We start from the raw sequence: 72089 nt of genomic DNA, 5'->3' as shown, positions 1-72089 counted from the left end.
ATACCGCTTATTTTACATAAAGCATGAAATATAGCACACAATAACTTTGATACAAGATAGTTGTGAAGACAATTCTAGCTAGTACACAAGTCGTTCGGCAAAGGCAATAAAGACACGTAATTCATACGTCCAGAAACAAGTCATGCATTCTGGTTTTACTAGGACTACTTCCCATCCTTGGTCTTGTGCAACATAACCGTTATGGCCGTTGATAAGACAGCGTGTTGTAACGTCATCAAAGGGACGAGGGTTACGTAATGTCCAACAGTCCCGTAATAATCTAAAAACCTCATTTCTTACCCCAATTACCGACTCCGTCACTTGTGGAAACGTTTTGTTTAATAGTTGTAGCCCGATGTTCTTGTTCTCACTTTGGTGAGAAGCGAACATTACTAATCCGTAAGCATAACATGCTTCTTTATGTTGCATGTTAGCCGCTTTTTCTAAATCACGAAGTCCAATATTCGGATATATTGAGTCAAAATAATTTCTTAACCCGTTGCGTAAAATAGCATTTGGGTTCCCCGCAATATATGCGTCAAAGTAAACACATCGTAACTTATGGGTTTCCCAATGTGATATCCCCCATCTTTCAAACGAAAGTCTCTTATAAACCAAGACATTCTTGGAATGTTCTTCGAATGTCTTACAAACTGATCTCGCCTTAAATAGTTGTGCCGAAGAATTCTGGCCGACTCTAGACAAGATTTCATCAATCATGTCTCCGGGTAGGTCTCTTAAAATATTGGGTTGTCTATCCATTTTGTGTTTTTAAACTGTAAAATAGACAAGAGTTAGATTCATAAAAAAAAAAATACTTATTAATACAAGCAATTTTTACATATATCATAAAGCATAAGAACACTATATTCCATATATTACACCACACGAATACAACTATCTTATTCCGACTCGCTCGTTTCTTCTTCTTCGGTTTTGGTTCGTTTTGCCAAGTTTCTAGGGATATATGATGTTCCCCTAATACGAGCCGTCGTTGTCCACATTGGTTTAGAAAAACCTGGTGGTTTAGAAGTTCCCGGGTCATTGTTACAACTTAAGGACTTCGGGGGTTGACGATACATATAAAGTTCATCGGGGTTGGAATTAGATTTCTCTATTTTTATGCCCTTTCCCTTATTATTTTCTTTTGCCTTTTTAAATTCAGTTGGGGTAATTTCTATAACATCATCGGAATTCTCGTCGAAATCCGATTCATCGGAGAATTGGTAATCCTCCCAATATTTTGCTTCCTTGGCGGAAACACCATTGACCATAATTAACTTTGGTCGGTTGGTTGAGGATTTTCTTTTACTTAACCGTTTTATTATTTCCCCCACCGGTTCTATTTCTTCATCCGGTTCCGATTCTTCTTCCGGTTCCGATTCTTCTTCCGGTTCCGACTCTTCTTCCGGTTCCTCTTCGGGAACTTGTGAATCAGTCCACAAATCATTCCAATTTACATTTGACTCTTCATTATTATTAGGTGAGTCAATGGGACTTGTTCTAGAGGTAGACATCTATAACATAATATCAAACACGTTAAGAGATTAATATATCACATAATATTCATATGTTAAAAATATATAGTTTCCAACAAAAATGTTAAGCAATCATTTTTAAAGAAAACACGGTCGAAGTCCAGACTCACTAATGCATCCTAACAAACTCGATAAGACACACTAATGCAAATTTTCTGGTTCTCTAAGACCAACGCTCGGATACCAACTGAAATGTCCCGTTCTTATTGATTAAAAACGTTCCATATTAATTGATTTCGTTGCGAGGTTTTGACCTCTATATGAGACGTTTTTCAAAGACTGCATTCATTTTAAAACAAACCATAACCTTTATTTCATCAATAAAGGTTTAAAAAGCTTTACGTAGATTATCAAATAATGATAATCTAAAATATCCTGTTTACACACGACCATTACATAATGGTTTACAATACAAATATGTTACAACAAAATAAGTTTCTTGAATGCAGTTTTTACATAATATCATACAAGCATGGACTCCAATTCTCGTCCTTATTTAAGTATGCGACAGCGGAAGCTCTTAATAATCACCTGAGAATAAACATGCTTAAAACGTCAACAAAAATGTTGGTGAGTTATAGGTTTAACCTATATATATCAAATCATAATAATAGACCACAAGATTTCATATTTCAATACACATCCCATACATAGAGATAAAAATCATTCATATAGTGAACACCTGGTAACCGACAATAACAAGATGCATATATAAGAATATCCCCATCATTCCGGGACACCCTTCGGATATGATATAAATTTCGAAGTACTAAAGCATCCGGTACTTTGGATGGGGTTTGTTAGGCCCAATAGATCTATGTTTAGGATTCGCGTCAATTAGGGTGTCTGTTCCCTAATTCTTAGATTACCAGACTTAATAAAAAGGGGCATATTCGATTTCGATAATTCAACCATAGAATGTAGTTTCACGTACTTGTGTCTATTTTGTAAATCATTTATAAAACCTGCATGTATTCTCATCCCAAAAATATTAGATTTTAAAAGTGGGACTATAACTCACTTTCACAGATTTTTACTTCGTCGGGAAGTAAGACTTGGCCACTGGTTGATTCACGAACCTATAACAATATATACATATATATTAAAGTATGTTCAAAATATATTTACAACACTTTTAATATATTTTGATGTTTTAAGTTTATTAAGTCAGCTGTCCTCGTTAGTAACCTACAACTAGTTGTCCACAGTTAGATGTACAGAAATAAATCGATAAATATTATCTTGAATCAATCCACGACCCAGTGTATACGTATCTCAGTATTGATCACAACTCAAACTATATATATTTTGGAATCAACCTCAACCCTGTATAGCTAACTCCAACATTCACATATAGAGTGTCTATGGTTGTTCCGAAATATATATAGATGTGTCGACATGATAGGTCGAAACATTGTATACGTGTCTATGGTATCTCAAGATTACATAATATATAATACAAGTTGATTAAGTTATGGTTGGAATAGATTTGTTACCAATTTTCACGTAGCTAAAATGAGAAAAATTATCCAATCTTGTTTTACCCATAACTTCTTCATTTTAAATCCGTTTTGAGTGAATCAAATTGCTATGGTTTCATATTGAACTCTATTTTATGAATCTAAACAAAAAAAGTATAGGTTTCTAGTCGGAAAAATAAGTTACAAGTCGTTTTTGTAAAGGTAGTCATTTCAGTCGAAAGAACGACGTCTAGATGACCATTTTAGAAAACATACTTCCACTTTGAGTTTAACCATAATTTTTGGATATAGTTTCATGTTCATAATAAAAATCATTTTCTCAGAATAACAACTTTTAAATCAAAGTTTATCATAGTTTTTAATTAACTAACCCAAAACAGCCCGCGGTGTTACTACGACGGCGTAAATCCGGTTTTACGGTGTTTTTCGTGTTTTCAGGTTTTAAATCATTAAGTTAGCATATCATATAGATATAGAACATGTGTTTAGTTGATTTTAAAAGTCAAGTTAGAAGGATTAACTTTTGTTTGCGAACAAGTTTAGAATTAACTAAACTATGTTCTAGTGATTACAAGTTTAAACCTTCGAATAAGATAGCTTTATATGTATGAATCGAATGATGTTATGAACATCATTACTACCTTAAGTTCCTTGGATAAACCTACTGGAAAAGAGAAAAATGGATCTAGCTTCAATGGATCCTTGGATGGCTCGAAGTTCTTGAAGCAGAATCATGACACGAAAACAAGTTCAAGTAAGATCATCACTTGAAATAAGATTGTTATAGTTATAGAAATTGAACCAAAGTTTGAATATGATTATTACCTTGTATTAGAATGATAACCTACTGTAAGAAACAAAGATTTCTTGAGGTTGGATGATCACCTTACAAGATTGGAAGTGAGCTAGCAAACTTGAAAGTATTCTTGATTTTATGAAACTAGAACTTTTGGAATTTATGAAGAACACTTAGAACTTGAAGATAGAACTTGAGAGAGATCAATTAGATGAAGAAAATTGAAGAATGAAAGTGTTTGTAGGTGTTTTTGGTCGTTGGTGTATGGATTAGATATAAAGGATATGTTATTTTGTTTTCATGTAAATAAGTCATGAATGATTACTCATATTTTTGTAATTTTATGAGATATTTCATGCTAGTTGCCAAATGATGGTTCCCACATGTGTTAGGTGACTCACATGGGCTGCTAAGAGCTGATCATTGGAGTGTATATACCAATAGTACATACATCTAAAAGCTGTGTATTGTACGAGTACGAATACGGGTGCATACGAGTAGAATTGTTGATGAAACTGAACGAGGATGTAATTGTAAGCATTTTTGTTAAGTAGAAGTATTTTGATAAGTGTCTTGAAGTCTTTCAAAAGTGTATGAATACATATTAAAACACTACATGTATATACATTTTAACTGAGTCGTTAAGTCATCGTTAGTCGTTACATGTAAATGTTGTTTTGAAACCTTTAGGTTAACGATCTTGTTAAATGTTGTTAACCCAATGTTTATAATATCAAAAGAGATTTTAAATTATTATATTATCATGATATTATGATGTACGAATATCTCTTAATATGATATATATACATGAAATTTCGTTACAACGATAAACGTTACATATATGTCTCGTTTCAAAATCATTAAGTTAGTAGTCTTGTTTTTACATATGTAGTTCATTGTTAATATAATTAATGATATGTTTACTTATCATAATATCATGTTAACTATATATATAACCATATATATGTCATCATATAGTTTTTTACAAGTTTTAACGTTCGTGAATCACCGGTCAACTTGGGTGGTCAATTGTCTATATGAAACCTATTTCAATTAATCAAGTCTTAACAAGTTTGATTGCTTAACATGTTGGAAACATTTAATCATGTAAATATCAATCTCAATTAATATATATAAACATGGAAAAGTTCGGGTCACTACATAAGACTTGGCCACTGGTCGATTCAGGAACCTATAACAAATATGTACATATATATCAAAGTATGTTCAAAATATATTTATAACATTTTTAATACGTTTTACTGTTTTAAGTTTATTAAGTCAGCTGTCCTTGTTAGTAACCTACAACTAGTTGTCTATAATTAGATGTACAGAAATAAATCGATATATATTATCTTGAATCAATCCACGACCCAGTGTATACACGTCTCATGCTAGATCACAACTCAAAGTATATATATTTTTGGAATCAACCTCAACCCTGTATAGCTAACTACAACATTACTGCATATAGAGTGTCTATGGTTGTTCCAAATAATATATATACATGGGTCGATATGATATGTCAAAACATTTGAATACGTGTCTATGGTATCCCAAGATTACATAATATATTAGAATACATGTATAATACAATATAAGTTAGCTAGGATATGATTTGTATAGATTTGTTAAACATTTCCCGTAGCTAAAAAGATCAAAAAAATCCAATCTTGTTTTACCCATAACTTCTTCGTTTTAAATCCGTTTTGAGTGAATCCAATTGCTATGGTTTCATATTGAACTTAAGTTTATGAATATATACAGAAAAAGTATGAGTTTATAGTCGGAATTACAGGTTACAAGTTGTTTTTGTAAAGGTAGTCATTTCAGTCGAAAGAACGACGTCTAGATGACCATTTTGGAAAACATACTTCCACTTTGAGTTTAACCATGATTTTTGGATATAGTTTCATGTTCATAACAAAAATAATTTTCCCAGAAGAACAACTTTTAAATCAAAATTTATCATAGTTTTTAATTAACTAACCCAAAACAGCCCGCGGTGTTACTACAACGGCGTATATCCAGTTTTACGGTCTTTTTCGTGTTTTTCGATTTTAAATCATTAAGTTAGCATATCATATAGATATAGAACATGTGTTTAGTTGATTTTAAAAGTCAAGTTAGAAGGATTAACTTTTGTTTGCGAACAAGTTTAGAATTAACTAAACTATGTTCTAGTGATTTCAAGTTTAAACCATCGAATAAGATAGCTTTATATGTATGAATCGAATGATGTTATGAACATTATTGCTACCTCAGGTTTTCTGGATAAAACTATTGGAAATGAGAAAAATGAATCTAGCTTCAAAGGATCCTTGGATGGCTTGAAAGTTCTTGAAGCAGAATCATGACACGAAAACAAGTTCAAGTAAGATTTCCACTCGAAATAAGATTGTTATAGTTATAGAAATTGAATCAAAGTTTGAATATGAGTATTACCTTGTATTAGAAAGATATATTACTATAAATAAGAAAGATTTCTTGAAGTTGGATGATCACTTTACAAGATTGGAAGTAAGCTAGCAAACTTGGAAGTATTCTTGATTTTATGAAACTAGAACTTATAGAATTTATGAAGAACAGTTAGAACTTGAAGATAGAACTTGAGAGAGATCACTTAGATGAAGAAAATTGAAGAATGAAAGTGTTTGTAGGTGTTTTTGGTCATTGGTATATGGATTAGATATAAAGGATGTGTAATTTTGTTTTCATGTAAATAAGTCATGAATGATTACTCATATTTTTGTAATTTTATGAGATATTTCATGCTAGTTGCCAAATGATGGTTCCCACATGTGTTAGGTGACTCACATAGGCTGCTAATATCTGATTATTGGAGTGTATATACAAATAGTACATACATCTAAAAGCTGTGTATTGTACGAGTACGAATACAGGGCATACGAGTAGAATTGTTGATGAAACTGAACGAGGATGTAATTGTAAGCATTTTTGTTAATTAGAAGTATTTTGATAAGTGTCTTGAAGTCTTTAAAAAGTGTATGAATACATATTAAAACACTACATGTATATACATTTTAACTGAGTCGTTAAGTCATCGTTAGTCGTTACATGTAAATGTTGATTTGAAACCTTTAAGTTAACGATCTTGTTAAATGTTGTTAACCCAATGTTTATTATATCTAATGAGATGTTAAATTATTATATTATCATGATATTATGATATATTAATATATCTTAATATGATATATATACATTTAAATGTCGTTACAACGATAATCGTTACATATATGTCTCGTTTCGAAATCATTAAGTTAGTAGTCTTGTTTTTACATACGTAGTTCATTGTTAACACACTTAATGATATATTTAAATATAATTTTATCATGTTAAATAAAGTGTATCAATATCTTAATATGATACATATGTATTTAGTAGACGTTATCATAACGATAATCGTTATATATATCATTTCGAGTTTCTTAACTTAGTAATCTCATTTCTTATGTATATCACACATTGTTAATATACTTAGTGAGATAATTACTCATCATAATCTCATGTCAACCATATACATATATATATGTCTATATATACCACAACATGTAGTTTTTACAAATTTGTAACGTTCGTGAATCGCTGGTCAACTTGGGTGATCAATTGTCTATATGAAACTTATTTCATTTAATCAAGTCTTAACAAGTTTGATTGCTTAACACGTTGGAAACATTTAGTCATGTAAATATCAATCTCAATTAATATATATAAACATGGAAAAGTTTGGGTCACTACAGTACCTACCCGTTAAATAAATTTCGTCCCGAAATTTTAAGCTGTTGAAGGTGTTGACGAATCTTCTGGAAATAGATTCGGGTATTTCTTTTTCATCTGATATTTATGCTCCCAGGTGAACTCGGGTCCTCTACGAGCATTCCATCAAACCTTAACAATCGGTATCTTGTTTTGCTTAAGTCTTTTAACCTCACGATCCATTATTTCGACTGGTTCTTCAATGAATTGAAGTTTTTCATTGATTTAGATTTCGTCCAACGGAATAGTGAGATCTTCTTTAGCAAAACATTTCTTCAAATTCGAGACGTGGAAAGTGTTATGTACTGCCGCGAGTTGTTGAGGTAGCTCCAGTTGGTAAGCTACTGGTCCGACACGATCTATAATCTTGAATGGTCCAATGTACCTTGGATTTAGTTTCCCCCGTTTACCAAATCGAATAACGCCTTTCCAAGGTGAAACCTTAAGCATGACCATTTCTCCAAATTTCAAACTCTATATATTTTATTTTACTGTCCGTGTAGCTCTTTTGTCGACTCTGGGTGGTTTTCAATCGTTGTTGAATTTGGATGATTTTCTCGGTAGTTTCTTGTATTATCTCCGGACCCGTAATCTGTCTATCCCCCACTTCATTCCAACAAATTGGAGACCTGCACTTTCTACCATAAAGTGCCTCAAACGGCGCCATCTCAATACTAGAATGATAACTGTTGTTGTAGGAAAATTCTGCTAACGGTAGGTGTCGATCCCAACTGTTTCCTAAATCAATAACACATGCTCGTAGCATGTCTTCAAGCGTTTGTATCATCCTTTCTCTCTGCCCATCAGTTTGTGGATGATAGGCAGTACTCATGTCTAGACGAGTCCCCAATACTTGTTGCAACGTCTGCCAGAACCTTAAAACAAATCTACCATCCCTATCAGAGATAATAGAGACGGGTATTCCATGTCTGGAGACAACCTCCTTCAAATACAATCGCGCCAACTTCTCCATTTTGTCATCTTCTCTCAATAGCAGGAAGTGTGCTGACTTGGTGAGACGATCAATTATTACCTAAATAGTATCATAACTACTTACAGTCCTTGGCAATTTAGTAATGAAATCCATGGTAATGTTTTCCCATTTCCATTCCGGGATTTCAGGTTGTTGTAGTAGAACTGATGGTTTCTGATGTTCAGCTTTGACCTTAGAACACGTCAAACATTCTCCTACATATTTAGCAATATCGGCTTTCATACCAGAAATGTCCCGTTCTTATTGATTAAAAACGTTCCATATTAATTGATTTCGTTGCGAGGTTTTGACCTCTATATGAGACGTTTTTCAAAGACTGCATTCATTTTTAAAACAAACCATAACCTTTATTTCATAAATAAAGGTTTAAAAAGCTTTACGTAGATTATCAAATAATGATAATCTAAAATATCCTGTTTACACACGACCATTACATAATGGTTTACAATACAAATATGTTACATCGAAATCAGTTTCTTGAATGCAGTTTTTACACAATATCATACAAACATGGACTCCAAATCTTGTCCTTATTTTAGTATGCAACAGCGAAAGCTCTTAGTATTCACCTGAGAATAAACATGCTTTAAACGTCAACAAAAATGTTGGTGAGTTATAGGTTTAACCTATATATATCAAATCGTAACAATAGACCACAAGATTTCATATTTCAATACACATCCCATACATAGAGATAAAAATCATTCATATGGTGAACACCTGGTAACCGACATTAACAAGATGCATATATAAGAATATCCCCATCATTCCGGGACACCCTTCGGATATGATATAAATTTCGAAGTACTAAAGCATCCGGTACTTTGGATGGGGTTTGTTAGGCCCAATAGATCTATCTTTAGGATTTGCGTCAATTATGGTGTCTGTTCCCTAATTCTTAGATTACCAGACTTAATAAAAAGGGGCATATTCGATTTCGATAATTCAACCATAGAATGTAGTTTCACGTACTTGTGTCTATTTTGTAAATCATTTATAAAACCTGCATGTATTCTCATCCCAAAAATATTAGATTTTAAAAGTGGGACTATAACTCACTTTCACAGATTTTTTTTTACTTCGTCAGGAAGTAAGACTTGGCCACTGGTTGATTCACGAACCTATAACAATATATACATATATATCAAAGTATGTTCAAAATATATTTACAACACTTTTAATATATTTTGATGTTTTAAGTTTATTAAGTCAGCTGTCCTCGTTAGTAACCTACAACTAGTTGTCCACAGTTAGATGTACAGAAATAAATCGATAAATATTATCTTGAATCAATCCACGACCCAGTGTATACGTATCTCAGTATTGATCACAACTCAAACTATATATATTTTGGAATCAACCTCAACCCTGTATAGCTAACTCCAACATTCACATATAGAGTATCTATGGTTGTTCCGAAATATATATAGATGTGTCGACATGATAGGTCAAAACATTGTATACGTGTCTATGGTATCTCAAGATTACATAATATACAATACAAGTTGATTAAGTTATGGTTGGAATAGATTTGTTACCAATTTTCACGTAGCTAAAATGAGAAAAATTATCCAATCTTGTTTTACCCATAACTTCTTCATTTTAAATCCGTTTTGAGTGAATCAAATTGCTATGGTTTCATATTGAACTCTATTTTATGAATATAAATAGAAAAAGTATAGGTTTATAGTCGGAAAAATAAGTTACAAGTCGTTTTTGTAAAGGTAGTCATTTCAGTCGAAAGAACGACGTCTAGATGACCATTTTAGAAAACATACTTCCACTTTGAGTTTAACCATAATTTTTGGATATAGTTTCATGTTCATAATAAAAGATTATTTTCTCAGAATAACAGCTTTTAAATCAAAGTTTATCATAGTTTTTAATTAACTAACCCAAAACAGCCCGCGGTGTTGCTACGACGGCGTAAATCCGGTTTTACGGTGTTTTTTCGTGTTTCCAGGTTTTAAATCATTAAGTTAGCATATCATATAGATATAGAACATGTGTTTAGTTGATTTTAAAAGTTAAGTTAGAAGGATTAACTTTTGTTTGCGAACAAGTTTAGAATTAACTAAACTATGTTCTAGTGATTACAAGTTTAAAACTTCGAATACGATAGCTTTATATGTATGAATCGAATGATGTTATGAACATCATTACTACCTTAAGTTCCTTGGATAAACCTACTGGAAAAGAGAAAAATGGATCTAGCTTCAACGGATCCTTGGATGGCTCGAAGTTCTTGAAGCAGAATCATGACACGAAAACAAGTTCAAGTAAGATCATCACTTGAAATAAGATTGTTATAGTTATAGAAATTGAACCAAATTTTGAATATGATTATTACCTTGTATTAGAATGATAACCTACTGTAAGAAACAAAGATTTCTTGAGGTTGGATGATCACCTTACAAAATTTGAAGTGAGCTAGCAAACTTGAAAGTATTCTTGATTTTATGTAACTAGAACTTGTAGAATATATGAAGAACACTTAGAAATTGAAGATAGAACTTGAGAGAGATCAATTAGATGAAGAAATTGAAGAATGAAAGTGTTTGTAGGTGTTTTTGGTCGTTGGTGTATGGATTAGATATAAAGGATATGTAATTTTGTTTTCATGTAAATAAGTCATGAATGATTACTCATATTTTTGTAATTTTATGAGATATTTCATGCTAGTTGCCAAATGATGGTTCCCACATGTGTTAGGTGACTCAAATGGGCTACTAAGAGCTGATAATTGGAGTGTATATACCAATAGTACATACATCTAAAAGCTGTGTATTGTACGAGTACGAATACGGGTGCATACGAGTAGAATTGTTGATGAAACTGAATGAGGATGTAATTGTAAGCATTTTTGTTAAGTATAAGTATTTTGATAAGTGTATTGAAGTCTTTCAAAAGTGTATAAATACATATTAAAACACTACATGTATATACATTTTAACTGAGTCGTTAAGTCATCGTTAGTCGTTACATGTAAGTGTTGTTTTGAAACCTTTAGATTAACGATCTTGTTAAATGTTGTTAACCCAATGTTTATAATATCAAATGAGATTTTAAATTATTATATTATCATGATATTATCATGTATGAATATCTCTTAATATGATATATATACATTAAATGTCTTTACAACGATAATCGTTACATATATGTCTCGTTTAAAAATCATTAAGTTAGTAGTCTTATTTTTACATATATAGTTCATTGTTAATATACTTAATAATATGTTTACTTATCATAGTATCATGTTAACTATATATATATCCATATATATGTCATCATATAGTTTTTACAAGTTTTAACGTTCGTGAATCACCGGTCAACTTGGGTGGTCAATTGTCTATATGAAACATATTTCAATTAATCAAGTATTAACAAGTTTGATTGCTTAACATGTTGGAAACATTTAATCATGTAAATATCAATCTCAATTAATATATATAAACATGGAAAAGTTCGGGTCACTACAGTACCTACCCGTTAAATAAATTTCGTCCCGAAATTTTAAGCTGTTGAAGGTGTTGACGAATCTTCTGGAAATAGATGCGGGTATTTCTTCTTCATCTGATCTTCACACTCCCAGGTGAACTCGAGTCCTCTACGAGCATTCCATCGAACGTTAACAATTGGTATCTTGTTTTGCTTAAGTCTTTTAACCTCACGATCCATTATTTCGACGGGTTCTTCGATGAATTGAAGTTTTTCGTTGATTTGGATTTCATCTAACGGAATAGTGAGATCTTCTTTAGCAAAACATTTCTTCAAATTCAAGACGTGGAAAGTGTTATGTACAGCCGCGAGTTGTTGAGGTAACTCAAGTCGGTAAGCTACTGGTCCGACACGATCAATAATCTTGAATGGTCCAATATACCTTGGATTTAATTTAACTCGTTTACCAAATCGAACAACGCCTTTCCAAGGTGCAACTTTAAGCATGACCATCTCTCCAATTTCAAATTCTATATCTTTTCTTTTAAAGTCAGCGTAGCTCTTTTGTCAACTTTGGGCGGTTTTCAACCGTTGTTGAATTTGGATGATCTTCTCGGTAGTTTCTTGTATAATCTCCGGACCCGTAATCTGTCTATCCCCCACTTCACTCCAACAAATCGGAGACCTGCACTTTCTACCATAAAGTGCTTCAAACGGCACCATCTCAATGCTTGAATGGTAGCTGTTGTTGTAGGAAAATTCTGCTAACGGTAGATGTCGATCCCAACTGTTTCCTAAATCAATAACACATGCTCGTAGCATGTCTTCAAGCGTTTGTATCATCCTTTCACTCTGCCCATCAGTTTGTGGATGATAGACAGTACTCATGTCTAGACGAGTTCCTAATGCTTGCTGTAATGTCTGCCAGAATCTTGAAATAAATCTGCCATCCCTATCAGAGATAATAGAGATTGGTATTCCATGTCTGGAGACGACTTCCTTCAAATACAGTCGTGCTAACTTCTCCATCTTGTCATCTTCTCTTATTGGCAGGAAGTGTGCTGATTTGGTGAGACGATCAACTATTACCCAAATAGTATCAAAACCACTTGCAGTCCTTGGCAATTTAGTGATGAAATCCATGGTAATGTTTTCCCATTTCCATTCCGGGATTTCGGGTTGTTGAAGTAGACCTGATGGTTTGTGATGCTCAGCTTTGACCTTAGAACATGTCAAACATTCTCCTACGTATTTAGCAACATCGGCTTTCATACCCGGCCAACAAAAATGTTTCTTGAGATCCTTGTACATCTTCCCCGTTCCAGGATGTATTGAGTATCTGGTTTTATGAGCTTCTCTAAGTATAATTTCTCTCATATCTCCAAATTTTGATACCCAAATCCTTTCAGCCCTATATCGGGTTCCGTCTTCCCGAATATTAAGATGCTTCTCCGATTCTTTGGGTATTTCATCCTTTAAATTTCCCTCTTTTAAAACTCCTTGTTGCGCCTCCTTTATTTGAGTAGTAAGGTTATTATGAATCATTATATTCATAGATTTTACTCGAATGGGTTCTCTGTCCTTCCTGCTCAAGGCATCGGCTACCACATTTGCCTTCCCCGGGTGGTAACGAATCTCAAAGTCGTAATCATTCAATAATTCAATCCACCTACGCTGCCTCATATTCAGTTGTTTCTGATTAAATATGTGTTGAATACTTTTGTGGTCGGTATATATAATACTTTTAACCCCATATAAGTAGTGCCTCCAAGTCTTTAATGCAAAAACAACCGCGCCTAATTCCAAATCATGCGTCGTATAATTTTGTTCTTGAATCTTCAATTGTCTAGACGCATAAGCAATCACCTTCGTTCGTTGAATTAATACACAACCGAGACCTTGCTTTGATGCGTCACAATAAATCACAAAATCATCATTCCCTTCAGGCAATGACAATATAGGTGCCGTAGTTAGCTTTTTCTTCAATAACTGAAACGCTTTCTCTTGTTCATTATTCCATTCAAATTTCTTCCCTTTATGCGTTAATGTAGTCAAGGGTTTTGCTATTCTGGAAAAGTCTTGGATGAACCTTCTGTAGTAACCAGCTAGTCCTAAAAATTGGCGTATGTGTTTCGGAGTTTTCGGGGTTTCCCACTTTTCAACAGTTTCTATCTTTGCCGGATCCACCTTAATACCTTCTTTGTTCACTATGTGACCGAGGAATTGAACTTCTTCCAACCAAAATGCACACTTTGAAAACTTAGCATACAATTCTTCCTTCCTCAATACTTCTAACACCTTTCTCAAATGTTCACCGTGTTCTTGGTCATTCTTTGAGTAAATAAGTATGTCATCATTGAAAACAATGACAAACTTGTCAAGGTATGGTCCACACACTCGGTTCATAAGGTCCATGAACACAGCTGGTGCATTAGTTAAACCAAACGGAATGACCATAAACTCTTAATGACCGTAACGTGTTCTGAAAGCAGTCTTTGGAATATCATCTTCTTTCACCCGCATTTGATGATACCCGGAACGTAAGTCAATCTTTGAATAAACAGACGAGCCTTGTAGTTGATCAAATAAGTCGTCGATTCTCGGTAGTGGGTAGCGGTTCTTGATGGTAAGTTTGTTCAACTCTCGGTAGTCGATACACAACCTGAATGTACCATCTTTCTTCTTGACAAACAAAACAGGAGCTCCCCACGGTGATATGCTTGGTCGAATGAAACCACGCTCTAAAAGTTCTTGTAATTGGCTTTGCAGTTCTTTCATCTCGCTGGGTGTGAGTCTGTAAGGAGCACGAGCTATTGGTTCAGCTCCTGGTACAAGATCTATTTGAAATTCAACGGATCGATGTGGGGGTAATCTCGGTAATTCTTTCGGAAATACATCGGGAAATTCTTTTGCAATGGGAACATCATTGATGCTCTTTTCTTCAGTTTGTACTTTCTCGACGTGTGCTAGAACAGCATAGCAACCTTTTCTTATTAGTTTTTGTGCCTTCAAATTACTAATAAGATGTAGCTTCATGTTGCCCTTTTCTCCGTACACCATTAAGGGTTTTCCTTTTTCTCGTATAATGCAAATTGCATTTTTGTAACAAACGATCTCTGCTTTCACTTCTTTCAACCAGTCCATACCGATTATCACATCAAAACTCCCTAACTCTACTGGTATCAAATCAATCTTAAATGTTTCGCTAACCAGTTTAATTTCTCGATTCCGACATATATTATCTGCTGAAATTAATTTACCATTTGCTAATTCGAGTAAAAATTTACTATCCAAAGGCGTCAATGGACAACTTAATTTAGCACAAAAATCTCTACTCATATAGCTTCTATCCGCACCCGAATCAAATAAAACGTAAGCAGATTTATTGTCAATAAGAAACGTACCCGTAACAAGCTCCTGGTCTTCCTGTGCCTCTGCCGCATTAATATTGAAAACTCTTCCGCGGCCTTGTCCATTCGTGTTCTCCTGGCTCGGGCAATTTCTAATAATGTGGCCCGGTTTTCCACATTTATAACAAACTACATTGGCATAACTTGCTCCGACACTACTTGCTCCGCCATTACTCGTTCCGATACCATTTGTTCCTTTCGTTCTATTAACCCCTGGTCAGTAGACCTCACACTTCGCCGCGCTATGACCATTTCTTTTACACTTGTTGCAAAATTTGGTGCAGAACCCCGAGTGATACTTTTCACACCTTTGGCATAGCTGCTTCTGATTGTTGTTGTTGTTGCGGTTATTATTGTTGTTGGGATGATTGTTGTAGTTGCTGTTGTTGTTGTTGTTGTTGTTGTTGTTGTTGGGCCGTTTGTTGTAGTTGCGATTGATGTTGCGATTGTTGGGATAATTGTTGCGATTATTGTTGTAATTGCTGTTGTTGTTGTATTGGTGATTCTTATCACCGTTTTCCTCCCACTTTCTTTTGACTTGCTTCACATTGGCCTCTTCAGCAGTCTGTTCTTTAATTATTTCTTCAATCTGGTTCACTAGTTTGTGAGCCATTCTACATGCCTGTTGTATGGAGGCGGGCTCGTGTGAACTTATATCTTCTTGGATTCTTTCCAGTAATCCTTTCACAAACGCGTCGATCTTCTCTTCCTCATCTTCAAATGCTCCCGGACACAATAGGCACAATTCTGTGAATCATCTTTCGTATGTGGTAATATCAAATCCTTGGGTTCGTAACCCTCTAAGTTCTGCCTTGAGCTTATTGACCACGGTTCTGGGACGGTACTTCTCGTTCATCAAGTGCTTGAATGCTGACCACGGTAGTGCGTACGCATCGTCTTGTCCCACTTGCTCTAGATAGGTATTCCACCATGTTAACGCAGAACCTGTGAAGGTATGCATAGCGTACTTCACTTTGTCCTCTTCAGTACACTTACTTATGGCAAACACTGATTCGACCTTCTCGGTCCACCGTTTCAATCCGATCGGTCCTTCGGTTCCATCAAATTCCAAAGGTTTGCAGGCAGTGAATTCTTTGTAGGTGCATCCTACACGATTTCCTATACTGCTAGATCCAAGGTTATTGTTGGTATGTAGCGCAGCCTGTACTGCGGCTATGTTTGAAGCTAGAAAAGTATGGAATTCCTCTTCATTCATATTCACGGTGTGTCGAGTAGTCGGTGCCATTTCCTTCAAAATAGTCAAATGGAACAAGTTAATCATACAGAATATTAAGAGTAGTTAATAGTATTTCGTAGCATAATATGAACTCATTTATAAAAGTTTTTTCTTCATATTAGCGTTTTATAAGTTTAAATTCGGGTAGTACCTACCCGTTAAGTTCATACTTAGTAGCTAATATACAATTCAACTACTACAATTCTATATGAAAAACTGATTATAATAATATTTCGCGTTCAAACTTTTACACAATATTTTACAAACTTACAACACCGCTTATTTTACATATAGCATGAAATATAGCACACAATAAATTTGATACAAGATGGTTGTGAAGATAATTCTAGCTAGTACACAAGTCGTTCAGCAAAGGCAATAAAGACACATAATTCATATGTCCAGAAACAAGTCATGCATTCTGGTTTTTCTAGAATTACTTCCCATCCTTGGTCTTGTGGAACATAACCATTATGGCCGTTGATAAGACAGCGTGTTGTAACGTCGACAAAGGGACGAGGGTTACGTAACGTCCAACAGTCCCGTAACAATCTAAAAACCTCATTTCTTACCCCAATTACCGACTCCGTCACTTGTGGGAATGTTTTGTTTAATAGTTGTAGCCCGATGTTCTTGTTCTCACTTTGGTGAGAAGCGAACATTACTAATCCGTAAGCATAACATGCTTCTTTATGTTGAATGTTAGCCGCTTTTTCTAAATCACGAAGTCCAATATTCAGATATATTGAGTCAAAATAATTTCTTAACCCATTGCGTAAAATAGCATTTGGGTTCCCCGCATTATATGCGTCAAAGTAAACACATCGTAACTTATGGATTTCCCAATGTGATATCCCCCATCTTTCAAACGAAAGCCTTTTATAAACCAAGGCATTCTTGGAACGTTCTTCGAATGTCTTACAAACTGATCTCGCCTTAAATAGTTGTGCCGAAGAATTCTGACTGACTCTAGACAAGATTTCATCAATCATGTGTCCGGGTAGGTCTCTTAAAATATTGGGATGTCTATCCATTTTGTGTTTTTATACTGTAAAATAGACAAGAGTTAGATTCATAAAAAAAAATACTTATTAATACAAGCAATTTTTACATATATCATAAAGCATAAGCACACTATATTACATATATTACACCACACGAATACAACTATCTTATTCCGACTCGCTTGTTTCTTCTTCTTCGGTTTTGGTTCGTTTTGCTAAGTTTCTAGGGATATATGATGTTCCCCTAATACGAGCCGTCATTTTCCACATCGGTTTAGAAAAACCTAGTGGTTTAGAGGTTCCCGGGTCATTGTTACAACTTAAGGACTTCGGGGGTTGACGATACATATATAGTTCATCGGGGTTGGAATTAGATTTCTCTATTTTTATGCCCTTTCCCTTATTATTTTATTTTTCCTTTTTAAATTCAGTTGGGGTAATTTCTATAACATCATCGGAATTCTCGTCGGAATCCGATTCATCGGAGAATTGGTAATCCTCCCAATATTATGCTTCCTTGGTGGAAACACCATTGACCATAATTAACCTTGGTCGGTTGGTTGAGGATTTTCTTTTACTTAACCGTTTTATTATTTCCCCCACCGGTTCTATTTCTTCATCCGGTTCCGATTCTTCTTCTGGTTCCGATTCTTCTTCCGGTTCCGACTCTTCTTCCGGTTCCTCTTCGGGAACTTGTGAATCAGTCCATGAATCATTCCAATTTACATTTGACTCTTCATTATTATTAGGTGAATTAATGGGACTTGTTCTAGAGGTAGACATCTATCACATAATATCAAACGCGTTGAGAGATTAATATATCACATAATATTCACATGTTAAAAATATATAGTTTCCAACAAAATTTGTTAAGCAATCATTTTTCAAGTAAACACGGTCGAAGTCCAGACTCACTAATGCATCATAACAAACTCGATAAGATACACTAATGTAAAATTCTGGTTCTCTAAGACCAACGTTCGGATACCAACTGAAATGTCCCGTTCTTATTGATTAAAAACGTTCCATATTAATTGATTTCGTTGCGAGGTTTTGACCTCTATATGAGACGTTTTTTTTCAAAAACTGCATTCATTTTAAAACAAACCATAACCTTTATTTCATCAATAAAGGTTTAAAAAGCTTTACGTAGATTATCAAATAATGATAATCTAAAATATCCTGTTTACACACGACCATTACATAATGGTTTACAATACAAATATGTTACAACAAAATAAGTTTCTTGAATGCAGTTTTTACACAATATCATACAAGCATGGACTCCAAATCTCGTCCTTATTTAAGTATGCGACAGCGGAAGCTCTTAATAATCACCTGAGAATAAACATGCTTAAAACGTCAACAAAAATGTTGGTGAGTTATAGGTTTAACCTATATATATCAAATCATAATAATAGACCACAAGATTTCATATTTCAATACACATCCCATACATAGAGATAAAAATCATTCATATGGTGAACACCTGCTAACCGACATTAACAAGATGCATATATAAGAATATCCCCATCATTCCGGGACACCCTTCGGATATGATATAAATTTCGAAGTACTAAAGCATCCGGTACTTTGGATGGGGTTTTTTAGGCCCAATAGATCTATCTTTAGGATTCGCATCAATTAGGGTGTCTGTTCCCTAATTCTTAGATTACCAGACTTAATAAAAAGGGGCATATTTGATTTCGATAATTCAACCATAGAATGTAGTTTCACGTACTTGTGTCTATTTTGTAAATCATTTATAAAACCTGCATGTATTCTCATCCCAAAAATATTAGATTTTAAAAGTGGGACTATAACTCACTTTCACAGATTTTTTTTACTTCGTCAGGAAGTAAGACTTGGCCACTGGTTGATTCACGAACCTATAACAATATATACATATATATCAAAGTATGTTCAAAATATATTTACAACACTTTTAATATATTTTGATATTTTAAGTTTATTAAGTCAGCTGTCCTCGTTAGTAACCTACAACTAGTTGTCCACAGTTAGATGTACAAAAATAAATCGATAAATATTATCTTGAATCAATCCACGACCCAGTGTATACGTATCTCAGTATTGATCACAACTCAAACTATATATATTTTGGAATCAACCTCAACCCTGTATAGCTAACTCCAACATTCACATATAGAGTGTCTATGGTTGTTCCGAAATATATATAGATGTGTCGACATGATAGGTCGAAACATTGTATACATGTCTATGGTATCTCAAGATTACATAATATACAATACAAGTTGATTAAGTTATGGTTGGAATAGATTTGTTACCAATTTTCACGTAGCTAAAATGAGAAAAATTATCCAATCTTGTTTTACCCATAACTTCTTCATTTTAAATCCGTTTTGAGTGAATCAAATTGCTATGGTTTCATATTGAACTCTATTTTATGAATCTAAACAGAAAAAGTATAGGTTTATTGTCGGAAAAATAAGTTACAAGTCATTTTTGTAAAGGTAGTCATTTCAGTCGAAAGAACGACGTCTAGATGACCATTTTAGAAAACATACTTCCACTTTGAGTTTAACCATAATTTTTGGATATAGTTTCATGTTCATAATAAAAATTATTTTCTCAGAATAACAACTTTTAAATCAAAGTTTATCATAGTTTTTAATTAACTAACCCAAAACAGCCCGCGGTGTTACTACGACGGCGTAAATCCGGTTTTACGGTGTTTTTTCGTGTTTCCAGGTTTTAAATCATTAAGTTAGCATATCATATAGATATAGAACATGTGTTTAGTTGATTTTAAAAGTCAAGTTAAAAGGATTAACTTTTGTTTGCGAAAAAGTTTAGAATTAACTAAACTATGTTCTAGTGATTACAAGTTTAAACCTTCGAATAAGATAGCTTTATATGTATGAATCAAATGATGTTATGAACATCATTAATACCTTAAGTTCCTTGGATAAACCTACTGGAAAAGAGAAAAATGGATCTAGCTTCAACGGATCCTTGGATGGCTCGAAGTTCTTGAAGCAGAATCATGACACGAAAACAAGTTCAAGTAAGATCATCACTTGAAATAAGATTGTTATAGTTATAGAAATTGAACCAAAGTTTGAATATGATTATTACCTTGTATTAGAATGATAACCTACTATAAGAAACAAAGATTTCTTGATCTTGGATGATCACCTTACAAAATTGGAAGTGAGCTAGCAAACTTGAAAGTATTCTTGATTTTATGTAACTAGAAATTGTAGAATATATGAAGAACACTTAGAACTTGAAGATAGAACTTGAGAGAGATCAATTAGATGAAGAAAATTGAAGAATTAAAGTGTTTGTAGGTGTTTTTGGTCGTTGGTGTATGGATTAGATATAAAGGATATGTAATTTTGTTTTCATGTAAATAAGTCATGAATGATTACTCATATTTTTGTAATTTTATGAGATATTTCATGCTAGTTGCCAAATTATGGTTCCCACGTGTGTGAAGTGACTCAAATGGGCTGCTAAGAGCTGATCATTGGAGTGTATATACCAATAGTACATACATCTAAAAGCTGTGTATTGTACGAGTACGAATACGGGTGCATACGAGTAGAATTGTTGATGAAACTGAACGAGGATGTAATTGTAAGCATTTTTATTAAGTAGAAGTATTTTGATAAGTGTATTGAAGTCTTTCAAAAGTGTATAAATACATATTAAAACACTACATGTATATACATTTTAACTGAGTCGTTAAGTCATCGTTAGTCGTTACATGTAAGTGTTGTTTTGAAACCTTTAGGTTAACGATCTTGTTAAATGTTGTTAACCCAATATTTATAATATCAAATGAGATTTTAAATTATTATATTATCATGATATTATCATGTATGAATATCTCTTAATATGATATAGATACATTAAATGTCTTTACAACGATAATCGTTACATATATGTCTCGTTTAAAAATCATTAAGTTAGTAGTCTTGTTTTTACATATGTAGTTCATTGTTAATATACTTAATGATATGTTTACTTATCATAGTATCATGTTAACTATATATATATATCCATATATATGTCATCATATAGTTTTTACAAGTTTTAACGTTCGTGAATCACCGGTCAACTTGGGTGGTCAATTGTCTATATGAAACATATTTCAATTAATCAAGTCTTAACAAGTTTGATTGCTTAACATGTTGGAAACATTTAATCATGTAAATATCAATCTCAATTAATATATATAAACATGGAAAAATTCGGGTCACTACAATATGTACCTAGTAAGACGTTGTTATAACGATAATCGTTATATATATATCGTTTTCGAGTTTCTTAAATTAATAGTCTCACTTTTATGTATATAACTCATTGTTAAAATACCTAATGAGATACATACTTATAATAAAATCATGTTAACTATATATATAACCATATATATGTCATCGTATAGTTTTTACAAGTTTTAACGTTCGTGAATCACCGGTCAACTTGGGTGGTCAATTGTCTATATGAAACCTATTTCAATTAATCAAGTCTTAACAAGTTTGATTGCTTAACATGTTGGAAACACTTACTCATGTAAATAACAATTTCGTTTAATATATATATATATATAAACATGGAAAAGTTCCGGTCACTACAGTACATACCCGTTAAATAAATTTCGTCCCGAAATTTTAAGCAGTTGGAGGTGTTGACCTATCTTCTGGAAATAAATGCGGGTATTTCTTCTTCATCTGATCTTCTCGTTCCCAGGTGAACTCGGGTCCTCTACGAGCATTCCATCGAACCTTAACAATTGGTATCTTATTTTACTTAAGTCTTTTAACCTCACGATCCATTATTTCGTCGGGTTCTTCGATAAATTGAAGTTTTTGGTTGATTTGGATTTCATCTAACGGAATAGTGAGATCTTCTTTAGCAAAACATTTCTTCAAGTTCGAGACGTGGAAAGTGTTATGTACAGCTGCGAGTTGTTGAGTTAACTCAAGTCGGTAAGCTATTGGTCCGACACAATCAATAATCTTGAATGGTCCAATATACCTTGGATTTAATTTCCCTCGTTTACCAAATCGAACAACGCCTTTCCAAGGTGCAACTTTAAGCATGACCATCTCTCCAATTTCAAATTCTATATCTTTTCTTTTAATGTCAGCGTAGCTCTTTTGTCGACTTTGGGCGGTTTTCAACCGTTGTTGAATTTGGATGATCTTCTCGGTAGTTTCTTGTATTATCTCCGGATCCGTAATCTGTCTATCCCCCACTTCACTCCAACAAATCGGAGACCTGCACTTTCTACCATAAAGTGCTTCAAACGGCGCCATCTCAATGCTTGAATGGTAGCTGTTGTTGTAGGAAAATTCTGCTAACGGTAGATGTCGATCCCAACTGTTTCCGAAATCAATAACACATGCTCGTAGCATGTCTTCAAGCGTTTGTATCGTCCTTTCGCTCTACCCATCAGTTTGTGGATGATAGGTAGTACTCATGTCTAGACAAGTTCCCAATGCTTGCTGTAATGTCTGCCAGAATCTTGAAATAAATCTGCCATCCCTATCAGAGATAATAGAGATTGGTATTCCATGTCTGGAAACGACTTCCTTCAAATACAGTCGTGCTAACTTCTCCATCTTGTCATCTTCTCTTATTGGCAGGAAGTGTGCTGACTTGGTGAGACGATCAACTATTACCCAAATAGTATCATAACCACTTGCAGTCCTTGGAAATTTAGTAATGAAATCCATGGTAATGTTTTCCCATTTCCATTCCAGGATTTCAGGTTGTTGTAGTAGACCTGATGGTTTCTGATGTTCAGCTTTGACCTTAGAACACGTCAAACATTCTCCTACATATTTAGCAATATCGGATTTCATACCTGGCCACCAAAAATGTTTCTTAAGATCCTTGTACATCTTCCCCGTTCCAGGATGTATTGAGTATCTGGTTTTATGAGCTTCTCTAAGTACCATTTCTCTCATATCTCCAAATTTTGGTACCCAAATTCTTTCAGCCCTATACCGGGTTCCGTATTCCTGAATATTAAGATGCTTCTCCGATCCTTTGGGTATTTCATCCTTTAAATTTCCCTCTTTTAAAACTCCTTGTTGCGCCTCCTTTATTTGAGTAGTAAGGTTAGTGTGAATCATTATATTCATAGATTTTACTCGAATGGGTTCTCTGTCCTTTCTGCTCAAGGCGTCGGCTACCACATTTGCCTTCCCCGGGTGGTAACGAATCTCAAAGTCGTAATCATTCAACAATTCAATCCACCTACGCTGCCTCATATTCAGTTGTTTCTGATTAAATATGTGTTGAAGACTTTTGTGGTCGGTATATATAATACTTTTGACCCCATATAAGTAGTGCCTCCAAGTCTTTAATGCAAAAACAACCGCGCCTAATTCCAAATCATGCGTCGTACAATTTTGCTCGTGAATCTTCAATTGTCTAGACGCATAAGCAATCACCTTCATCCGTTGCATTAATACACAACCGAGACCTTGCTTTGATGCGTCACAATAAATCACAAAATCATCATTCCCTTCAGGCAATGACAATATAGGTGCCGTAGTTAGCTTTTTCTTCAATAATTGAAATGCCTTCTCTTGTTCATCCTTCCATTCAAATTTCTTCCCTTTATGCGTTAATGCAGTCAAGGGTTTTGCTATTTTGGAGAAATCTTGGATGAATCTTCTGTAGCAACCAGCCAATCCTAAAAATTGACGTATATGCTTCAGAGTTTTTGGGGTTTCCCACTTTTCAACGGTTTCGATCTTTGCCGGGTCCACCTGGATACCTTCTTTATTCACTACGTGACCGAGGAATTGAACTTCTTCCAACCAAAATGCACACTTTGAAAACTTAGCGTACAGTTTTTCTTTCCTCAATACTTCTAGCACTTTTCTCAAATGTTCTTCGTGCTCTTGATCATTCTTTGAGTAAATAAGTATGTCATCGATGAAAACAATGACAAACTTGTCAAGATATGGCCCACACACTCGGTTCATAAGGTCCATGAACACAGCTGGTGCGTTAGTCAATTCAAACGGCATAACCATAAACTCGTAATGACCATAACGCGTCCTAAAAGTAGTTTTTGGAATATCATCCTCCTTTACTCGCATTTGATGATATCCAAAACGTAAATCGATCTTTGAATAAACCGACGAGCCTTGTAGTTGATCAAATAAGTCGTCAATTCTCGGTAGTGGATAACGGTTTTTGATGGTAAGTTTGTTCAACTCTCTGTAGTCAATACACAACCTAAATGTACCATCCTTCTTCTTGACAAACAAAACAGGAGCTCCCCATGGTGATGTGCTTGGTCGAATGAAACCACGTTCTAATAGTTCTTGCAGTTGGCTTTGCAGTTCTTTCATCTCGCTGGGTGCGAGTCTATAAGGAGCACGAGCTATTGGTGCAGCTCCTGGTACAAGATCTCTTTGAAATTCAACAGATCGATGTGGAGGCAGTCCCGGTAATTCTTTCGGAAATACATCGGGAAATTCTTTTGCGACGGGAACATCATTGATGCTCTTTTCTTCAGTTTATACTTTCTCGACGTGTGCTAGAACAGCATAGCAACCTTTTCTTATTAGTTTTCGTGCCTTCAAATTACTAATAAGATGTAGCTTCATGTTGCCCTTTTCTCCGTACACCATTAAGGGTTCTCCTTCTTCTCGTACAATGCGAATTGCATTTTTATAACATACGATCTCTGCTTTCACCTTCTTCAGCCAGTCCATGCCAACTATTACATCAAAACTCCCTAACTCTACTGGTATCAAATCAATCTTAAATATTTCGCTAACCAGTTTAATTTCTCGATTCCGACATATATTATCTACTGAAATTAATTTACCATTTGCTAATTCGAGTAAAAATTTACTATCCAACGGTGTTAATGGATAACTTAATTTAGCACAAAAATCTCTACTCATATAGCTTCTATCCACACCCGAATCAAATAAAACGTAAGCAGATTTATTGTCAATAAGAAACGTACCCGTAACAAGCTCAGGGTCTTCCAGTGCCTCTGCCGCATTAATATTGAAAACTCTTCCGCGGCCTTGTCCATTCGTGTTCCCCTGGTTCGGGCAATTTCTAATAATGTGGCCCGGTTTTCCACATTTATAACAAACTACATTAGCATAACTTGCTCCCACACTACTTGCACCGCCATTACTCATTCCGACACCATTTGTTCCTTTCATTCTGTTAACCCCTGGTCCGTAGACCTCACACTTCGCCGCGCTATGACCATTTCTTTTACACTTGTTGCAAATTTTGGTGCAGAACCCCGAGTGATACTTTTCACACCTTTGGCATAGCTGCTTCTGATTGTTGTTGTTGTTGCGGTTGTTATTGTTGTTGGGACGATTGTTGTAGTTACTGTTGTTGTTGTTGTTGTTTTTGTTGTTGTTGTTGTTGTTGTTGGGCCGTTTGTTGTAGTTGCGATTGATGTTGCGATTGTTGGGATAATTGTTGCGATTATTATTGTAATTGCTGTTGTTGTTGTATCGGTGATTCTTATCACCATTTCCTCCCACTTTCTTTTGACTTGCTTCACATTGGCCTCTTCAGCCGTCTGTTCTTTAATTCTTTCCTCAATCTGGTTCACTAGTTTGTGAGCCATTCTACATGCCTGTTGTATGGAGGCGGGCTCATGTGAACTTATATCTTCTTGGATTCTTTCCGGTAATCCTTTCACAAACGCGTCGATCTTCTCTTCCTCATCTTCGAATGCTCCCGGACACAATAGGCACAATTCTGTGAATCGTCTTTCGTATGTGGTAATATCAAATCCTTGGGTTCGTAACCCTCTAAGTTCTGTCTTGAGCTTATTGAGCTCGGTTCTGGGACGGTACTTCTCGTTCATCAAGTGCTTGAATGCTGACCACGGTAGTGCGTAAGCATCATCTTGTCCCACTTGCTCTAGATAGGTGTTCCACCATGTTAACGCAGAACCTGTGAAGGTATGCGTAGCGTGCTTCACTTTGTCCTCTTCAGTACACTTACTTATGTCAAATACCGATTCGACCTTCTCGGTCCACCGTTTCAATCTGATCGGTCCTTCGGTTCCATCAAATTCCAAAGGTTTGCAGGCAGTGAATTCTTTGTAGGTGCATCCTACACGATTTCCTGTACTGCTAGATCCAAGGTTATTGTTGGTATGTAGCGCGGCATGTACTGCGGCTATGTTTGAAGCTAGAAAAGTACGGAATTCCTCTTCATTCATATTCACGGTGTGTCGAGTAGTCGGTGCCATTTCCTTCAAAATAGTCAAATAGAACAAGTTAATCATACAGAATATTAAGAGTAGTTAATAGTATTTCGTAGCATAATATGAACTCATTTATAAAAGCTTTTTCTTCATATTAGCGTTTTATAAGTTTAAATTCGGGTAGTACCTACCCGTTAAGTTCATACTTAGTAGCTAATATACAATTCAACTACTACAATACTATATGAAAAACTGATTATAATAATATTTCGCGTTCAAACTTTTATACAATATTTTACAAACTTACAATACCGCTTATTTTACATAAAGCATGAAATATAGCACACAATAACTTTGATACAAGATAGTTGTGAAGATAATTCTAGCTAGTACACAAGTCGTTCAGCAAAGGCAATAAAGACACGTAATTCATACGTCCAGAAACAAGTCATGCATTCTGGTTTTACTAGGACTACTTCCCATCCTTGATCTTGTGGAACATAACCATTATGGCCGTTGATAAGACAGCATGTTGTAACGTCGTCAAAGGGACGAGGGTTACGTAATGACCAACAGTCTCGTAATAACCTAAAAACCTCATTTCTTACCCCAATTACCGACTCCGTCACTTGTGGGAACGTTTTGTTTAATAGCTGTAGCCCAATGTTCTTTTTCTCACTTTGGTGAGAAGCGAACACTACTAGCCCGTAAGCATAGCATGCTTCTTTATGTTGCATGTTAGCCGCTTTTTCTAAATCATGAAGTCCTATATTCGGATACATTGAGTCAAAATAATTTCTTAACCCGTTGCGTAAAATAGCATTTGGGTTCCCCGCAATATATGCGTCAAAGTAAATACATCGTAACTTATGGGTTTCCCAATGTGATATCCCCCATCATTCCGGGATCCTCCTCTTCCGGTTCTGATTCTTCTTCCGGTTCTGATTCTTCTTCCGGTTCCTCTTCGGGAACTTATGAATCAGTCCAATATATATTTGAATCTTCGTTATTATTGGGTGAGTCAATGGGATTTGTGCTAGAGGTAGACATCTATCACACAATATTAAACATGTTAAGAGATTAATATATCACTTAATATATACATGTTAATAATATATAGTTTCCAACAAAAATGTTAAGCAATCATTTTTAAAGAAAACACGGTCGAAGTCCAGACTCACTAATGCATCCTAACAGACTCGATAAGACACACTAATGTAAATTTTCTGGTTCTCTAAGACCAACGCTCGGATACCAACTGAAATGTCCCGTTCTTATTGATTAAAAACGTTCCATATTAATTGATTTCGTTGCGAGGTTTTGACCTCTATATGAGACGTTTTTCAAAGACTGCATTCATTTTTAAAACAAACCATAACCTTTATTTCATAAATAAAGGTTTAAAAAGCTTTATGTAGATTATCAAATAATGGTAATCTAAAATATCCTGTTTACACACGACCATTACATAATGGTTTACAATACAAATATGTTACATCGAAATTAGTTTCTTGAATGCAGTTTTTACACAATATCATACAAACATGGACTCCAAATCTTGTCCTTATTTTAGTATGCAACAGCGAAAGCTCTTAGTATTCACCAGAGAATAAACATGCTTTAAACGTCAACAAAAATGTTGGTGAGTTATAGGTTTAACCTATATATATCAAATCGTAACAATAGACCACAAGATTTCATATTTCAATACACATCCCATACATAGAGATAAAAATCATTCATATGGTGAACACCTGGTAACCGACATTAACAAGATGCATATATAAGAATATCCCCATCATTCCGGGACACCCTTCGGATATGATATAAATTTCGAAGTACTAAAGCATCCGGTACTTTGGATGGGGTTTGTTAGGCCTAATAGATCTATCTTTAGGATTCGCGTCAATTAGGGTGTCTGTTCCCTAATTCTTAGATTACCAGACTTAATAAAAAGGGGCATATTCGATTTCGATAATTCAACCATAGAATGTAGTTTCACGTACTTGTGTCTATTTTGTAAATCATTTATAAAACCTGCATGTATTCTCATCCCAAAAATATTAGATTTTAAAAGTGGGACTATAACTCACTTTCACAGATTTTTACTTCGTCGGAAAGTAAGACTTGGCCACTGGTTGATTCACGAACCTATAACAATATATACATATATATCAAAGTATGTTTAAAATGTATTTATAACACTTTTAATATATTTTGATGTTTTAAGTTTATTAAGTCAGCTGTCCTCGTTAGTAACCTACAACTAGTTGTCCACAGTTAGATGTACAGAAATAAATCGATAAATATTATCTTGAATCAATCCACGACCCAGTGTATACGTATCTCAGTATTGATCACAACTCAAACTATATATATTTTGGAATCAACCTCAACCCTGTATAGCTAACTCCAACATTCACATATAGAGTGTCTATGGTTGTTCCGAAATATATATATAGATGTGTCGACATGATAGGTTGAAACATTGTATACGTGTCTATGGTATCTCAAGATTACATAATATACAATACAAGTTGATTAAGTTATGGTTGGAATAGATTTGTTACCAATTTTCACGTAGCTAAAATGAGAAAAATTATCCAATCTTGTTTTACCCATAACTTCTTCATTTTAAATCCGTTTTGAGTGAATCAAATTGCTATGGTTTCATATTGAACTCTATTTTATGAATCGAAATAGAAAAGTATAGGTTTATAGTCGGAAAAATAAGTTACAAGTCGTTTTTGTAAAGGTAGTCATTTCAGTCGAAAGAACGACGTCTAGATGACCATTTTAGAAAACATACTTCCACTTTGAGTTTAACCATAATTTTTGGATATAGTTTCATGTTCATAATAAAAATCATTTTCTCAGAATAACAACTTTTAAATCAAAGTTTATCATATTTTTTAATTAACTAACCCAAAACAGCCCGCGGTGTTACTACGACGGCGTAAATCCGGTTTTACGGTATTTTTCGTCTTTCCAGGTTTTAAATCATTAAGTTAGCATATCATATAGATATAGAACATATGTTTAGTTGATTTTAAAAGTTAAGTTAGAAGGATTAACTTTTATTTGCGAACAAGTTTAGAATTAACTAAACTATGTTCTAGTGAATACAAGTTTAAACCTTCGAATAAGATAGCTTTATATGTATGAATCGAATGATGTTATGAACATCATTACTACCTCAAGTTCCTTGGATAAACCTACTGGAAATGAGAAAAATAGATCTAGCTTCAAAGGATCCTTGGATGGCTTGAAAGTTCTTGAAGCAGAATCATGACACGAAAACAATTTCAAGTAAGATTTCCACTCGAAATAAGATTGTTATAGTTATAGAAATTGAATTAAAGTTTGAATATGATTATTACCTTGTATTAGAAAGATAACCTACTATAAGTAACAAAGGTTTCTTGATCTTGGATGATTACTTGGAATGGATTTAGAAAACTTGGAAGTAAACTTGCAATCTTGGAAGTATTCTTGATTTTATGAAACTAGAACTTTTAGAATTTATGAAGAACACTTAGAACTTGAAGATAGAACTTGAGAGAGATCAATTAGATGAAGAAAATTGAAGAATGAAAGTGTTTGTGGGTGTTTTTGGTCGTTGGTGTATGGATTAGATATAAAGGATATGTAATTTTGTTTTCATGTAAATAAGTCATGAATGATTACTCATATTTTTGTAATTTTATGAGATATTTCATGCTAGTTGCCAAATTATGGTTCCCACATGTGTTAGGTGACTCACATGGGCTGCTAAGAGCTGATCATTGGAGTGTATATACCAATAGTACATACATCTAAAAGCTGTGTATTGTACGAGTACGAATACGGGTGCATACGAGTAGAATTGTTGATGAAACTGAACGAGGATGTAATTGTAAGTATTTTTGTTAAGTAGAAGTATTTTGATAAGTGTCTTGAAATCTTTCAAAAGTGTATGAATATGAAATTTCCCGTTCTTATTGATTAAAAACGTTCCATATTAATTGATTTCGTTGCGAGGTTTTGACCTCTATATGAGACGTTTTTCAAAGACTGCATTCATTTTTAAAACAAACCATAACCTTTATTTCATAAATAAAGGTTTAAAAAGCTTTACGTAGATTATCAAATAATGATAAACTAAAATATCCTGTTTACACACGACCATTACATAATGGTTTACAATACAAATATGTTACATCGAAATCAGTTTCTTGAATGCAGTTTTTACACAATATCATACAAACATGGACTCCAAATCTTGTCCTTATTTTAGTATGCAACAGCGGAAGCTCTTAGTATTCACCTGAGAATAAACATGCTTTAAACATCAACAAAAATGTTGGTGAGTTATAGGTTTAACCTATATATATCAAATCGTAACAATAGACCACAAGATTTCATATTTCAATACACATCCCATACATAGAGATAAAAATCATTCATATGGTGAACACCTGGTAACCGACATTAACAAGATGCATATATATAAGAATATCCCCATCATTCCGGGACACCCTTCGGATATGATATAAATTTCGAAGTACTAAAGCATCCGGTACTTTGGATGGGGTTTGTTAGGCCTAATAGATCTATCTTTAGGATTCGCGTCAATTAGGGTGTCTGTTCCCTAATTCTTAGATTACCAGACTTAATAAAAAGGGGCATATTCGATTTCGATAATTCAACCATAGAATGTAGTTTCACGTACTTGTGTCTATTTTGTAAATCATTTATAAAACCTGCATGTATTCTCATCCCAAAAAGATTAGATTTTAAAAGTGGGACTATAACTCACTTTCACAGATTTTTACTTCGTCGGAAAGTAAGACTTGGCCACTGGTTGATTCACGAACCTATAACAATATATACATATATATCAAAGTATGTTTAAAATGTATTTATAACACTTTTAATATATTTTGATGTTTTAAGTTTATTAAGTCAGCTGTCCTCGTTAGTAACCTACAACTAGTTGTCCACAGTTAGATGTACAGAAATAAATCGATAAATATTATCTTGAATCAATCCACGACCCAGTGTATACGTATCTCAGTATTGATCACAACTCAAACTATATATATTTTGGAATCAACCTCAACCCTGTATAGCTAACTCCAACATTCACATATAGAGTGTCTATGGTTGTTCCGAAATATATATATAGATGTGTCGACATGATAGGTTGAAACATTGTATACGTGTCTATGGTATCTCAAGATTACATAATATACAATACAAGTTGATTAAGTTATGGTTGGAATAGATTTGTTACCAATTTTCACGTAGCTAAAATGAGAAAAATTATCCAATCTTGTTTTACCCATAACTTCTTCATTTTAAATCCGTTTTGAGTGAATAAAATTGCTATGGTTTCATATTGAACTCTATTTTATGAATCGAAATAGAAAAGTATAGGTTTATAGTCGGAAAAATAAGTTACAAGTCGTTTTTGTAAAGGTAGTCATTTCAGTCGAAAGAACGACGTCTAGATGACCATTTTAGAAAACATACTTCCACTTTGAGTTTAACCATAATTTTTGGATATAGTTTCATGTTCATAATAAAAATCATTTTCTCAGAATAACAACTTTTAAATCAAAGTTTATCATAGTTTTTAATTAACTAACCCAAAACAGCCCGCGGTGTTACTACAACGGCGTAAATCCGGTTTTACGGTGTTTTTCGTGTTTCCAGGTTTTAAATCATTAAGTTAGCATATCATATAGATATAGAACATGTGTGTAGTTAATTTTAAAAGTCAAGTTAGAAGGATTAACTTTTGTTTGCGAACACGTTTAGAATTAACTAAACTATGTTCTAGTGATTACGAGTTTAAACCTTCGAACAAGATAGTTTTATATATATGAATCGAATGATGTTATGAACATCATTAATATCTCAAGTTTAGTAGGTAAACCTACTGGAAGTGACAAGAAATGATCTAGCTTCAAAGGATCTTGGATGGCTTGAAAGTTCTTGAAGTAGGATCATGACACAAAAACAAGTTCAAGTAAGATTTTTACTCGAATTAAGATAGTTTATAGTTATAGAAATTGAATCAAAGTTTGAATATGAATATTACCTTGAATAAGAAAGATAACCTACTGTATATAACAAAGGTTTCTTGATCTTAGATGATTACTTGGAATGGATTAGAAAGCTTGGAAGTAAATTAGTAAACTTGAAGGGATTTTTGAAGTGTTCTTGAAGTGTTCTTCCTATGATGATTATAGCTTGATTCTTGAAGTGATTTTTGATGAAGATGATAATTAACTACTAGAAAAATACGTTCATAATAGTGTGTGTGTGTTGAGAGAGAATTAGAAAGAGAATTGGAAGTGAAATGGAGTGAATGATGAGTGGTAATTGGTGAGTGGTGAGTGGGGTTAAAAGGAGTTCTAGTTAGTTTACTAGCTCATGGTAGAAGTTAAAATTGATTAGTCATACATGACATAATCAAGAGTGGAATCCCATGCTAGTTCCTATTGGTATATACTCATAGTAAGTACGTTTTGAAGCTGTGTATAATACGGGTAAGAATACGACTAGAATTCTTGATGAAAGAAAAGAATGGAAAAGTAACTGTAACCATTTTCGTTAAGTATGAGTGTTTTGATATATGTCTTGAAGTCTTCCAAAAGTATTTTAATACATCTAAATACACTACATGTATATACATTTTAACTGAGTCGTTAAGTCATCGTTAGTCGTTACATGTAAGTGTTGTTTTGAAACCTTTAAGTTAACGATCTCAATTAATGTTGTTAACCCATTGTTTATTATATCTAATGAGATGTTAAATTATTATATTATCATGATATTATGATATATTAATATATCTTAATATGATATATATACATTTAAATGTCGTTACAACGATAATCGTTACATATATGTCTCGTTTCGAAATCCTTAAGTTAGTAGTCTTGTTTATATGTATATAACTCATTGTTAATATACTTATGGAGATACTTACTTATCATAATCTCATGTTAACAATATGTATATCCATATATATATATATCGTCATGTCGTTTTTACAAGTTTTAACGTTCGTGAATCGCCGGTCAACTTGGGTGGTCAATTGTCTATATGAAACATATTTCAATTAATCAAGTCTTAACAAGTTTGATTGCTTAACATGTTGGAAACATTTAATCATGTAAATATCAATCTCAATTAATATATATAAACATGGAAAAATTTGGGTCACTACAGTACCTACCCGTTAAATAAATTTCGTCCCGAAATTTTAAGCTGTTGAAGGTGTTGACGAATCTTCTGGAAATAGATGCGGGTAATTCTTCTTCATCTGATCTTCACGCTCCCAGGTGAACTCGGGTCCTCTACGAGCATTTGATAGTGTTCCAAATGAACATATATTTAGTAGCAATATCGTTCCAATATGTAAAGTTTTTTAATGTAATTTCCTTATTTTTAGCTGTAATAGTTAAATAAATAAGTGCGAAGACGAAAGACGCAAATCGCTCGAAAATGAAGATTTAAAGACAAAAACGAAGATTTGAAAGACCAAAACGTCCAAAAAGCTCAAATGTACAAAATACAATTCAAAAGGTTCAATTTATTGATGAGAAACGTCTAAAAATGACAAGAGTACAAGTTACAAAACGCAAAGTACACGATATAAAATTGTACGAAAGGACGTTCGAAAATCCGGAACCAGGACATGAGTCAACTCTCAGCGCTCGACGCAACGGTGTAAAAATTACGAGTCAACTATGCACAAGAATAAAATATAATATTTAAATAAATCATAATAAGAATAATATTAAATAATAAAAAGTTGTTAATTGAGCATAGTTCAGGGGTCGTAAATGAAAATTCAATTTATAATTTGGCCTATAAAAGGAACGATCTATGTAACGATGAGCCGGAGGAAGAATTTTTTTCCGATCTTTTTTCTTCGATCAATTATCAATATCAATTATCAATATCTATATTCTATATCTCTATCATAATGTTAATGTAATAAGATATAACAATAATCTTAATTTTAAGTTTAAATTATGATAATAATAAGATTTATGATAGAGATCATTTGAGTGTGTAAGTCGAAATTCTGTCCGTGTAACGCTACGCTATTTTTAATCATTGTAAGTTATGTTCAACCTTTTTACATTAATGTCTCGTAGCTAAGTTATTATTATGCTTATTTGAGCCGAAGTAATCGTGATGTTGGGCTAAAATATTAAGACGGGGTTATTGAACTTTGTACCATAATTAAGGTTTGGGCAAAAGACCGACACTTGTGGAAATTGGACTATTGACTATTAATAGATGAGGGGTATTGTCTAATTGAGTGACAACTCATTGGAGTCTGTCGAACCTATCTTCAAATTAATTAACCTAATAATTAATAATGATTATGGTTGTCCTATTTAGTGACGTTCATATGGAATCTATTATAATCATTTAATTAATCAATTGGGTTGGGTAATTGATTATTCATTCTGATAAAGTGGATGAATTAATATTCATAAACTAATTAAAACAGGGGTGGATTACATACAGTGATAACTGGTGTAATTGTTGACAGAAGTGATAACTGCGTCATAGTTTAAATCCTTAATCAGTTGGAATATTTGACTTCGGGTATAAGGGTAATTTGACGAGGATACTCGCACTTTATATTTATGACCGATGGACTATTATGGACAAAAACCAGATAGACGTATCAAATAAACTAGGACAAAGGACAATTAACCCATGGTAATAAATTAAAATCAACACGTCAAACATCATGATTACGGAAGTTTAAATAAGCATAATTCTTTTATTATATTTCTCATCATATCTTTATTTACTGTCATTTTATTACTCACAATTTTATTTTCTGTCATTTTATTTATCGCAATTTATTTTACGCACTTTAATTTTTGTCATTTATTTTTACGCTTAAAATCGACAAACCGGTCATTAAACGGTAAAACCCCCATTTTATAATAATACTACTACTTATTTATATATATATTTTTACAAATAAACTTAATAATATAGCGTTAACTTCACCAGCTCCCTGTGGAACGAACCGGACTTACTAAAAACTACACTACTCTACGATTAGGTACACTGCCTATAGTGTTGTAGCAAGGTTTAGGTATATCCCATCCGTAAATTAATAAAACTTGTGTCATATTTTGTATTATTTTGTATTAAAAATAATACTATTTCGTACCCTCACGCTACATCATCAAGTTTTTGGCGCCGCTGCCGGGGAGCGCTAAAACGCTATATTTTTAATTATAATAATATTGAAATAAAATATAATAATATAATAATATTGAAATAGAATATAATAATATAATAATATTGAAATAGAATATAATAATATAATAATATTTAAGAATCAAAAATTTATACGTAAATTTTAAAAAAAAGTCGTATTTATTAAATACTTCAGGAGTATATTATGTAACTTATAATTAATAATTGCTATCATGTCGCTTTCATGTGAATAGTAAATTAATTAATTTATTTTCATTTACTATTCATGAATAGTAAATGAATTAAAAAAAAAAAAAGTTTTGAAAAAAAAATTATAATTATAAAAAAATTATTAATTTGTAAAAAAAAATCGTTTTTTTAAAAAAAAAAAATCGTTTTTTAAAAAAAAAAAAAAAAAAAAAATTTCGTTTTTAAAAAAAAAAAAAAAAAAAAATTTGTGTAAAAAAAAAAATCGTTTTTTTTTTAAAAGAAAAAAAAAATTCGTTTTAAAAAAAAAAATTTTGTAAAAAAAAAAAATCGTTTTTTTTTTAAAAATTTAAAAAAAAAAAAAAAAAAAAGGGAAAAAAAAAAAAAAAAACGTAAAAAAAAAAACAAAAACGTAAAAAAAAAAAAACAAAAACGTAAAAAAAAAAAAAAATTATTAAAAAAAAAATATATATATTTTTAAAATTTTGTCTATAAAAAAAAAATGTTTTTTTTTAGTTTTATTACCTTTAGATTTTTAGACTATAGTCGCAACTTTTAGTATTAAGTTTAGTTTTGCCATAGTTATTTTTACTTCTAGAATTTTTAGGCTTTGCCGTAAAATCCCTTAAGTGCTTATTCCTTAGACTAAGTTTTAGGTGCTTTAGAATTTTACGACGCCGTATTTCGCACTACTTTCTTATTTTTATTTTTCGACGCCTATTTTTCGACCTTTTTATTTTTCGACACTTTTCGACGCGCAATCTTTTTCTCTCTTATTTCTCGCCATTCTAGTTTTTAAGACTTAGAATTTTTTCTACTTCTTCTCTAAATTTCTTAAAATTACGAAAATTTATTTTAAGTGGTTAAATTAATAGACATCAAAATTTTCTGGTTCGTAGTAATAGTTGGATTTGTACGTGGACCGGGTTATTGGAGCCAAACAGTACTCAATTATATTGAGACCAAACGAATCCTGCCCCTCTGCTGCATCTTTTGGCTATTCGAAACGTGGGCAAAATCAGAAAAGTCTATTAATTGGATAACTTATTATAATTTTTCTTTCCTTTTTAAAAACTAATAGGATATTCAGTGAATGCACAGAGCAAGACGTTCGCCGCCGGTCATACGTTCACCACCTGTAACTCGATCAAGACATCTAGCAAATATTGTCGCCGTTGATTTTTCTTTAGAATCGTCATCTAGTCGAACAAGAACTCCAACTCAAATTTCCGATAATCCATCTTTTGAACCCGACTTCACAATTAAGAACCCGGAGCATATTCAAGGACAATTCCAAGATCTTGAACCACTAATTATTCCTCCTGAGCCACAAACCATTAAATCAGAATCCTCTAGTGATTCGTATTCAACAAATTCAATTATGGAAGTAACGGAACCTCTAAGTATGGAAGATCGAATGAGAGCCACACGCACGGGCCAAGGTCACGCCATTATTAAGCCAGAAGTTAATGCGCCAGATTATGAAATCAAAGGACAAATTCTACACATGGTAACTAACCAATGCCAATTCAGTGGTGCACCGAATGAAGATCCTAACGAACACCTTCGTACGTTTAAAAGAATTTGTACACTATTCAAAATCCGAGAAGTGGAAGATGAGCAGATCTATCTCATGTTGTTTCCTTGGACTTTAAAAGGAGAAGCCAAAGATTGGTTAGAATCGTTACCTGAAGGGGCGATTGACACATGGGATGTCTTAGTTGAAAAATTTCTTCAAAGATTCTTTCCGTCATCTAAAGCCGTGAGACTTCAAGGAGAAATTGTTACGTTCACACAAAAGCCAAATGAAACATTATATGAGGCGTGGACAAGATTCGGAAGGATGTTGAGAGGATGTCCTCAACACGGTTTAGACACTTATCAAATAGTACAAATATTCTACCAAGGTGTCAACGTTGCTACACGAAAAGACATCGACATAACAGCTGGTGGTTCCATTATGAAGAAAACCGCAACTGAAGCTTACAAAATTATTGATAACACAGCCTCCCACTCGCATGAGTGGCACCAAGAAAAAGATATCTTTCGATCATCTAAAGCGGCTAGAGCCGATTCTAGCCATGACTTTGATTCCGTTTCCGCAAAAATAGATGCGTTCGAAAGAAGAATGGAAAAGATGAATAAAGATATTCACGCAATACGAATCAGTTGTGAGCTATGCGGTGGACCACACTTATTGAAAGATTGTCACATTGAACCAACCATGGAACAACGAGAGAATGTTTTCTATATGAACCAAAGGCCGGGAAATAATTATCAAAATAATTATCAACCGCCAAAGCTAAACTTCAATCGAAATCAATACATTCTTTACAATCCAAAAGGACCCGAAAATAACTTGTACAACCAACAAGGTCCGAATAACCAACCAACTCAAAACAACACTTTCAATCAACAAAGACCTGGCTTATATAAACCACAACAACAAACCGAAGAGAAAAAGTCAAATATGGAAGACGTGGTATTCAAGCTAGTTGAATCTCAAACACAATTTATTGAAACTCAAACCCAAACGAACGAGAGGTTTGATCAGTCATTAAGAACTCAACAAGCTTCCATTTTGAATCTAGAAAAACACGTAGGTACTCTTGCTAGCATGATGAGTGAGAGGGAACAAGGAAAGCTACCGAGTAATACTGAAGTAAATCCTCGGAAAGAGAATGTTAATATGGTGTCAACAAATTCTGAAAAACCAGTTCCAGAAGATGGGAAGGTTTTAGATGTGAGTAACAATGAAGAAGTTACATCACCACCACCACCCGAGTATGTAAAGCCAGTGGTGACACCATACAAACCACCCATCCCGTTTCCAAGAAAAGGAGTTGAGTATGAGCAAGTAATAAGAAATAAAGATTGTGATACTTCTGGAAAGAAGAAGAAGAAAAAGAATAAAAAAGTGCAAGAAACAAAAGCCGTAAATATAAACCCGGTGAAGACAGTTCCACCAAAACCTCCACCTAGGGTAGGTGATCCGGGTGAATTTATTGTTCCTTGTCTACTTAGTGATTGTGTCATGTATGATGCACTAGCAGATTTAGGTGCAAGTGTAAGTGTTATGCCTCTTTCCTTATATAAGAGATTAGGTGTAGGTAAGTTAAGTCCAACGGATATGAGTGTTCGACTCTTTGATCAAACCATTAAGCACCCAGTTGGAATTGCTGACAACCTACCCGTTCAAGTAGGCAATTTAACCTTTCTAGTCGAATTTATTGTCATTGACATAGAAGAGGACCCAAACATTCCTCTAATTTTAGGTCGGCCATTCTTAGCGTCCACCAAGGCGTTATTTGATGTAGGAAATGGAAGAATGACACTTAAGAGTGGTAACAAATCTATCACCTTTATGATTCGAAAGTCTAAATCTCCACCAACCAAAACCGTTGAACCAGAAAAAACGATTGGTAAGAACCATGTGGTTTTACCAACTCCAACGGTAATACTTAGCAATAATGAAACGCCTAAGTGTAGGGAAAATGAAGTAACACCTAATGATGACATGATAACAAAGAACCCCGTTATTGATACGAAATTAAATGACCCCATTATTAACAGTTCAATGAAGAAACTTTTTAAACGGGCTATTGATGCTAGAAGTAAGGGGAACTTTAAGTTATGTAACCGGTTAGTATCCAATCTGTCGCCTAAAGAAAGGGCGAAGCTAGTTGAATTATGGGATATTACGGAAGAAGCCGGGCACTGGCTTAAAGAAAAAGTCACAGATAGGCAAGTTGATTATGGACCAAGAGAAATTGACAATGAAGTTAATCACAATTTCAACACCACAGCTACCTAAGTGTGGGGAGATTCGAATGTTCTAAAAAGATAATGCTGTCTAAAGTTATTTGTTCTGTTCTCGTGTAGTTCCGAGAATGGAATCCGATTGGTCTTTTCCGCTAGCAGACACTAAAGAACTAGTTTCCTCCCTCCATTCTGAATTTTTTTTTATTTTGTAGGTTTTATATAAAAATTAATATGCTTTTTAAAAATTTAAATTTTGTGTGATTTTAAAAACAAAATTTACTTTAATTCATTAAGTTTAAAAAATTGATTTCTAAAATTCGTCGTGAGTTGAAGACTAGGTCATTAAGCCGAAATTACTTTACCCGAGGGCGGGGCGACAAATTTTGTTATCATTATTTTTAATTTTATTAATTTAAAGTATGCCAAAAATATTATACTTTATAAATTTTTGAAAAGTGGGGTTATAAACCAAACTTCAAAAATATATATATATATATATATATATATATATATATATATATATATATATATATATATATATATATATATATATATATATATATATATATATATATATATATATATATATATATATATATATATATATATATATATATATATATGTTTGTATTTTATCTTATGTACAAAACAGGGTAAAACAACGCACTTTCAAAGACTGTCATTAAAGTTAAGCAAAAGGTACTAATTTTGACGACAAGACGCAAAACAACAAATATGATATAACAAATGAAGGAATGAACAATGAGGCGCCATCTATCATTCGACGAGCTTTGTAATTACAAACTCGGTATTTTTAATCACTTTTCTACGCTAATCACCCTCATGAATTTATAATTATAGTCTGATTTCATGCAAATGAGGGCATTGCATGATCTTAAGTGTGGGGAAGGGTTATAAATTCTCTCAGGTTTATACTTGGTTTATTTGCCAAATTTTGTGAAAATTTGAAAAATTTTCAATTAAATGAAGTCAAAATTATGTTTATACATATTTATGAACGGTGAAAACTAGGTGTTAATACCGAAATTATCGTTACCTCGGAAAGGGCATAAATTGAGAAACAACCTAAAACGCTTGAATTCATTTAAAATGAAATAAAGGAGAATAAAAAGGCAAAGAAAGAAACTAAGTGTGGGGATAATGTACCAAGTTATTCAATTAAAAACTATCTATCACATGTTTCTGTAAAGTTATTGCAGGTGTTTTTGTTTTGGACTAAATTAACTGTTTTACCCGATTTATTTAAGAAAGATGGATCTACACGATGAATCAATTCCATCATTAAAAGGAAGTAAAGTCTTCCGAAAAAGACACGCGCTTCTTGATTTAGGTCATGAAGTTGTCGTCCAGACCAGCTGTAGGTTGACGAAAAATCTAGAAAAGTCATCTCTAAAATCAGCAGGAAATCCACGGACCTCAGCATCAAACAGGGTCGCCAAGTGGTCAGATTTATCCTAACCATGAGAAGGATTTATCTCGTACAATGGGGAGGCACCGTGCAAATTAGCTTGATAAGACTAATGAATCAGATCCCCAGAAAGGATAATCTCCTTAAAGATTAAAAATCAGCTTTTAAGACTGATATTACTCAATCCTTGAGATTGACCTTAAAGATTGAGAATTCAAACTCATGGAATTCAATGATATCTAAATTCGAGCTTGAACGAGAAAATATTTTGATCAAAAATACAAACCGATTTGTTTTCTGAAAACCCATTTTCAATGCGTTCATTACCATTGAACGTAAAATCCTAGGAATTCACCTGGAATTCATTAGGTCACCTGAACCAAATCGGGTGTCAATCGTAAGAACGGTGGTTGCATAGCATGGTCGGAGACAGGACCTTGTGCCAGACCGAAAAATCATAGGATGATCTTTACTATCGCTCCTACCAAGGATAGTTCTAGCATCCGACACGTTAAAAGACCATAATCATCTGCATGTCACGGGACATTGCCTTAACAGTTTCTTGTTCATCGCTTTCCTTTACAACCGGACGGTAGTTTGCCGAAAGGTAATATACGGAACAAGTAAACTGGATGTGTGCTTTCTGATACCGGGATAGCAGTGGATTACACGAACCTAAATGTTTTTAGCCAAAATATTGATCCACAAATATATTTTGCAACACCAATGGTGGATCAAATCAGAAAACTTATCTAGGGTAAAAGCTAGATTGAATTTTCAAAAGATCAAATGTTTTCATAAAGATCCTATTTCCTAAAGGATCTAAATTTTTATAGTCATGTGGGACTGTAAACCGCCTTTCAAATGTGCACTTTGCTTTGGAAACCGAAAGTAAATCGGCTATTTGATTGTAAGTGTCGTTGACCTAAACCCAAGGCAACTGTGGATGACACACCCACCTTTAACCATCATTACTGTCATTGTTTATACCGCTATATCAAAATCACTGATGTACAAAATGTGATGAATAAAAAAAGTGATTCATGTATGTTTTTATTTCAAGTTCTGTATTGCTTGAGGACAAGCAACGCTCAAGTGTGGGGATATTTGATAGTGTTCCAAATGAACATATATTTAGTAGCAATATCGTTCCAATATGTAAAGTTTTTTAATGTAATTTCCTTATTTTTAGTTGTAATAGTTAAATAAATAAGTGCGAAGACGAAAGACGCAAATCGCTCGAAAATGAAGATTTAAAGACAAAAACGAAGATTTGAAAGACCAAAACGTCCAAAAAGCTCAAATGTACAAAATACAATTCAAAAGGTTCAATTTATTGATGAGAAACGTCTAAAAATGACAAGAGTACAAGTTACAAAACGCAAAGTACACGATATAAAATTGTACGAAAGGACGTTCGAAAATCCGGAACCAGGACATGAGTCAACTCTCAGCGCTCGACGCAACGGTGTAAAAATTACGAGTCAACTATGCACAAGAATAAAATATAATATTTAAATAAATCATAATAAGAATAATATTAAATAATAAAAAGTTGTTAATTGAGCATAGTTCAGGGGTCGTAAATGAAAATTCAATTTATAATTTGGCCTATAAAAGGAACGATCTATGTAACGATGAGCCGGAGGAAGAATTTTTTTCCGATCTTTTTTCTTCGATCAATTATCAATATCAATTATCAATATCTATATTCTATATCTCTATCATAATGTTAATGTAATAAGATATAACAATAATCTTAATTTTAAGTTTAAATTATGATAATAATAAGATTTATGATAGAGATCATTTGAGTGTGTAAGTCGAAATTCTGTCCGTGTAACGCTACGCTATTTTTAATCATTGTAAGTTATGTTCAACCTTTTTACATTAATGTCTCGTAGCTAAGTTATTATTATGCTTATTTGAGCCGAAGTAATCGTGATGTTGGGCTAAAATATTAAGACGGGGTTATTGAACTTTGTACCATAATTAAGGTTTGGGCAAAAGACCGACACTTGTGGAAATTGGACTATTGACTATTAATAGATGAGGGGTATTGTCTAATTGAGTGACAACTCATTGGAGTCTGTCGAACCTATCTTCAAATTAATTAACCTAATAATTAATAATGATTATGGTTGTCCTATTTAGTGACGTTCATATGGAATCTATTATAATCATTTAATTAATCAATTGGGTTGGGTAATTGATTATTCATTCTGATAAAGTGGATGAATTAATATTCATAAACTAATTAAAACAGGGGTGGATTACATACAGTGATAACTGGTGTAATTGTTGACAGAAGTGATAACTGCGTCATAGTTTAAATCCTTAATCAGTTGGAATATTTGACTTCGGGTATAAGGGTAATTTGACGAGGATACTCGCACTTTATATTTATGACCGATGGACTATTATGGACAAAAACCAGATAGACGTATCAAATAAACTAGGACAAAGGACAATTAACCCATGGTAATAAATTAAAATCAACACGTCAAACATCATGATTACGGAAGTTTAAATAAGCATAATTCTTTTATTATATTTCTCATCGTATCTTTATTTACTGTCATTTTATTACTCGCAATTTTATTTTCTGTCATTTTATTTATCGCAATTTATTTTACGCACTTTAATTTTTGTCATTTATTTTTACGCTTAAAATCGACAAACCGGTCATTAAACGGTAAAACCCCCATTTTATAATAATACTACTACTTATTTATATATATATTTTTACAAATAAACTTAATAATATAGCGTTAACTTCACCAGCTCCCTGTGGAACGAACCGGACTTACTAAAAACTACACTACTCTACGATTAGGTACACTGCCTATAGTGTTGTAGCAAGGTTTAGGTATATCCCATCCGTAAATTAATAAAACTTGTGTCATATTTTGTAGTATTTTGTATTAAAAATAATACTATTTCGTACCCTCACGCTACATCATCAGCATTCCATCGAACTTTAACAATTGGTATCTTGTTTTGCTTAAGTCTTTTAACCTCACGATCCATTATTTCGACGGGTTCTTCGATTAATTGGAGTTTTTCGTTGATTTGGATTTCATCTAACGGAATAATGAGATCTTCTTTAGCAAAACATTTCTTCAAATTCGAGACGTGGAAAGTGTTATGTACAGCCGCGAGTTGTTGAGGTAACTCAAGTCGGTAAGCTACTGGTCCGACACGATCAATAATCTTGAATGGTCCAATATACCTTGGATTTAATTTTCCTCGTTTACCAAATCGAACAACGCCTTTCCAAGGTGCAACTTTAAGCATGACCATCTCTCTAATTTCAAATTCTATATCTTTTCTTTTAATGTCAGCGTAGCTCTTTTGTTGACTTTGGGCGGTTTTCAACCGTTGTTGAATTTGGATGATCTTCTCTGTAGTTTCTTGTATAATCTCCGGACCCGTAATCTGTCTATCCCCCACTTCACTCCAACAAATCGGAGACCTGCACTTTCTACCATAAAGTGCTTCAAACGGCGCCATCTCAATGATTGAATGGTAGCTGTTGTTGTAGGAAAATTCTGCTAATGGTAGATGTCGATCCCAACTGTTTCCGAAATCAATAACACATGCTCGTAGCATGTCTTCAAGCATTTGTATTGTCCTTTCGCTCTGCCCATCCGTTTGTGGATGATAGGCAGTACTCATGTCTAGACGAGTTCCTAATGCTTGCTGTAATGTCTGCCAGAATCTTGAAATAAATCTGCCATCCCTATCAGAGATAATAGAGATTGGTATTCCATGTCTGGAGACGACTTCCTTTAAATACAGTCGTGCTAACTTCTCCATCTTGTCATCTTCTCATATTGGCAGGAAATGTGCTGATTTGGTGAGACGATCAACTATTACCCAAATAGTATCAAAACCACTTGCAGTCCTTGGCAATTTAGTGATGAAATCCATGGTAATGTTTTCCCATTTCCATTCTGGGATTTCGGGTTGTTGAAGTAGACCTGATGGTTTCTAATGCTCAGCTTTGACCTTAGAACACGTCAAACATTCTCCTACGTATTTAGCAACATCGGCTTTCATACCCGGCCACCAAAAATATTTCCTGAGATCCTTGTACATCTTCCCCGTTCCAGGATGTATTGAGTATCTGGTTTTATGAGCTTCTCTAAGTACCATTTCTCTCATATCTCCAAATTTTGGTACCCAAATCCTTTCAGTCCTATACCGGGTTCCGTCTTCCCGAATATTAAGATGTTTCTCCGATCCTTTGGGTATTTCATCCTTTAAATTTCCCTCTTTTAAAACTCCTTGTTGCGCCTCCTTTATTTGAGTAGTAAGGTTATTAAGAATCATTATATTCATAGATTTTACTCGAATGGGTTCTCTGTCCTTCCTGCTCAAGGCATCGGCTACCACATTTGCCTTCCCCGGGTGGTAACGAATCTCAAAGTCGTAATCATTCAATAATTCAATCCACCTACGCTGCCTCATATTCAGTTGTTTCTGATTAAATATGTGTTGGAGACTTTTGTGGTCGGTATATATAATACTTTTGACCCCATATAAGTAGTGCCTCCAAGTCTTTAATGCAAAAACAACCGCGCCTAATTCCAAATCATGCGTCGTATAATTTTGTTCGTGAATCTTCAATTGTCTAGACGCATAAGCAATCACCTTCATTCGTTGCATTAATACACAACCGAGACCTTGCTTTGATGCGTCACAATAAATCACAAAATCATCATTCCCTTCAGGCAATGACAATATAGGTGCCGTAGTTAGCTTTTTCTTCAATAACTGAAACGCTTTCTCTTGTTCATCATTCCATTCAAATTTCTTCCCTTTATGCGTTAATGCAGTCAAGGTTTTTGCTATTCTGGAAAAGTCTTGGATGAACCTTCTGTAGTAACCAGCTAGTCCTAAAAACTGGCGTATGTGTTTCGGAGTTTTCGGAGTTTCCCACTTTTCAACAGTTTCTATCTTTGCCGGATCCACCTTAATACCTTCTTTGTTCACTATGTGATCGAGGAATTGAACTTCTTCCAACCAAAATGCACACTTTGAAAACTTAGCGTACAATTCTTCCTTCCTCAATACTTCTAACACCTTTCTCAAATGTTCACCGTGTTCTTGGTCATTCTTTGAGTATATAAGTATGTCATCAATGAAAACAATGACAAACTTGTCAAGGTATGGTCCACACACTAGGTTCATAAGGTCCATGAACACAGCTGGTGCATTAGTTAAACCAAACGGCATGACCATAAACTCGTAATGACCGTAACGTGTTCTGAAAGCAGTCTTTGGAATATCATCTTCTTTCACCCGCATTTGATGATACCCGAAACGTAAGTCAATCTTTGAATAAATAGACGAGCCTTGTAGTTGATCAAATAAGTCGTCGATTCTCGGTAGTTGGTAGCGGTTCTTGATGCTAAGTTTGTTCAACTCTCGGTAGTCGATACACAACCTGAATGTACCATCTTTCTTCTTGACAAACAAAACAGGAGCTCCCCACGGTGATGTGCTTGGTCGAATGAAACCACGCTCTAAAAGTTCTTGTAATTGGCTTTGCAGTTCTTTCATCTCGCTGGGTGCGAGTCTGTAAGGAGCACGAGCTATTGGTGCAGCTCCTGGTACAAGATCTATTTGAAATTCAACGGATCGCTGTGGGGGTAATCCCGGTAATTCTTTCGGAAATACATCGGGAAATTCTTTTGCAATGGGAACATCATTGATGCTCTTTTCTTCAATTTGTACTTTCTCGACGTGTGCTAGAACAGCATAGCAACCTTTTCTTATTAGTTTTTGTGCCTTCAAATTACTAATAATATGTAGCTTCGTGTTGCCCTTTTCTCCGTATACCATTAAGGGGTTTCCTTTTTCTCGTATAATGCGAATTGCATTTTTGTAACAAACGATCTCTGCTTTCACTTCTTTCAACCAGTCCATACCGATTATCACATCAAAACTCCCTAACTCTACTGGTATCAAATCAATCTTAAATGTTTCGCTAACCAGTTTAATTTCTCGATTCCGACATATATTATCTGCTGAAATTAATTTACCATTTGCTAATTCGAGTAAAAATTTACTATCCAAAGGCGTCAATAGACAACTTAATTTAGCACAAAAATTTCTACTCATATAGCTTCTATCCGCACCCGAATCAAATAAAACGTAAGCAGATTTATTGTCAATAAGAAACGTACCCGTAACAAGCTCCGGGTCTTCCTGTACCTCGGCCGCATTAATATTGAAAACTCTTCCGCGGCCTTGTCCATTCGTGTTCTCCTGGTTCGGGCAATTTCTAATAATGTGGCCCGGTTTTCCACATTTATAACAAACTACATTGGCATAACTTGCTCCGACACTACTTTCTCCGCCATTACTCGTTCCGACACCATTTGTTCCTTTCGTTCTATTAACCCCTGGTCCGTAGACCTCACACTTCGCCGCGCTATGACCATTTCTTTTACACTTGTTGCAAAATTTGGTGCAGAACCCAGAGTGATACTTTTCACACCTTTGGCATAGCTGCTTCTGATTATTGTTGTTGTTGCGGTTATTATTGTTGTTGGGATGATTGTTGTAGTTGCTGTTATTGTTGTTGTTGTTGTTGTTGTTGTTGTTGTTGTTGGGCCGTTTGTTGTAGTTGCGATTGATGTTGCGATTGTTGGGATAATTGTTGCGATTATTGTTGCAATTGCTGTTGTTGTTGTATTGGTGATTCTTATCACCGTTTTCCTCCCACTTTCTTTTGACTTGCTTCACATTGGCCTCTTCAGCAGTCTGTTCTTTAATTCTTTCTTCAATTTGGTTCACTAGTTTGTGAGCCATTCTACATGCCTGTTGTATGGAGGCGGGCTCGTGTGAACTTATATCTTCTTGGATTCTTTCCGGTAATCCTTTCACAAACGCGTCGATCTTCTCTTCCTCATCTTCGAATGCTCCCGGACACAATAGGCACAATTCTATGAATCGTCTTTCGTACGTGGTAATATCAAATCCTTGGGTTCGTAACCCTCTAAGTTCTGTCTTGAGCTTATTGACCTCGGTTCTGGGACGGTACTTCTCGTTCATCAAGTGATTGAATGCTGACCACGGTAGTGCGTACGCATCATCTTGTCCCATTTGCTCTAGATAGGTATTCCACCATGTTAACGCAGAACCTGTGAAGGTATGCGTAGCGTACTTCACTTTGTCCTCTTCAGTACACTTACTTATGGCAAACACCGATTCGACCTTTTCGGTCCACCGTTTCAATCCGATCGGTCCTTCGGTTCCATCAAATTCCAAAGGATTGCAGGCAGTGAATTCTTTGTAGGTGCATCCTACACGATTTCCTGTACTACCAGATCCAAGGTTATTGTTGGTATGAAGCGCAGCCTGTACTGCGGCTATGTTTGAAGCTAGAAAAGTACGGAATTCCTCTTCATTCATATTCACGGTGTGTCGAGTAGTCGGTGCCATTTCCTTCAAAATAGTCAAATGGAACAAGTTAATCATACAGAATATTAAGAGTAGTTAATAGTATTTCGTAGCATAATATGAACTCATTTATAAAAGCTTTTTCTTCATATTAGCATTTTATAAGTTTAAATTCGGGTAGTACCTACCCGTTAAGTTCATACTTAGTAGCTAATATACAATTCAACTACTACAATTCTATATGAAAAACTGATTATAATAATATTTTGCGTTCAAACTTTTATACAATATTTTACAAACTTACAATACCGCTTATTTTACATAAAGCATGAAATATAGCACACAATAACTTTGATACAAGATAGTTGTGAAGATAATTCTAGCTAGTACACAAGTCGTTCAGCAAAGGCAATAAAGACACGTAATTCATACGTCCAGAAACAAGTCATGCATTCTGGTTTTACTAGGACTACTTCCCATCCTTGGTCTTGTGGAACATAACCGTTATGGCCGTTGATAAGACAGCGTGTTGTAACGTCGTCAAAGGGACGAGGGTTACGTAATGACCAACAGTCTCGTAATAACCTAAAAACCTCATTTCTTACCCCAATTACCGACTCCGTCACTTGTGGGAACGTTTTGTTTAATAGTTGTAGCCCGATGTTCTTGTTCTCACTTTGGTGAGAAGCGAACATTACTAACCCGTAAGCATAACATGCTTCTTTATGTTGCATGTGAGCCGCTTTTTCTAAATCACGAAGTCCTATATTCGGATATACTGAGTCAAAATAATTTCTTAACCCGTTACGTAAAATAGCATTTAGGTTCCCCGTAATATATGCGTCAAAGTAAACACATCGTAACTTATGGATTTCCCAATGTGATATCCCCCATCTTTCGAACGAAAGCCTTTTATAAACCAAGGCATTCTTGAAATGTTCTTCGAATGTCTTACAAACTGATCTCGCCTTAAATAGTTGTGCCGAGGAATTCTGACCGACTCTAGACAAGATTTCATCAATCATGTCTCCGGGTAGGTCTCTTAAAATATTGGGTTGTCTATCCATTTTGTGTTTTTATACTGTAAAATAGACAAGAGTTAGATTCATAAAAAAAATACTTATTAATACAAGCAATTTTTACATATATCATAAAGCATAAGCACACTATATTACATATATTACACCACACGAATACAACTATCTTATTCCGACTCGCTCGTTTCTTCTTGTTCGGTTTTGGTTCGTTTTGCCAAGTTTATAGAGATATATGATGTTCCCCTAATACGAGCCGTCGTTGTCCACATTGGTTTAGAAAAACCTGGTGGTTTAGAGGTTCCCGGGTCATTGTTACAACTTAAGGACTTCGGGGGTTGACGATACATATAAAGTTCATCGGGGTTGGAATTAGATTTCTCTATTTTTATGCCCTTTCCCTTATTATTTTCTTTTGCCTTTTTAAATTCAGTTGGGGTAATTTCTATAACATCATCGGAATTCTCGTCGGAATCCGATTCATCGGAGAATTGGTAATCCTCCCAATATTTTGCTTCCTTGGCGGAAACACCATTGACCATAATTAACCTTGGTCGGTTGGTTGAGGATTCTCTTTTACTTAACCGTTTTATTATTTCCCCCACCGGTTCTATTTCTTCTTCCGTTCCGATTCTTCTTCCGGTTCCGACTCTTCTTCCGGTTCCTCTTCGGGAACTTGTGAATCAGTCCACGAATCATTCTAATTTACATTTGACTCTTCATTATTATTAGGTGAGTCAATGGGACTTGTTCTAGAGTTAGACATCTATCACATAATATCAAACACGTTAAGCGATTAATATATCACATAATATTCATATGTTGAAAATATATAGTTTCTAACAAAAATGTTAAGCAATCATTTTTAAAGAAAACACGGTCGAAGTCCAGACTCACTAATGCATCCTAACAAACTCGATAAGACACACTAATGCAAATTTTCTGGTTCTCTAAGACCAACGCTCGGATACCAACTGAATGTCCCGTTCTTATTGATTAAAAACGTTCCATATTAATTGATTTCGTTGCGAGGTTTTGACCTCTATATGAGACGTTTTTCAAAGACTGCATTCATTTTTAAAACAAACCATAACCTTTATTTCATAAATAAAGGTTTAAAAAGCCTTACGTAGATTATCAAATAATGATAATCTAAAATATCCTGTTTACACACGACCATTACATAATGGTTTACAATACAAATATGTTACATCGAAATCAGTTTCTTGAATGCAGTTTTTACACAATATCATACAAACATGGACTCCAAATCTTGTCCTTATTTTAGTATGCAACAGCGGAAGCTCTTAGTATTCACCTGAGAATAAACATGCTTTAAACGTCAACAAAAATGTTGGTGAGTTATAGGTTTAACCTATATATATCAAATCGTAACAATAGACCACAAGATTTCATATTTCAATACACATCCCATACATAGAGATAAAAATCATTCATATGGTGAACACCTGGTAACCGTTATTAACAAGATGCATATATATAAGAATATCCTCATCATTCCGGGACACCCTTCGGATATGATATAAATTTCGAAGTACTAAAGCATCCGGTACTTTGGATGGGGTTTGTTAGGCTCAATAGATCTATCTTTAGGATTCGCGTCAATAGAATGTAGTTTCACGTACTTGTGTCTATTTTGTAAATCATTTATAAAACCTGCATGTATTCTCATCCCAAAAATATTAGATTTTAAAAGTGGGACTATAACTCACTTTCACAGATTTTTACTTCGTCGGGAAGTAAGACTTGGCCACTGGTTGATTCACGAACCTATAACAATATATACATATATATCAAAGTATGTTTAAAATATATTTATAACACTTTTAATATATTTTGATGTTTTAAGTTTATTAAGTCAGCTGTCCTCGTTAGTAACCTACAACTAGTTGTCCACAGTTAGATGTACAGAAATAAATCGATAAATATTATCTTGAATCAATCCACGACCCAGTGTAAACGTATCTCAGTATTGATGACAACTCAAACTATATATATTTTGGAATCAACCTCAACCCCGTATAGCTAACTCCAACATTCACATATAGAGTGTCTATGGTTGTTCCGAAATATATATAGATGTGTCGACATGATAGGTCGAAACATTGTATACGTGTCTATGGTATCTCAAGATTACATAATATACAATACAAGTTGATTAAGTTATGGTTGGAATAGATTTGTTACCAATTTTCACGTAGCTAAAATGAGAAAAATTATCCAATCTTGTTTTACCCATAACTTCTTCATTTTAAATCCGTTTTGAGTGAATCAAATTGCTATGGTTTCATATTGAACTCTAGTTTATGAATCTAAATAGAAAAGTATAGGTTTATAGTCAGAAAAATAAGTTACAAGTTGTTTTTGTAAAGGTAGTCATTTCAGTCGAAAGAACGACGTCTAGATGACCATTTTAGAAAACATACTTCCACTTTGAATTTAACCATAATTTTTGGATATAGTTTCATGTTCATAATAAAAATCATTTTCTCAGAATAACAACTTTTAAATCAAAGTTTATCATAGTTTTTAATTAACTAACCCAAAACAGCCCGCGGTGTTACTACGACGGCGTAAATCCGGTTTTACGGTATTTTTCGTGTTTCCAGGTTTTAAATCATTAAGTTAGCATATCATATAGATATAGAACATGTGTGTAGTTAATTTTAAAAGTCAAGTTAGAAGGATTAACTTTTGTTTGCGAACAAGTTTAGAATTAACTAAACTATGTTCTAGTGATTACGAGTTTAAACCTTCGAATAAGATAGTTTTATATATATGAATCGAATGATGTTATGAACATCATTACTACCTCAAGTTTAGTAGGTAAACCTACTGGAAGTGACAAGAAATTATCTAGCTTCAAAGGATCTTGGATTGCTTGAAAGTTCTTGAAGTAGGATCATGACACAAAAACAAGTTCAAGTAAGATTTTTACTCGAATTAAGATAGTTTATAGTTATAGAAATTGAATCAAAGTTTGAATATGAATATTACCTTGAATAAGAAAGATAACCTACTGTATATAACAAAGGTTTCTTGATCTTAGATGATTACTTGGAATGGATTAGAAAGCTTGGAAGTAAATTAGTAAACTTGAAGGGATTTTTGAAGTGTTCTTGAAGTGTTCTTCCTATGATGATTATAGCTTGATTCTTGAAGTGATTTTTGATGAAGATGATGATTAACTACTAGAAAAATACGTTCATAATAGTGCGTGTGTGTTGAGAGAGAATTAGAAAGAGAATTGGAAGTGAAATGGAGTGAATGATGAGTGGTAATTGGTGAGTGGTGAGTGGGGTTAAAAGGAGTTCTAGTTAGTTGACTAGCTCATGGTAGAAGTTAAAATTGATTAGTCATACATGACATAATCAAGAGTGGAATCCCATGCTAGTTCCTATTGGTATATACTCATAGTAAGTACGTTTTGAAGCTGTGTATAATACGGGTAAGAATACGACTAGAATTCTTGATGAAAGAAAAGAATGGAAAAGTAACTGTAACCATTTTCGTTAAGTATGAGTGTTTTGATATATGTCTTGAAGTCTTCCAAAAGTATTTTAATACATCTAAATACACTACATGTATATACATTTTAACTGAGTCGTTAAGTCATCGTTAGTCGTTACATGTAAGTGTTGTTTTGAAACCTTTAAGTTAACGATCTCAATTAATGTTGTTAACCCATTGTTTATTATATCTAATGAGATGTTAAATTATTATATTATCACGATATTATGATATATTAATATATCTTAATATGATATATATACATTTAAATGTCGTTACAACGATAATCGTTACATATATGTCTCGTTTCGAAATCCTTAAGTTAGTAGTCTTGTTTATATGTATATAACTCATTATTAATATACTTATGGAGATACTTACTTATCATAATCTCATGTTAACCATATGTATATCCATATATATATATATCGTCATGTCGTTTTTACAACTTTTAACGTTCGTGAATCGCCGGTCAACTTGGGTGGTCAATTGTCTATATGAAACATATTTCAATTAATCAAGTCTTAACAAGTTTGATTGCTTAACATGTTGGAAACATTTAATCATGTAAATATCAATTTCAATTAATATATATCAACATGGAAAAGTTTGGGTCACTACAGAATACATATTAAAACACTACATGTATATACATTTTAACTGGGTCGTTAAGTCATCGTTAGTCGTTACATGTAAATGTTGTTTTGAAACCTTTAGGTTAACGATCTTGTTGAATGTTGTTAACCCATTGTTTATTATAACAAATGAGATGTTAAGTTGTTATATTATCATAATATTATGATATATAATATATCTTAGTATGATATATATACAGTTAAATGTCGTTACAACGATAATCGTTACATATATGTCTCGTTTCGAAATCATTAAGTTAGTAGTCTTATTTTTACATATGTATTTCATTGTTAATACACATAATAATATATTTACTTATCATTTAACATAATTAACCAAGTGTATCAATATCTTAATATGATTCATATGTACCTAGTAAGACGTTGTTATAACGATAATCTTTATATATATCGTTTTCGAGTTTCTTAAATTAATAGTCTCATTTTTATGTATATAACTCATTGTTAAAATACCTAATGAGATACATACTTATAATAAAATCATGTTAACTATATATATAACCATATATATGTCATCGTATAGTTTTTACAAGTTTTAACGTTCGTGAATCACCGGTCAACTTGGGTGGTCAATTGTCTATATGAAACCTATTTCAATTAATCAAGTCTTAACAAGTTTGATTGCTTAACATGTTGGAAACACTTAATCATGTAAATAACAATTTCATTTAATATATATATAAACATGGAAAAGTTCGGGTCACTACAATACCCGGCCACCAAAAGTGTTTCTTGAGATCTTTATACATCTTCCCCGCTCTGGGATGTATTGAATATCTGGTTTTATGTACTTCTTTAAGTACCATTTCTCTCACATCTCCAAACCTTGGTACCCAAATTCTATCAGCCCTATATCGGGTTCCATCTTCCCGAATATTAGTATGTTTCTATGATCCTTTGGGTATCTCATTCTTCAACTTTCCTTCTTTTACAACCCCCTGTTGTGCCTCCTTTATTTGAGTAGTAAGGTTAGTACGAATAATTATATTCATATATTTTACCCGTATAGGTTCTCTGTCCTTTCTACTCAAAGCGTCGGCTACCACATTCGCCTTCCCCGGGTGGTATCGAATCTCAAAATCATAATCATTCAACAGTTCAATCCACCTGCGTTGTCTCATATTCAGTTGCTTCTGATTAAATATATGTTGGAGACTTTTGTGATCGGTATATATAATACTTTTGACTCCATATAAATAATGCCTCCAAGTCTTTAATGCAAAAACAACAGCACCCAATTCCAAATCGTGAGTTGTATAATTTTGCTCGTGAATCTTTAATTGTCTAGACGCATAAGCAATCACCTTCGTTCGTTGCATTAATACACAACCGAGACCTTACTTTGATGCGTCACAATAAATCACAAAATCATCATTCCCTTCAGGCAATGACAATATAGGTGCCGTAGTTAGCTTTTTCTTCAATAACTAAAACGCCTTCTCTTGTTCATCCTTCCATTCAAATTTCTCCCCTTTATGCGTTAATGCAGTCAAGGGTTTTGCTATTTTGGAGAAATCTTGGATGAATCTTCTGTAGTAACCAGCTAATCCTAAAAATTAAAGTATATGCTTCGGAGTTTTTGGGGTTTCCCACTTTTCAACGGTTTCAATCTTTGCCGGGTCCACCTGGATACCTTCTTTGTTCACTATATGACCAAGGAATTGAACTTCTTCCAACCAAAATGCACACTTTGAAAACTTAGCGTACAGTTTTTCTTTCCTCAATACTTCTAGCACTTTTCTCAAATGTTCTTCGTGCTCTTGATCATTCTTTGAGTAAATAAGTATGTCATCGATGAAAACAATGACAAACTTGTCAAGATATGGCCCACACACTCGTTTCATAAGGTCCATGAACACAGCTGGTGCGTTAGTCAATCTAAACGGCATAACCATAAACTCGTAATGACCATAACGCATCCTAAAAGCAATTTTTGGAATATCATCCTCCTTTACTCTCATTTGATGATATCCAGAATGTAAATCAATTTTTGAATAAACCGACGAGCCTTGTAGTTGATCAAATAAGTCGTCAATTCTCGGCAGTGGATAACGGTTTTTGATGGTAAGTTTATTCAACTCTCTGTAGTCAATACACAATCTTAATGTACCATCCTTCTTCTTGACAAACAAAACAGGAGCTCCCCATGGTGATGTGCTTGGTCGAATGAAAACACATTCTAATAGTTCTTGCAGTTGGCTTTGCAGTTCTTTCATCTCACTGGGTGCGAGTTTGTAAGGAGCATGAGCTATTGGTGCAGCTCCTGGAACAAGATCTATTTGAAATTCAACGGATCGATGTGGGGGTAATGCCGGTAATTCTTTCAGAAATACATCGGGAAATTCTTTTGCGACGGGAACATCATTGATGCTCTTTTCTTCAGTTTGTACTTTCTCGAGGTGTGCTAGAACAGCATAGCAACCTTTTCTTATTAGTTTTTGTGCCTTTAAATTACTAATAAGATGTAGCTTCGTGTTGCCCTTTTCTCCGTATACCATTAAGGGTTCTCCTTCTTCTCGTACAATGCGAATTGCATTTTTGTAACATACGATCTCTGCTTTCATCTCCTTCAGCCAGTCCATGCCAACTATTACATCAAAACTCCCTAACTCTACTGGTATCAAATCAATCTTAAATATTTAGCTACCCAGTTTAATTTCTCGATTCCGGCATATATAATCTGCTGAAATTAATTTACCGTTTGCTAATTTGAGTAAAAATTTACTATCCAACAGCATCAATGGACAACTTAATTTAGCACAAAAATCTCTACTCATATAGCTTCTATCCGCACCCGAATCAAATAAAACAAGCAGATTTATTTTCAATAAGAAACGTACTCGTAACAAGCTCAGGGTCTTCCTGTGCCTCTGCCGCATTAATATTGAAAACTCTTCCGCGGCCTTGTCCATTCGTGTTCTCCTGGTTCGGGAAATTTCTAATAATGTGGCCCGGTTTTCCACATTTATAAAAAACTACTCCGACACTACTTGCTCCGCCATTACTCGTTTCGACACCATTTGTTCCTTTCGTTCTGTTAACCCCTGGTCCGTAGACCTCACACTTCGCCGCGCGATGACCATTTCTTTTACACTTGTTGCAAAATTTAGTGCAGAACCCCGAGTGATACTTTTCAGACCTTTGGCATAGCTGCTTCTGATTGTTGTTGTTGTTGTTGCGGTTGTTATTGTTGTTGGGATGATTGTTGTAGTTCTTGTTTTGCCGTTTGTTGTAGTTGCGATTGATGTTGCGATTGTTGGGATAGTTGTTGTTGTTTTGGTGACTCTTATCACCGTTTTCCTCCCACTTTCTTTTGACTAGCTTCACGTTGGCCTCTTCGGCCGCCTGTTCTTTAATTCTTCCCTCAATATGGTTCACTAGTTCGTGAGCCATTCTACATGCCTTTTGTATGGAGGCAGGCTCGTGTGAACTTATATCTTCTTGGATTATCTCCGGTAACCCTTTCACAAACACGTCGATCTTCTCTTCCTCATCTCTAAAAGCTCTCAGACACAATTCTGTGAATCGTCTTTCGTACGAAGTAATATTGAATCCCTGTGTTCGTAACCCTCTAAGTTCTGACTTGAGCTTATTGACCTCGGTTCTAGGACGGTACTTCTCGTTCATCAAGTGCTTGAATGCTGACCACGGTAGCGCGTAAGCATCATCTTGTCCCACTTGCTCTAGATAGGTATTCCACCATGTTAACGCAATACCTGTGAAGGTATGCATAGCGTACTTCACTTTGTCTCCTTCAGCACACTTACTTATGGCAAAGACCGATTCAACTTTCTCGGTCCACCGTTTTAATCTGATTGGTCCTTCGGTCCCATCAAATTCTGAAGGTTTGCAGGCAGTGAATTCCTTGTAGGAGCATCTTACACGATTTCTTGCGCCGTTAGCTGTATTGCTAGATTCAGAGTTATTGTTGGTATATAGTGCGGCCTGTACTGCGGCTTTGTTTGAAGCAAGAAAGGCACGAAATTCCTCTTCGCTCATATTCAAGGTGTGTCGAGTAGTCGGTGCCATTTCCTTCAAAATAGTCAAATGAAACAAGTTAATCATACAGAATATTAAGAGTAGTCAATAGTATCTCGTAGCATAATATGAACTCATTTATAAAAGTTTTTTCTTCATATTAGCGTTTTATAAGTTTAAATTCGGGTACTACCTACCCGTTAAGTTCATACTTAGTAGCTAATATACAATTCAACTACTACAATTCCATATGAAAAACTTGATTATAATAATATATCACATACAAATATTCTTTAAACTTACAACTTCGCTATATTACATATAACATGAAATATAGTACACTATGATACAGGACAGTTTTGAAGATAAATCTAGTTAATACGCAAGTTGTTCAGCAAAGGAAATAAAGACACGTAATTCATAAGTCCAGAAACAAGTCATGCATTCTGGTTTTACTAAGATGACTTCCCATCCTTGGTCTTGTGGAAAATAACCGTTATGACCATTGGCTAGGCAGCATGTTGTAATGTCGTCAAAAGGACGAGGGTTTCGTAATGTTCAACAGCCCCAAAATAATCTAAAAACCTTGTTTCTCACCCCAACTACTGAATCCGTCACTTGTGGGAAAGTTTTATTTAAAAGCTACAATCCGTTGTTCTTTTTCTCACTTTGGTAAGAAGTGAACATCACTAACCCGTAAGCATAACATGCTTCTTTATGTTGCATGTTAGAAGCTCTTTCTAATTCACAAAATCCTATGTTGGGATATGTTGAGTCAAAATAGGTTCTTAACCCGTAGCGTAAAATTGCATTTGGGTTCCCCTCATTTAACGCTTTAAAGAAAACACGGCTTAACTTACGGTCTCCCCAATGTGATATACCCCACCTATCAAAGGAAAGCCTTTTATAAACTAAGGCATTTCTGGAAAGTCTTTCAAATGTTTGACAAGTTAATTTCGCCATAACTAAATGTGCTGATGAATTCTGACCGACTCTAGACAAGATTTCCTCAATCATATCCTCTGGTAGGTCTTCTAAAATATTCGGTTGTCTACCCTTAACGTCCATTTTGTTTTTATACTGTAAAATAGACAAGGATTAGATTTGTAAAAACAAACAATACAAGCAATTTTTACATAGAACATAAAAGTACAAGCACACTACAATACATTTATTACACAACATGCTCACACCCCTCTAATCTGAATCACTGGTTTCTTCTTCTTCGGACTTGGTTCTTTTTCCTAATCTTCTAGGGATATATGATGTTCCTCTAATACGGGTCATCGTTTTCCACATTGGTTTAGAAAAACCTGGTGGTTTAGAGGTTCCCGGGTTATTGTCACGATATTGAAAATACGAGTGTTGACGGTACATATAAAGTTCATCGGGGTCGGAATCAGATTTCTCTATTTTGATGCCTTTTCCCTTATTATTTTCTTTTGCCTGATTAAATTGGGTCGGGGTAATTTCTATAACATCATCGGAATCCTCATCAGGATCCGATTCATCGGAAAATTGGTAATTTTCCCAATATTTTGCTTCCTTAGCGGAAACACCATTGACCATTATTAACTTTGGTCCATTGGTTGAGGATTTTCTTTTATTTGACCGGTTTTCTGTGGTTCCTACTGTTCCCCCTCTGGAACCTCTTATTCTTCCGGTTCCTCTTCTTCTGGTTCCTCTTCTTCCGTTTCCTCTTCTTCCGGTTCCGTTTCCTCTTCTTCCGGTTCTTCGGGAACTTGTGAATCTTGCCAATATATATTCGACTCTTCGTTATTATTAGGTGAGTCAATGGGATTTGTGCTAAAGGTAGACATCTATCACACAATATCAAACATATTAAGAGATTAATAGATCACATAATATTTACATGTTAAAAATATATAGTTTCTAACAAAAATGTTAAGCAATCATTTTTAAAGAAAACACGGTCGAAGTCCAGACACACTAATGCATCCTAACAAACTCGATAAGACACACTAATGCAAATTTTCTGGTTCTCTAAGACCAACGCTCGGATACCAACTGAAATGTCCCGTTCAAAGATTGCATATCACATTAATTGATTTCGTTGCGAGGTTTTGACCTCTATATGAGACGTTTTTCAAAGATTGCATTCATTTTTAAAACAACCATAACCTTTATTTTATCAATAAAGGTTTCAAAAGCATTACGTAGATTATCAAATAATGATAATCTAAAATATACTGTTTAGACACGACCATTACATAATGGTTTACAATAGAAATATTTTACATCGACATATGTTTCTTGAATGCAGTTTTTATAAAATATCATACAAACATGGACTCCAAATCTTGTCCTTATTTTAGTATGCAACAGCGGAAGCTCTTAGTATTCAACTAAGAATAAACATGCTTTAAACGTCAACAAAAATGTTGGTGAGTTATAGGTTTAACCTATATATATCAAATCGTAACAATAGACCACAAGATTTCATATTTCAATATACATCCCACACATAGAGATAAAAATCATTCATATGGTGAATACCTGGTAACCGACATTAACAAGATGCATATATAAGAATATCCCCATCATTCCGGGACACCCTTCGGATATGATATAAATTTCGAAGTACTAAAGCATCCGGTACTTTGGATGGGGTTTGTTAGGCCCAATAGATCTATCTTTAGGATTCGCGTCAATTAGGGTGTATGTTCCCTAATTCTTAGATTACCAGACTTAATAAAAAGGGGCATATTCGATTTCAATAATTCAACCATAGTTTCACGTACTTGTGTCTATTTTGTAAATCATTTATAAAACCTGCATGTATTCTCATCCCAAAAATATTAGATTTTAAAAGTGGGATTATAACTCACTTTAACAGATTTTTACTTCGTCGGGAAGTAAGACTTGGCCACTATTCACGAACCTATAACAAATATGTACATATATATCAAAGTATGTTCAAAATATATTTATAACATTTTTAATACGTTTTACTGTTTTAAGTTTATTAAGTCAGCTGTCCTTGTTAGTAACCTACAACTAGTTGTCCATAATTAGATGTACAGAAATAAATCGATATATGTTATCTTGAATCAATCCACGACCCAGTGTATATACGTCTCAGGCTAGATCACAACTCAAAGTATATATATTTTTGGAATCAACCTCAACCCTGTATAGCTAACTCCAACATTACTGCATATAGAGTGTCTATGGTTGTTCCAAATAATATATATACATGGGTCGATATGATATGTCAAAACATTTGAATACGTGTCTATGGTATCCCAAGATTACATAATATATTAGAATACATGTATAATACAATATAAGTTAGCTAGGATATGATTTGTATAGATTTGTTAAACATTTCCCGTAGCTAAAAAGATCAAAAATATCCAATCTTGTTTTACCCATAACTTCTTCGTTTTAAATCCGTTTTGAGTGAATCCAATTGCTATGGTTTCATATTGAACTTAAGTTTATGAATATATACAGAAAAAGTATAATTTTATAGTCAGAATTATAGGTTACAAGTCATTTTTGTAAAGGTAGTCATTTCTGTCGAAAGAACGACGTCTAGATGAGCATTTTGGAAAACATACTTCCACTTTGAGTTTAACCATGATTTTTGGATATAGTTTCATGTTCATAAGAAAAATCATTTTCCCAGAAGAACAATTTTTAAATCAAAATTTATCATAGTTTTTAATTAACTAACCCAAAACAGCCCGCGGTGTTACTACAACGGCGTATATCCGGTTTTACGGTGTTTTTTGTGTTTTCCGATTTTAAATCATTAAGTTAGCATATCATATAGATATAGAACATGTGTTTAGTTGATTTTAAAAGTCAAGTTAGAAGGATTAACTTTTTATTTGCAAACAAGTTTAGAATTAACTAAACCATGTTCTAGTGATTTCAAGTTTAAACCTTCGAATAAGATAGCTTTATATGTATGAATCGAATGATGTTATGAACATCATTACTACCTCAAGTTTTCTGGATAAAACTATTGGAAATGAGAAAAATGAATCTAGCTTCAAAGGATCCTTTGATGGCTTGAAATTTCTTGAAGCAGAATCATGACACGAAAACAAGTTCAAGTAAGATTTCCACTCGAAATAAGATTGTTATAGTTATAGAAATTGAATCAAAGTTTGAATATGAGTATTACCTTGTATTAGAAAGATATCTTACTATAAATAAGAAAGATTTCTTGAAGTTGGATGATCACTTTACAAGATTGGAAGTAAGCTAGCAAACTTAGAAGTATTCTTGATTTTATGAAACTAGAACTTATAGAATTTATGAAGAACACTTAGAACTTGAAGATAGAACTTGAGAGAGATCACTTAGATGAAGAAAATTGAAGAATGAAAGTGTTTGTAGGTGTTTTTGGTCGTTGGTATATGGATTAGATATAAAGGATGTGTAATTTTGTTTTCAAGTAAATAAGTCATGAATGATTACTCATATTTTTGTAATTTTATGAGATATTTCATGCTAGTTTCCAAATGATGGTTCTTACATGTGTTAGGTGACTCACATGGGCTGCTAAGAGCTGATCATTGGAGTGTATATACCAATAGTACATACATCTAAAAGCTGTGTATTGTACGAGTACGAATACAGGTGCATACGAGTAGAATTGTTGATGAAACTGAACGAGGATGTAATTGTAAGAATTTTTGTTAAGTAGAAGTATTTTGATAAGTGTCTTGAAGTCTTTAAAAAGTGTATGAATACATATTAAAACACTACATGTATATACATTTTAACTGAGTCGCTAAGTCATCGTTAGTCGTTACATGTAAATGTTGATTTGAAACCTTTAAGTTAACGATCTTGTTAAATGTTGTTAACCCAATATTTATTATATCTAATGAGATGTTAAATTATTATATTATCATGATATTATGATATATTAATATATCTTAATATGATATATATACATTTAAATGTCGTTACAACGATAATCGTTACATATATGTCTCGTTTCGAAATCATTAAGTTAGTAGTCTTGTTTTTACATACGTAGTTCATTGTTAACACACTTAATGATATATTTAAATATTATTTTATCATGTTAAATTAAGTGTATCAATATCTTAATATGATACATATGTATTTAGTAGACGTTATCATAACGATAATCATTATATATATCATTTCGAGTTTCTTAAGTTAGTAATCTCATTTTTTATGTATATCACACATTGTTAATATACTTAGTGAGATACTTACTCATCATAATCTCATGTCAACCATATATATATGTCTATATATACCACAACATGTAGTTTTTACAAATTTGTAATGTTCGTGAATCGCCGGTCAACTTGGGTGATCAATTGTCCATATGAAACTTATTTCATTTAATCAAGTCTTAACAAGTTTGATTGCTTAACATGTTGGAAACATTTAGTCATGTAAATATCAATATTAATTAATATATATAAACATGGAAAAGTTCGGGTCACTACAGTGGAAAGGTATTATTCGGTTTCGAAAACGGGGAAAGTTAGCTCCTCGGTTTATTGGTCCTTTTAAAATTCTAGCTCGTGTGGGTGAAGTTGCGTATCGTTTAGAATTACCCGAAGAGCTTGCGGGGATCCATAATACATTTCATGTTTCCCATCTCCGTAAGTTTCTTGCGGATGATTCATCATGGGTGCCGTTAGACGAGATTGAGCTAAACAATAAGTTAGAATATATTGAGGAGCCGATTGCCATACTCGATGAGAAGGTCAAAAGGTTGAGAAATAAAGAAGTGAGGACTTTTAAAGTTCAATGGCGTCGTAGTAAGGGTTCCGAGTTTACTTAGGAGCCCGAAGAATTCGTGTTGGTTTATCTTCCCTCTTGTCATGCGGCTTGGATCGCGAGGACGCACTCCGATTCAAGTGGGGGAGAGTTGTAACATCCCATTTTTCTCGTACACATTTAAAGGTACAAACTTAATTTCTATTACGCTTATAACTTGCGCATTTTTATGATTAGAAGACCTAAGTGTTTGAAATTTGTATAATTATATATATATATATATATATATATATATATATATATATATATACATATATATATATATACACGAATATGTATGTATATATATATATATATATATGTTTAGAATATATGCATGTATAGTTATATGCATGAGTCTTTGTTGATGTTAAGGCTTGTGAGACTAAAGATGAGGTTTAGACGTGCATAGGAAGCGTGAACGAAGTGTACAAGTTGGATAAATCGTTAATGTTGGGATTTAACAAGTTTCATAATACTTATAATCATTCAAGAAATAAGATTTGCGGAAGCGTATAAATTTCCATTTTAAAACTTGTAAATCTTTAACCATTTAAAGTTAAATCCCAAATAGGATCAAGTTGTGAAAAATACTTACAAACTAAGAGTGGATTTAGAGATTATACCTCCTCAAGCTAGTTGAGGGTTGTTTTCAAAGTTGCAAGATGATGATGAAGATGATGATGAATGCAAGCCTCAAAGTGATGAAACCTCAAGAGATTATACCCCAAACTTGACACCAACACCTTGTACAATGGTTAGGATTTATTGACACTTGAAAATAAGCTTCCAAATAAGCTCAAGAACCCCCTCTTGGACAGCAGAAAAATCAGCCAGAATTCAGCAAAAGGAGCCGAATTTCACTTGCTATTTTTTGTGTATTTTATGTATCACTTGAGTCAAGCCTTGGTAAACTAGTTAGGCATGTTCCTTAGGAGTTGTGTCAACTTTAAAGTAACCAAAATAAGCATGGGGTGTCTCCTTGGAGTCCCAAAATCTGCACACTTATAATGTTTAATAATAATACTTGTAAGTTTATAAAAGTTTATAAACTTGTTATAAACTTATGTATTATTTTGTTACTTATATATTTTATAAAACCTTTTATAAAATATAACACAATATAATTATTTAAACCCATAAACAATTATATATAAATTAACCAAATAATTTATCTCAAGTGATAATATTTTAGAAACCCGATTTTCTAAAATCTAAGTGTCGCGTATTTGTTTAATGATCCAATCGTTAAGATCAAATACGTATAAGGTGTCGGTAAGCTTGTTATTGGGTATGACCCAACTTGGATCAAAACATATTAGCCACGTTAATTTGATATGTCTCTCGGGCATACGAAAAACCTTCAATCTCCCACTTGCACGAGAAACATAAGAAATTAATGCAAGTGACGGATACCACCTAACGACCGTCCATCACCCCCAATATGTTATGACTTAGTGCCATTCAATAACATAATCCCTTTCGAGTTCCCATCTCAAATATGATTAGGTGAATCTTTTCATTATATCCTTTCATCCTAGATGTCATGTTAAATCCAAGAGACATAGAGTGATCACTCTCTTCTAGATTTAACTTTATCAGGCCTTAGACATCTGACTCTCAATGAATAAGAGGGACAAATTCCATATTGACTACATATGTCCTAGATATACACTATGCATTATACCTGAGCTCTTCCTTATGAACTACCATATTTCAGAATAGCGAAGGAAAGAATCAAGGCACAATACTTAGTGAATATCCGAACCCAATATGTATCTCAGGTCAGACGATATGATGATATTCGCCTTTACTCAAGATTACATGTGATCAACCACAAAGGCTCCATTTAGTGAATCTTGAGGGCGGGTCTTCCAATATTTGTATCCCACAAATATCTATGAACCTTGGTTGCAACCTTGCCCCACATTCATCCCGTGAATGTATACCAATCCAAGTTCACAATAGTCTAAACCTCACACTTGTTCCCACAAATGTGATCGACTACGGAATTTAGAACAATTACTTATTCATGGATAAAATATGCAAAATAGGAAGATAACTCAAAATAAATTAATACCATAATTATATTAATGAGTTTGAACAATTTCGTTCCGTTACAATACTTAAAACAGATCATGACCAATCACTAGAATATCGAAGCCCTAATGCACTAACATGCCCTTGATGTTTTGCACCATGTAAGAGTTTCGTGAGTGGATCCGCTGTATTAAGATCTGTGTGAACTTTGCAAATACATATCTTTCCCTTTTCAACTTCATCCCTTATGTAGTTGAATCTCCGCTCAATGTGACGGGTCTTTTGGTGAGCACGAGGTTCCTTGATTTGAGCAATCGCACCCTCGTTGTCACAAAAGATCTCAAGAGGGTCCTGAATGGAAGGGACTACTCCTAAGTCGTCGATGAATTTCTTCATCCATGCAGCTTCCTGCGCTGCCAATGAGGCGGCAATGTACTCCGACTCTGTAGTGGATAATGCAACAACATCCTGTTTTGAACTCTTCTAAGAGACCGCACCTCCATTTAACGTGAAGACATAACCGGATTATGATCGAAAATCATATCGATCAGTTTGGAAACTCGCGTCCACGTAACCTTTTATAGCGAGTTCTTCCTCACAAGACCAATATATTAGAAACATATCCTTAGTCCTCCTAAGGTATTTCAATATACTTTTAACAGCAATCCAATGACTGTTTCCTGGGTTATTCTGGTGTCTACTTGTCAAGCTTAGAGCGCATGACACATCCGGTCTAGTGCATATCATTGCATACATGATTGACCCAATAGCAGACGCATATGGGACATTCTTCATTCTTTCCTGTTCATCTTTCGTGGTGGGGCACTGAGATGAACTAAGGAGCGTTCCTTTTTGAATAGGTACCAAACCTTTCTTAGAGTTCTCCATCTTGAACCTTTTCAAGACCTTTTCAATGTATGCACTTTGATTTAAACCTATCAGTTTCTTGGATCTATCCCTGTAGATCCCAATCCCCAAAACGTATTGTGCTTCTCCAAGATCCTTACTGGAGAAGCATTTACTTAGCCAAGTTTTAACACCTTGCATTGTCGGAATATCGTTTCCAAATAACAATATATCATCTACATATAGTACAAGGAACATGATAGTGCTCCCACTAGCTTTCTTGTATACACAAGCTTCATCACCATTTTTAATGAGGCCAAATTTCTTGGCCTCCTCATTAAATCGATGATTCCACATTCTAGATGCTTGTTTCAATCCGTAGATTGACTTCTTTAACTTGCATACCTTTTTAGGATATTTCGGATCAACAAAACCTTCAGGCTGAACCATATAGACATCTTCCTCAAGATGTCCATTTAGGAAAGCGGTCTTGACATCCATTTTCCATATTTCATAATCATAATGAGCAGCAATGGCAAGTAATATCCCAATAGACTTTAGCATTGCCACAGGCGAAAAAGTTTCATCATAGTCAACCCCTTGAGTTTGAGTGAAACCTTTTGCTACAAGTCTAGCTTTATATGTATCCAAGTTTCCATGTATGTCGGTTTTCATTTTGAAAAGCCATTTACAATCAACTAGCCTTGAGCCAGCAGGTTGTGTAACAAGTTCCCAAACTTGGTTGTCATACATGGATTGCATCTCAGCGTTCATGGCTTCCTGCCATTTATCTTTATCAATCCTTGATAAAGCATCTTGGTAGTTTATTGGTTCATCCAAATCAACCACATAGCAACCATCCATGAGAAACCCATATCTCTCAGGAGGATTACTAATCCTACCAGATCTGCGAACGTCTTGTGTATTTTGATCATCCATTTGATCACTCTCAACATTTTCATGTTGAGTGCTAGTGTCAACCAATTGTGTATCATCTACTTGATCTTGAACCTCTTCAAGATCTATCTTCCTTTCACTATTTCCTTCCATTAGGAACTTAGTTTCAAGGAATTCAGCCTTTCGAGCAACAAATACATTCTGCTCGGATGGATCATTGAAATAATATCTCATATCATCCTTGGGATATCCTATGAAGATACACTTCGTGGATCGAGCATTCAACTTATTAGGGACGTAACGCTTAGGGTAAGCTTCACATCCCCATACCTTTAAGTATGATAGAGATGGAGGTTTTCCAAACCACATCTCATGAGGAGTTCGTTCCACTTTCTTGGTTGGGGCCATATTTAAAATACGAGCCGCGGAGCATATACAATAACCCTAAAATGATAGAGGCAACGATCTTCTAGCCATCATAGATCGAACCATATCCATTAGGGTTCGGTTCCTCCTTTCGAAAACTCCATTAAGTTGGGGTGTTTCAGGAGGAGTGAGTTGCGAGATAATCCCACAACTTTAAAGATGATCTTGGAAAGCATCGCTTAGGTATTCACCTCCTCTATCGGTACGAAGTACCTTGATTGTCTTATTGAGTTGATTTTGTACTTCGTTTTGATATTCCTTGAATGCTTCAAAATTTTCGTCCTCGTGTCTTAATAAGTAGACATATCCGAAACGACTAAAGTCATCAATGAAAGTAACGAAGTATCTTTCACCATTCCTAGTTATGGGCTTAAAGGATCCACATACATCCGAGTGTATTAATCCCAATAAGTCCTTAGCCCTTTCATAGGTTCATAGGTCCCTTTGAAAGGTGCTTTAGTCATTTTGCCTTGTAAACAAGATTCACATACATCAAACGAGTCTATTTCATTTGATTTCAAAAGGCCATTCTTTTGAAGTGTATGCATTCGATTCTTGTTTATGTGACCAAGGCGACAATGCCATAAGTAGGAATCACTCAAATCCCTTTTGAGTTTCTTGGTGTTTGCATGGTAAATTGAGCTATTGTATGATGTGTCATCATGAACCAATTCATAAATACCATTCGAAGGCGAAGCCTTAAAATAGAACACATTATCTAAAGAAACATGGATATCATTATTAATAAAATTAAGATTAAAACCATATTGTTTCAAACGGGATACAGAAATAATGTTTCGAGATAAATCGGGTGCATACAAAACATTTTTCAAAATAAGCTCCAAACCACTTGGAAGCTTTAAAATAAAGTCTCCATGAGCTTTCACTTGCACCCTTGCTCCATTTCCCATGAAGAGACTTGTTGTTCCTGCATCTTGATTACTTCTTTTAAACCCCTGCAAAGAATTGCAAATATGAGTTCCACATCCTGTGTCTAATACCCATGTATTAGAAGAAGTAATACTAAGCTCAATATATACCATATATACATTACCTGAGGTTTGCCCTGCATCCCTCTTTTCCTTCAACTCCTTTAGGTAGACCGGGCAGTTGCGTTTCCAGTGACCCATCTCACCGCAACCAAAGCACGGATCTTCCTTGGGGTTAGCTTTACCAGCAACCTTTTGCTTCTTGTTGTTGTTGGTTGGGGTAACCATCTTCCCTTTTCCCTTGCCTTTGCCTTGGTAGGCGGGTCCCTTCCTCTTAGCCGCCTTTGTCTTAGAAGTGTTATTGTTTTTGGACCCAAATTCATTGATCGTAAACACGGGTGAAGCCCTTTTACCCATGCTTGCTTCTGCCATCTTAAGCATGGCATGTAATTAACCAATGCTTTTATCCCAACCATTCATATTTTAATTCATTACAAATGTGTTAAACCTTTTTGACAATGAGTTGAGAATGAGGTTCATGGCTAATTCATTAGACACGTTGCAATTTAGACGGTTCGCTCGATCAATAAGGCTTTTCATCTTAAGGACATAAGATGAAACGGATTGGGAGTCGTCCATCCGACATGCATGAAGCGCTCGAACCGTTTCAAAGTACTCGACACGAGCTTGTTGAAGGAACATCTCCTTCAACTGTGTGATTATGTCATATGCACTATGATGCTGAAAATCCTTTTGGAGTTCGGGTATCATAGTCCCAAGCATGAGGCAAGAAACTTGCAACGAATCGGTGCAATATTTCTCCCAATAAGCCATGCCTTCCGTATCATCCTCGTCCGGTTGATCGGGAATGGGGTCTTCCAACACATACGCCCTGTCCTCTAGTTTGAGGACAATTCTTAGATTGCGGAACCAATCCATGAAGTTCGTATGGTTGAGTTTTTCCTTTTCGAGGATTGACCTCAACGATAGGTTGTTAAAGTTTATTGGTGCGTTAGGAATGTTGTTATTATTGGCGGCCATCTACAAAATTTAACAAAGTTGTTTAAGTATCAATTTTAATTTAACGATCAATACCCTTTAAATCCAATTGATATTTATTAAATTTTAGAATCCAACGGTAAACCAAATTTCGGTTAGGTGACCTTTATCCCGTCATTTGATTTAGCTAGGTAGTCATTATATGACAATTGCAATCCTTTTGCAACTTCTAAGTTATGGGATCCTGCAATCCTTTTGCATGGCATATTTATCCCATCAACGCCTATTTGTTCCTCATGCTTCGGTGACCCTAAGTTCATGATTTCCAAATCAAGTCGTCCTACTTGTGTAAACGTGTAAACTTAACATACAAGTGGTTAGGTGACCTTTATCCCACAAGCATGCGAAATTCACCTTAATCATATTAGTTTGCTCATAACGGTTAGGTGACCTTTATCCCATTGTGAGTTCCCTAATATTTTTAAGTGTTGCACAAAAGGATGGCGTTTAACTTGTTTGCCTTGTTAATAAGGGATTTTAAGTTTTCATTAATTCTAGTTTGAGAAAACTTTTATGCCATACACCAACATGCATTTAGTGTATGGTTCATTTGAAATCCATTTTCATGTCTATAAACCATTTTATATATATGATCCTAATCATGTTCTTAATAACCGTTTATTAATGTCCTTTTAGCCATTTTTAATTTAACCAATTAAATTGTCGTTTTGCATGTCGTTAATTAATGTATAATTTAACCAATTAAATTGCCATTTTGCTTGTTGTTAACTTGTGTGATTAACTTGTAGCATACAAACATACAATCCACAATCATACAATAAACAACCATGCATGCAAAATAAATATGTTCACAATCAAGCCATTTTGGTAGACATTTGTTTAGCCGAAAACAAATGCCACCGGATAAGGGGTTATAACACAAAGTAGGAGATTTTAAATCTCCCACTTAATCTTGCATCCAAATGCTTCTTCTTGTGTTCTTCAAGTCTTCATCATCTTCATCTTTTTACAAAATATATCCTAATACATTTTGTCTAAAAAAGTGAAATTACAACCTAATCTATTTTACATACCAAATATAAAATAAATTACATAACCAAAATAATATTATTACATACCAAATGAATAAATATTAAATCAACCAAACATGCAACCAAACACAAGGTCAAGGCTTTGATTGTGAACATCATCAACATAAGTGATAGGCAATACAGAATCACAAGTGATTGGAAACACAGATTCACAAGTGATCTGCAACAAAGAATCACAAGTGATTGGCAATACAGAATCACAAGTGATCGGCAACACAGAATCACAAGTGATTGGCAACACAGAATCACAAGTGATCGGCAACACAGAATCACAAGTGATTGGCAACACAGAATGCAGAATCCCAAGTGATTTTGGCCAAAATGACAAACCACTCAAAACCGAAAATTTTACATTCTACTTCATGCATGTTCATAGAATGCAAAATTATAGTGGGTTTAATAACCATCTCGAAGAATATTTCAACAACTTCGGCTCTAGATACCATTGTTGGGATTTAACAAGTTTCATAATACTTATAATCATTCAAGAAATAAGATTTGCGGAAGCGTATAAATTTCCATTTTAAAACTTGTAAATCTTTAACCATTTAAAGTTAAATCCCAAATAGGATCAAGTTGTGAAACATACTTACAAACTAAGAGTGGGTTTAGAGATTATACCTCCTCAAGCTAGTTGAGGGTTGTTTTCAAAGTTGCAAGATGATGATGAAGATGATGATGAATGCAAGCCTCAAAGTGATGAAACCTCAAGAGATTATACCCCAAACTTGACACCAACACCTTGTACAATGGTTAGGATTTATTGACACTTGAAAATAAGCTTCCAAATAAGCTCAAGAACTCCCTCTTGGACAGCAGAAAAATTAGCCAGAATTCAGCAAAAGGAGCTGAATTTCACTTGCTATTTTTTGTGTATTTTATGTATCACTTGAGTCAAGCCTTGGTAAACTAGTTAGGCATGTTCCTTAGGAGTTGTG

At 34.2% G+C, this 72089-nt stretch overlaps 1 non-coding gene across 1 annotated transcript; it reads right to left on the bottom strand.

The window, feature by feature from the left end:
- Positions 1–38083: 38083 nt before the first annotated feature.
- On the bottom strand, positions 38084–38190 carry LOC139850879 (small nucleolar RNA R71). Its single transcript, XR_011760255.1, has one exon. It is a non-coding gene; the product is annotated as a small nucleolar RNA R71 (small nucleolar RNA).
- Positions 38191–72089: the final 33899 nt, after the last annotated feature.

This window comes from Rutidosis leptorrhynchoides, chromosome 5, assembly GCF_046630445.1.
Source record: "Rutidosis leptorrhynchoides isolate AG116_Rl617_1_P2 chromosome 5, CSIRO_AGI_Rlap_v1, whole genome shotgun sequence".
Classification (NCBI taxonomy): domain Eukaryota; kingdom Viridiplantae; phylum Streptophyta; class Magnoliopsida; order Asterales; family Asteraceae; genus Rutidosis; species Rutidosis leptorrhynchoides.
Note: the sequence above shows the minus strand (reverse complement) of the source record. Positions and strands in the feature narration are given on the sequence as shown.